Source organism: Rana temporaria, chromosome 8, assembly GCF_905171775.1.
Source record: "Rana temporaria chromosome 8, aRanTem1.1, whole genome shotgun sequence".
NCBI classification, from domain to species: Eukaryota; Metazoa; Chordata; class Amphibia; order Anura; family Ranidae; genus Rana; species Rana temporaria.
This window is the reverse complement of record NC_053496.1, coordinates 25,207,526-25,279,614: the sequence shown is the minus strand read 5'-3', so window position 1 is coordinate 25,279,614 and position 72,089 is coordinate 25,207,526. Positions and strand designations below refer to the sequence as shown.

The 72,089-nt window shown below is 44.5% G+C and overlaps 1 protein-coding gene across 14 annotated transcripts; it reads left to right on the top strand.

Annotated features, from left to right (window-relative positions):
- Positions 1 to 33,236: 33,236 nt before the first annotated feature.
- MKI67 (marker of proliferation Ki-67) lies at positions 33,237 to 70,577 on the top strand. Of its 14 annotated transcripts, none has more exons than XM_040361405.1 (21): positions 33,237 to 33,375; positions 40,216 to 40,324; positions 41,875 to 41,953; positions 42,691 to 42,806; positions 44,894 to 44,957; positions 45,059 to 45,089; positions 45,187 to 46,020; positions 47,508 to 47,746; positions 47,844 to 48,948; positions 49,006 to 49,947; positions 50,280 to 50,401; positions 50,483 to 50,651; positions 50,957 to 51,085; positions 52,588 to 53,282; positions 54,677 to 54,719; positions 56,574 to 56,648; positions 57,550 to 57,690; positions 58,970 to 62,188; positions 63,600 to 63,824; positions 64,584 to 65,885; positions 68,493 to 70,577. In XM_040361405.1, the coding sequence occupies exons 2-21, from the start codon at positions 40,233 to 40,235 to the stop codon at positions 68,600 to 68,602; spliced, it is 9,732 nt and encodes a 3,243-aa protein (XP_040217339.1). In that variant the 5' UTR covers positions 33,237 to 33,375; positions 40,216 to 40,232; the 3' UTR covers positions 68,603 to 70,577. The 14 variants fall into 14 exon arrangements, with proteins under 14 accessions (XP_040217339.1, XP_040217350.1, XP_040217343.1 ...); XM_040361416.1 differs by having other exon boundaries at positions 47,844 to 49,947; positions 58,970 to 59,276; positions 59,478 to 62,188; XM_040361409.1 differs by having other exon boundaries at positions 47,844 to 49,947; positions 58,970 to 59,555; positions 59,625 to 62,188.
- The last annotated feature ends 1,512 nt before the right edge of the window (positions 70,578 to 72,089 follow it).

Below are 72,089 nucleotides of genomic sequence, written 5' to 3'. Positions count from 1 at the left end.
TGTACTTGCCTGCTAAGTTACGGCGGTGTAGCCTAAAGCGGCGGGCGTAAGGGCGCCTAATTCAAATGTGTTTGAGGGGGGCGTGTTTTATGTTAACCACTTAAGCCCCGGACCATTTTGTTGCTAAATGCCCAGGCCAGGTTTTGCGATTCGGCACTGCGTCGCTTTAACAGACAATTGCGTGCGACGTGGCTCCCAAACAAAATTGGCGTCCTTTTTTCCCCACAAATAGAGCTTTCTTTTGGTGGTATTTGATCACCTCTGCGGTTTTTATTTTTTGCGCTATAAACAAAAAAAAAAAAAACAGTTTTGAAAAAAATTCAATATTGTTTACTTTTTGCTATAATAAATATCCCCCAAAAACATATATAAAACATTTTTTTTTCCTTAGTTTCGGCCGATACGTATTCTTCTACCTATTTGTGGTAAAAAAAAAATGCAATAAACGTTTATCGATTGGTTTGCGCAAAATTTATAGCGTTTACAAAATAGGGGATAGTTTTATTGCATTTTTATAAAAAAAAATTTTTTTTTACTACTAATGGCGGCGATCAGCAAATTTTTTTCGTGACTGCGACATTATGGCGGACACTTCAGACAATTTTTACACATTTTTGGGACCATTGTCATTTTCACCGCAAAAAATGCATTTCAATTGCATTGTTTATTGTGAAAATGACAGTTGCAGTTTGGGAGTTAACCACAGGGGGCGCTGTAGGAGTTAGGGTTCACCTAGTGTGTGTTTACAGCTGTAGGGGGGTGTGGCTGTAGGAGTGACGTCATCGATCGAGTCTCCCTATAAAAGGGATCACTCGATCGATGCAGCCGCCACAGTGAAGCACGGGGAAGCCGTGTTTACATACGGCTCTCCCCGTTCTTCAGCTCCGGGGAGCGATCGCGATGGAGCGTCTATAAACGAATAGCCGTGCAGTCGTCCCGGATCGCTCCCCGCGGGTATCCGACCGCCGCATGTAGCGGGGGGGTCCCGATCGGACCCCCGACCCGCGGAAAGGCGGGGACGTACATGTACGCCCATATGCCTGTACGTGCCATTCTGCCGACGTACATATACATGCGGCGGTCGGCAAGTGGTTAATAGTGCTTGACCTTACGTTTTTTTCGAACTGCGCATGCGCCGGGCGCCTACATTTCCCAGTGTGCATTGCGGCTAAGTACGCCGCACGGGCCTATTGATTTCGACGTGGACGTAAACGACGTAAATCGTATGTTTAAGCGTATCTCTGTTTGAGCATACGCTTAAACATAAGTCGGCGTAGATTCTGAGTTAGGTCGGCTTATCTACTGATAAGCCGGCCTAACTCTTACTGAATCTACCTATATATTTCTTTACAGGGCTAGATAGATTAGGCTTAGAATGTGGCAGAGAGTAGGTTTATGCCGCGTACACACGATCGGAAATTCCGAGGGCAAAACCGTGGATTTTTTTCCAATTGAATTTTGGCTCAAATTTGTCTTGCATACACACGGTCACACAAATGCTGTCAGAAATTCCGAATGTCAAGAACGCGGTGATGTACAACACTACGACAAGTCGAGATAAATTATGTTCAATGATTCCGAGCATGCGTAGGATTCAAATTGATTCCGAGCATGCGTAGGATTTTTGTGCATCGGAATTTCCAACAAGAACTTTTGCTGTCGGAATAATTGAGAACCAGCAAATGTCCGATGGAGCATACACACGATCGGAATTTCCGACAAAAAGCTCACATCGAACATTTGTTGTCGGAATTTCCGATCGTGTGTATGCGGCATTAGAGTTGGGTTCTGACTGGAATTTCACCTGAATGATTGATATTGATCTGCATACTTCTTCCATGTCAATCAACAGAAAGCTAGGATTTAAAAAAAATAGAGGTCAGTAATGGCATCCTCCGTATTTCTTTTAACCACTTGCCGACCATGCCGCCATCATTAAACTGCAGCAGGTCAGCACGATCCCGCAAATCGCCCTAGCTGTGCGTCGCTCACATAAACAGCTGTAGCAAGCGTGTGCGTGCCCACTGCTCGGTGGGTAAGCTGATGCACGTGGCCTGCGGCCGCGATGTCTGCTGGCCACCCGCGATCACTCTACGGAGAGCCAGAACGGGGATCTGTCAATGTAAACAAACAGTTCCCCGTTCTGACAGGGAAGTACAGAGTGATCGTCTGTTCCTAGTGATCAGGAACAGCGATCTCTCTGCACTTCCAGTCAGTCCCCTCACCCCACAGTTAGAAACACCTCCCTAGGGAACACATTTAAACCTTTAGTCACCCCCTAGTGTTAACCCCTTCCCTGCCAGTGACATTTATACTGTAATTAGTGCATTTTTTTTAGCACTGATCGCTGTATAAATATCAATAGTCCCAAAAAATTGTCCGATCTGTCTGCTGCAATGTCGCAGTCCCGATAAAAATCGCAGCTCCCTGCCATTACTAGTAAAAAAATATATATATATATATATATATATATGCCACAAATCTATCCCCTATTTTGTAGACGCTATAACTTTTGCACAAACCAATATACGCTTATTGGGATTTATTTTATTTATTTTTACCAAAAATATGTAGAAGAATATATATCAGCCTAAACTGATGAAGAAATTCTTTTCTTTTTTTTTTGATTTTCAATGTTTTTTTATTTTTTCAATGTTCTTGCCTGTGTCCAGGGATGGTGCAAGGATTTTTGACACCCTAGGCAAAACCTAATTTTGCCACCGCCCTTGGCTCCACCTCCTTTGCCCTGCTCATGTATACCCCAACTTTTTAATGAAGTGCCCATCAAATGCAGCCCACCAGCGTCCATCAAATGCAGCCTCACCTGCACCTATCAATGCAGCCTCACCTGCGCCCGTCAAATGCAGCCTACCAGTGCCCATCAATGAATGTTTGCTAGCTTCCATTCATTCGAGAGTCGGGACACAGACACAGTCCTCCGCCGCCGCTGCGCATCTGACACTATGTGCGAACCAATCGGCGACTGCCAGCTGATGCTGAGACTTAGTTGCATGCTGCAGAAGAAAGTAGAAACACCTGTGGCCAGACGCCCTAGGCAGCTGCCTAGTGGTAGCACCGGACCTGCCTGTGTCTGCTATTTTCCCTCCATTCCAGCACTGCAGTCTTTTAGCTAGATTCAGAAAGAGTTAAGCCGGCGTATCAGTAGATACGCCGTCGTAACTCTGAATCTAACTATGAAAATGAGATACACTTAAATGCAGCTAAGATACGGCGGCCTGCGCCGTCGTATCTTAGCTGTCTAGTTCCGCCAGCCGCTAGGGGCGTGAACGCTGATTTACGCCTAGAATGCGTAAATCAGCGAGATACGCCTATTCACAAACGTACGCTTGCCCGTCGCAGTAAAGATACGCCGTTTACGTAAGGCGTTTTCAGGCGTGAAGTTATTCCACCAAAAAGCTCGCCTAGCCAATGTTAAGTATGGATGTCGTTCCCGCGTCGGATTTTGAAAATTTTACGTCGTTTGCGTAAGTCGTCCGTGAATGGGGCTGGACGTAATTTACGTTCACGTCGAAACCAATAAGTCCTTGCGGCGTACTTTGGAGCAATGCACACTGGGATATGTCCACGGACGGCGCATGCGCAGTTCGTTAAAAATGTCAATCACGTCGGGTCACGATTCATTAGCATAAAACACGCCCCCCTGTTCCTCATTTGAATTAGGCGCGCTTAGGCCGGCACATTTACGCTACGCCACCGTAACTTAGGACGCAAGTGCTTTGTGAATACAGCACTTGCCTCTCTAACTTACAGCGGCGTAGCGTACATGCGATACGCTACGCCGGCTGAAACATACGCCGCCCTTCGTGAATCCAGCTATTTGTCAGACTCTTTAGGCAGACAGACGGGAAAAAAAAAAAGGTTGACTGGGGTTTTAACTCTTCCCCTCCCTATCCAAAATTCAAACAATTCTTGAATATTGTGTTACAAGCCTGGAACAAATGTAATGATATGAAGCAATTTTTATTTTCTGCATGCTTACCCCAGTTTTATGATTCAGTAGTATTGGAACCAAGCACAGCCAGGCTACTAGCATTTTCACAAGATGAGCAATTTCCGTTTCATATATCTCTAATGACTGGTATAATATAGACTTATTAAGTAATCTTCAGAGAGTTAGTCATAAGACTGTGTAATTATGTCATTAATAAATATGAATTTCTAAATTACACTCTACATCCTGGACTCCACCCAGCACACCTCGGCGAAACTAGAATATCTGGAATGGAAAGGTGCGCTGATTCTATGTAAAGGGTGGAAAATCCCACAGTGATGGAAAATAGAATGCACAATAATGTTGCCCAATGTGAACACAAGGAGTAAATTGTAAACAAGTGTGTGGTCTAGATTGACCTGTAACACATGTGGATAAGCAAAATTTCTTAGAACTGTATGTGCACCATCAAAAAAAGATAAACAATGCAAATCAAACACAATGGGCCAGATTCTCATACATTAGCGCTGCTCCTGGGCAGCGTAATGTATGAGCTCTACATTACACCGCCGCAGGTCTACAGGTTTACATCCTGATTCTCAGAACACTTACCTGTAAACTTGCGGCGGTGTATCGTTAGATTGCTCGGCGCAAGCCCGCCCAATTCAAATGGGGCGGGCACCATTTAAATTAGGCGCGCTCCCGCGCCAAGAGCGTACTGCGCATGCTCCAACGGGTAAATTACCCGACGTGCATTGCGCTAAATGACGTCGCCCCGACGTCATTAGCCTAGATGTATACGTAAATGGCGTCTAGCGCCATTCACGGACGTCTTACGCAAACGACGTAATTTTGATTCAATTCGACGCGGGAACGACGGCCATAGTTAACATTGGTTGCCCCTGCTAATAGCAGGGGCAACCTTACGCGTCGGGTACGCTACGCAAACGACGTTAATTCGCTGCGTCGACCTCGCGTATGTTCGGGAATCGCCGTACTTACCTCATTTGCATAGACGACGGGGAAAAGCGACGATGCGACACCTAGCGGCGGGAAAAAAAATTACTTTTAAGATCTGACAGCGTAACAGCCTTACGCTAGTCAGATCTAATGGGTACCTATGCGCAACTGATTCTAAGAATCAGTCGCATAGATACCCGAGGCTTGATGAGGAGTTACGACGGCGCTAATGGTGTTGCGCCGTCGTAACGCCTTCGAGAATCTGGCCCAATGTGTATATAATCTAAAAAGGAGAAAAGACAGACGAGAGTAAATACATATCGGCCGTCTCTCTCAGGTTCCAAATACGGTGGAACCTTGGATTACGAGCATAATCTGTTCCAGGAGAATGCTTGTTATCCAAAGCACTCGCATATCAAAGCCAGTTTCAACATAGAAGTCATTGGAAACGAAGATAATTTGTTCCACATTGACTTCTATGGCATGCAATACCATATGTGGCCAGTGGTGGGGGGCGCCGGAGAGCCTCGGAAATACTCGGGGACAGCTCGGCTGATCTTGGAAAGGCTTGGGAGTGGAGCATGTTCCCGAGTGATTCCAAGTATTTCCGAGTGTTCCCGGCGCCCCCGCACCTCTGGCCAAATGCGGTACTGCACACTACATTCGCTTGAATTCTGCTTGTTTTGCAAGACAACACTCCAGGGTCGTTTTTAAGGTAGGGCAAAAGGAGCAGCTGCCCCGGGTCCTGTCATTGTTGTGGGGCCCGAAGAAGCTGCCTCATACCTGCCAACTATCCCAGTTTAAATTTCCTTGTCCCTTGATGCTTTAGTCCTGTGCTGTGTCCTGATATTTCAGTGTGAAGTTCTGTTACTAATGCTGCCCAGCTCTGCCCTATTGTGTACAGATGACTCACCTGCAGACCCTGTGTTTACATGTAAATACCGGCATTGATATGTAAATAGGGGTGGTATTCATAGGTGTCATGGATATGCAATAAAGTCTGGCAGCTTACCTGTCTCCATCTGTTCATTAAAGGCCTGACTCTGTTCTGGTTGCCTTTTTATCACCCCTCCTTCCTGTATGGCCCCACCCAGGCCATCCCAGGAAGTCTATATTAACTGTTGCACTACGGGTCTGCAGTGCTGTTTAACCGTGTTGTTAGCTTAAGTTCCAGTCTGCAGTGTGCTACGATTACCTTCCTGTGTACCGTTTTTGGCTTGTCCCTGACTTCTCCCGTTTGCCTGTGACCCTGACCTTTTGCCTGTCCCTCGGTTACCCTTGTCTGCCTGTTTCCCTGACCTCGGCTTACCCATCACTATCACTTGTCCTGCTTGCTGCTTCCCCCCTCTCCCTGCGGAGCGTAACCTAGGGGATCCCAGGGGTCGCAACCTGGATCCAGCTGCGGCGAAGGCCATCCTCACCACTAGAGGCTCTGGTGAACACAAAGCTGGTTCTTAGGCTCCGCGCCCTGGGGAATCTTGGGTTCACGCTTCCTCTCTGATAGCAGCAGTCGGCTATAGGGTTCACTACCCTGTGGTGCATCCCTGCTCCCAACGGGGTGCACTTGTCACCTGGCCACAGGTGACCTGACAATATGTATATCCTGCCTCCCTGAGATCATATTCACCATCACCTATTCTGAATGCTGCCCACTGGGAAAATAAAGGGGCATGCTTGAAAGTCCTGCCTACAACTGTGGTCATTAAGCCTACCATCAGCATGTTCTGCAAAGGTAAGCAAATTGCTTCTATTACATTAGTGGTCAGTGTAAACCCCTATTACATTAGTGGTCAGTGTAATCCCTATTACATTAGTGGTCAGTATAAACCCATATTACATTAGTGGTCAGTATAAACCCCTATTACATTAGTGGTCAGTGTAAACCCCTATTACATTAGTGGTCAGTATAAACCCCTAATACATTAGTGGTCAGTGTAAACCCCTATTACATTAGTGGTCAGTGTAAACCCCTATTACATTAGTGGTCAGTGTAATCCCTATTACATTAGTGGTCAGTATAAACCCATATTACATTAGTGGTCAGTATAAACCCCTATTACATTAGTGGTCAGTGTAAACCCCTATTACATTAGTGGTCAGTATAAACCCATATTACATTAGTGGTCAGTATAAACCCCTAATACATTAGTGGTCAGTGTAAACCCCTATTACATTAGTGGTCAGTGTAAACCCCTATTACATTAGTGGTCAGTGTAAACCCCTAATACATTAGTGGTCAGTGTAAACCCCTATTACATTAGTGGTCAGTGTAAACCCCTATTACATTAGTGGTCAGTGTAAACCCATATTACCTTATTGGTCAGTGTAAACCCCTATTACATTAGTGGTCAGTGTAAACCCATATTACATTAGTGGTCAGTGTAAACCCATATTACCTTATTGGTCAGTGTAAACCCCTATTACATTAGTGGTCAGTGTAAACCCCTATTACATTAGTGGTCAGTGTAAACCCCTATTACCTTAGTGGTCAGTGTAAACCCATATTACCTTATTGGTCAGTGTAAACCCCTATTACATTAGTGGTCAGTGTAAACCCCTATTACCTTATTGGTCAGTGTAAACCCCTATTACATTAGTGGTCAGTGTAAACCCCTATTACATTAGTGGTCAGTGTAAACCCCTATTACATTAGTGGTCAGTGTAAACCCATATTACATTAGTGGTCAGTGTAAACCCATATTACATTAGTGGTCAGTATTGAGGACCCAGTGACATGGTGGCCCTAGACTTAAGATCAAGGTTCAGGTGCAGGTTTGTGCACTTACTCACATGTATGTTTAGGTTGCCTGAGTGTCACATGTTTATGGCACATTTAGATAGCTAGGAACAGAGCAACTGAAATACATTCATAGAACTAAGCAAGTTAAACATAGGTGTGCGCAGCCTATTACATTAGGGTGTGCACCCCAAAGCTCAAACACACATGCATATATATAGGGCAATGGACAGTGTCAGTAGAACAGTTGATGGTGTCAGTGGGCAAGGACTGTTGTCAGTAGTTTATTTTAATTTTATTATAATTAAAAAAAAAAAAAAAATATTATTTTTTTCAATATTTTTTTTACAATAATTTTTTAATTTTTTCTTTTACAATTTTTTAGGAGCACCATTGTGGAGCTTTGGTGAGATATCAGGGGCCTAAACCGACCCCTGATATCTCACTTTTGAGACAGGGAAAGGGGCTGAGGACAGAGATTCCTGAGTCCCTTTCTCTGCAGCCAAGCAGCAGGGGCAATCTGTGCAGCACAGTGGCCCAGATTCAGGTACGGGCGCACACTGATACGGCGGCGCAGCATATCGTTTTTACGCTACGCCTCCGTAAATTACTTGAGCTACGCTTCATTCATGAAGCATTTGCTCCGTAATTTGCGGCAGGGTATCGTAAAAGGGGCCGGCGTAAGCGCGCGTAATTTAAATGATCCCGTAGGGGGCGTGGATCATTTAAATTAGGCGCGTTCCCGCGCCGAACGTACTGCGCATGCTCCATCGGGAACATTTCCTGACGTGCATTGCGGTAAATGACGTCGCAAGGACGTCATTTGCTTCGACGTGAACGTAAATGGCGTCCAGCGCCATTCACGATCCATTTACGCAAACGACAAATTTCGAAAATCGCGACGCGGGAACGACATCCATACTTACCATTGGCTGCGCCTCCTAATAGCAGGAGCAGCCTTACGACGAAAGCGACGAACGCAAACAAAGTAAAACACGACCGCCGTGCGCGCGTACGTTTGTGAATCGGCGTGAGTATGCAATTTGCATACTCTACGCTGACAACTACGGGAACGCCACCTAGTGGCCAGGGTCAGAATGCACCCTAAGATACGACGGCATAAGAGCCTTATGCCAGTGGTATCTTAGGCTACAGTCGGCGTATCGAGCTTTCTGAATACAGAAAGTTGATATTCCGGCGCTACTTAGCAATTACGCTGCGTATCTATGGATACACAGGCGTAATTGCTTGCTGAATCTACCCCAGTGTGATTAGGGTGTGCCTGGGCACATTTGGCACACCCTGTGCGCATGCCTATGCAGTTAAATCTGACAAAGTACTACTACTAGTTGCACCATCATCTGGATAAAATAGGATCCTTCACATGTACCAAGCAATATCCTAATCAGTTTCCCATAGACAGTCAACACTGGCTTCCATGATTATTGGTAGATCTAAAAAACAAGCCTTCTCCACAGATAATCTGCATATGCATGTTTTCTGTAGTCAAGCAAGAGAAACTCAGCTGGCTGCCTTGAAATGCTAATTGGTGTGTGACCCGGCAAAGTTAGTGTAAATACGGGTGGATAGCAGCATGCAAATGATTTTCACTTGGTTTTGCTTATGATGTAGATTTTATAGCAAAACCAAGGGATGGAAACAAAAAGGAATGTGAGATTTATGTAAAACTCATCAAAGAAAGCCCAATGTTCCTCTATGCTTACATTTTTCCAACTGGGCTCCTGTCCTTGTCAAGGAAGGGATGTTTCTGGTTGGGTGGCTTGCCTCTTCGCTGTCCATGACCGGGGCCATTTTTTGCATACGGCACTGCATCGCTTTAACTGACAATTGTGCGGTCGTACGACATGGTACCCAAAGAAAATGTATGTCCTTTTTTTCCCCACAAATAGAGCTTTCTTTTGGTGGTATTTGATCACCTCTGCGGTTTTTATTTTTTGCACTATAAACAAAAAAAGGCCGTCAATTTTGAATAAAAAACATTGGCCCGGATTCACGTAGAATCGCGTATCTTTGTGCGGGCGTAACGTATCCTATTTACGTTACGCCTCCGCAACTTTTACAGGCAAGTGCCGTATTCTCAAACCAAAGTTGCGGCGGCGTATCGTAAATAGGCCAGCATAAGCCCGCCTAATTCAAATGTGGTAGATGTAAATTTCATGTGACCCCACGCGCCGTCCGTGAAAGTATCCCAGTGCGCATGCTCCAAATTAACCCGCAAGAAGCCAATGCTTTCGACGTGAACGTAAATGACGCCCAGCCCTATTCGCTAACGACTTACGCAAACGACGTAAAATTATCAAAAATCGACGCGGGAACAACGTCCATACTTAACATTGGTACGCCTCATATAGCAGGGGTAACTTTACGTCGGGAAAAGCCTAACGTAAACGGCGTATCTGTACTGCGTCGGCCAGGCGTACGTTCGTGAATTCGTGTATCTAGCTGATTTACATATTTCTAGGCGTAAATCAGCATACACGCCCCTATCGGCCAGCGTAAATATGCAGTTAAGATCCGACGGCGTAAGAGACTTACGCCGGTCGGATCTAATACAAATGTATGCGTAACTGATTCTAAGAATCAGGCGCATAGATACGACGGCTCAGACTCAGAGTTACGACGGCGTATCTGGAGATACGCCGGCATAACTCGTACGAGAATCCAGGCCATTATTTTTTCCTTTCTGCTATAAAACATTCCCAATCATTTTCTTTTTTATCTAATTTCTTCATCAGTTTAGGCCAGGGATCTTCAAACTGCGGCCCTCCAGCTGTTGCGGAACTACACGTCCCGTGAGGCATTGTAAAACTCTGACATTCACAGATATGACTAGGCATGATGGAAATTGTAGTTCCCGAACAACTGGAGGGCCGTAGTTTGAAGACCCATGTTTTAGGCCAATATGAATTCTACTACATGTTTTTGGTAAGAAAAATCCCAATAAGTGTATATTGATTTTTTTGCACAAAAGTTATAGCATCTACAATCTATGGGATAGAGTTGAGGACTTTTTATTGTTTTTACTAGTAATGGCGTCAATCATTGATTTTTTTTTAGCAGGATTGCGGCAGACAAATTGGACACTAAGTGACACTTTTTGGGGACCAGTGACACCAATACTGTGATCAGTGCTATAGAAACGCACTGTCACAATATAAATGACACTGGCAGGGAAGGGGGTTAACACCAGGGGGCGATCAAAAAGATTTAAGTGTGTCCCTGGGAGGTGCTTACTAACTGTGTGGGGGGAGTGGATACACTGTGAGGAAAAGAGAGATCCGTGTTTCAGCTTAGCTGAAACACAAGATCTCTCTTTTGCTCCCTGACAAATCAGCGACTTGCCTTGTTTACAGCCTCTCTTCATTCTTGACTACTGGATTTCTAGCGCCACCTGTAGGTGGTGCCATAAATCCAATGGTTAAGAATTTAGATCCGCGTAACCTATCTGATTTACGTTACACCGCCACAATTTTTTGAGGCAAGTGCTGTATTCAGAAAGCACTTACCTCAAAACTTGCGGCGGCGTATCGTAACTCCCCCGGCGGAATTAAAATTCTGCAGCTAGGGGGAGTGTAGTATTTAAATCAGGCATGTCCCCGCTCCGATTTAACTGCGCATGCGCCGTCTGCGAATTTTCCCGGCGTGCATTGCTCCCAATGACGTCGCTAGGACGTCATTGGTTTCGGCGTGAGCGTAAATTACGTCCATCCGTATCCGCGAACGACTTACGCAAACAACGTAAAAATTCAAAACTCGGCGCGGGAACGAGGGCCATACTTAACATAGGATACGCCTCACATAGCAGGGGTAACTATACGCCAGAAAAAGCCGAACGCAAGCGACGGGCGGGCGTTCGTTTCCAAATCGGCGTAAATGCTCATTAGCATATTTGACGCGTAAAAGACACGGAAGCGCCTCCTACCGGCCGGCCTGTAATTGCAGCCTAAGATCCGACGGTGTAAGTCACTTACACCTGTCGGATCTTAGGCATATCTATGAGTAACTGATTCTATGAATCAGTCGCATAGATACGACCGGCCGGCCTTAGAGATACGACGGCGTATCAGGAGATACGCCGTCGTATCTCCTATCTGAATCTGGGCCATACTTTCCTGCACAGAGAATCCAGCATTGTCCCGCTGCAGTCTACAGCCGTGGCCAAAAGTTTTGAGATCGATACAAACATGTCTATGGCTTTTATTGACAAGTACATTAAAGGGTCACTAAAGGAAAAAAAAAATTAGCTGAAATGACTGTTTACAGGGTATAGAGACATAATAGTTAACTGATTCCTTTTAAAAATGATTAAAAATAGATACAAACCAATCATATAATGTACCTGCAGTTTAGTTTCGTTTTTGCTGTTGTTCCCTGGTTCTCTGATGTACAGAGCCACAGAGCCAATAGAGGGCAGATCAGGTTTGTAAAACTAAACTGGATTGGTGCTGACACACAGTAATCACACCTCCTTGATTAGTCACCACAGTGGGAAATCTCCCAGTACTGTGGTGATCAGGAAACAGACAACCAGGAAGTGTCCAGAACAGAGAGGAATTACAGCAACATGAACAATGAGTACATGAAACCAGGACTGCAGTAAGGTAAAGGAAGCTATTTAGCTAAAAAAAAAAAAAAAATCCTTTAGTGACTCTTTAAGTTATACGAAGAGTCAATATTGGCAGTGTTGACCCTTCTTTTTCAAGATCTCTGCAATTCCCCCTGGCATGCTGTCAATCCGCTTCTGGGCCACATCCTGACTCATGGCTGCCCATTCTTGTATAATCAATGCTTGGAGATTGTCCGAATTTTGTTTTCTTCTGGTTCACCCACCTCTTGAGGATTGACCACTCGGTTCTCAATGGGATTAACCACTTCCCTACCGCGTCATTGTGAAATGACGGCGGCAGGAACCCCTCCTCGATCCGGGTGGACGTCATGTGACGTCCCGGGCTTTGTGGGGGGATATCTGAATGATGCCTGCAGCTAGAGGCATCATTCAGATATCCTTCTCTTCTGCCGGCGATTCTGCCGCTAGATCGTTCTTACAGGCAACGGGAGGGGACATCCCCCCCCTCCCGCCGCCATCCGGTGCTTCTCCAGGCAAAATTGTGAGTGAGCCCACTCCCTTGGCTGAGAAGCAACCCCACACATTAAGGGTTGCAGGATGCTTTACTGTTGGCATGACACAGGACTGATGGTAGCGCTCACCTTTTCTTCCCTGGACCAGGTTTTTTCCGGATGCCCAAAACAATCGGAAAGGGGATTCCTCGGAGAAAAGGACTTTACCCCAGTCCTCAGCAGTCCAATCCTTGAACCTTTTGCAGAATATCAGTCTGTCCCTGATGTTTTTCCTGAAAAGAAGTGGCTCCATTGCTGCCCTTCTTGACACCAGGACATCCTCCAAAAGTTTTCACCTCTGGTGGTGCACCCGATTCTGCAGCTTAAAGCGGAGGTTCACCCTTAGAGAGCACATTTTCCCCATAGCTGGATGCTCGTTTTGTCTAGGGGAATCGGCTAGTTGTTTTAAAATATGATCCGTACTTACCGTTTACGAGATGCATCTTCTCCGTCGCTTCCGGGTATGGGCTGCGGGAATGGGCGTTCCTTCTTGATTGACAGTCTTCCGAGAGGCTTCCGACGGTCGCATCCATCGCGTCACGATTTTCCGAAAGAAGCCGAACGTCGGTGCGCAGGCGCAGTATAGAGCCGCACCGACGTTCGGCTTCTTTCGGCTACGAGTGACGCGATGGATGCGACCGTCGGAAGCCTCTCGGAAGACTGTCAATCAAGAAGGAACGCCCGCTCCCGAAGACCCATACACGGAAGCGACGGAGAAGATGCATCTCGAAAACGGTAAGTACGGCTCATATTTTAAAACAAATAGCCGATTCCCCTAGACCAAACGAGCAGGAATCTAAGGGGAAAAATTAAATAAATGGGTGAACTCCCGCTTTAATCAACTGTAGGAGACGGTCCTGGTGCTTGTGGCACTTTTTTTTGGGCACCTTGAGGCTTTCTTCACAAATTGCAGTGGAAATGTTTTTTTTTTTTTTTTTTTTTTTATAGTATTAAGCTTATTTTGATGGCAAAGAGGGACTTTGCAATTAATTGTAATTCATCTGAACACTTTTCATAACATTCTGGAGTACAGTAGTATCTTGGATTCTGAGCATAATTCATTCCAGAAGCATGCTTGTAATCCAAAGCACTCATATATCAAAGCGGGTTTCCCCATAGGAATCAATGGAAACTCAGATAATTTGTTTCAGGAAAAAAAATCCTGTAGTTCTGCTTGGGGAAGGGAGTAAGGGGGAGTGTTGAAGCAGAACAAACTCCCTTTTACAAGTTAAGATACACTGTAAAACCAATTTAAAAGTGCAGAAAATCCTAAAAATATAAATTACAGCACGGTGTAGCATTAAAAACGCAAAGGAAAATAAATATTATAGATTACCGTATTTATCGGCGTATACCGCGCACTTTTTTGCCCTGAAAATCAGGGCAAAATCGTGGGTGCGCGATATACGCCGATACCCGCTTTCCGCGCTGTGTTTGAACCACTGCGCCGGCCTATACCGAGCGCAGTACACTCGGGTATAGTCGGGCAGGCTCGACTCCTCTCGCGGTCACGTCCTGTGCGTCCTGTACGCCAGAGGAGCCGAGCCTGCCCGACTATACCCGAGTGTACTGCGCTCGGTATATGCCGGCGCAGTGGTTCAAACACAGCACGGGGATCGAGCGGGAGGACACCATGATGGCCGCAGAAGGACACCGGACAAGGCCACCGATGGACGCGATGAACGACGGGCAGGACTCGATGGACGACGGGCAAGACACCGACGAGGGGCATCCAAACTAAGTATTTTTTTTTCCCAGGAATTTTCCTTCAAGTTCGGGGGTGTGCGCTATACGCCGGGGCACGTGATAGCACAATAAATACGGAAAATATGTATTTAATATTATGAAATATAATAAATATTTATTTAAAACGTCAGTCAATACAAGTGGAGGTACAGTTCCTAACACAAGAAAACACCATTCAACAAAAAGTAGATCAAGTTAAGATGTTATGGTAAAAATATACCTCTACAATGAAATACCGTGATATTAGAGGTTACTGAGGAGCACTATGATTATATATAAACACAAGGCACCAGGCTGAGCACTTCCATAAAAGTAATAGTTGTATTTCACAGTAAGACCTCCTGCATGCTGCAGCCGTCAAACAAACACTTTACAGGCATAGAAGTCATATTCAATGACAGTGACCTCAGAGCCTGTGTTGATCAGGAATTCACTACAGGACTTGGTGCGATTATGGCTTCTGATTTCATGGAACCTTGTGCTGATGGTCCTGGGACCCACTAGTTTGACGTTGGCCTACAGGTACTTTTGGATTAAGGCCAGTCACTAGGCATGTGCAATTTTTTAAGTTACGAATACGTTTTCCGTCAATTTTCGTTATTTTAGTTGATTCTATAACATACGAATGAACAAACTGTTTAGCGCAATTAATAACGAATAACAATATTTTCAAAATAACGAATATGAAAAACAACGAAGATACGAAAGAAGAAAGAAACGAAAACATAGAAACAACGAAAATACCGAACCCAAAAAAAAAAAAAAATTACGAAAAACAAAATGAACGAAAATGCAAACTTACTAATATTCGAAGACCGAAAAGAAAACAACCGAAATGCCGAACAAAGAATAAAAAACGAAAATCAAAACTAACGAAAAATAAATTACGAATCTTCGGAAAACGGAAATGAAAACAACGAAAATACGAAATAATGTAAATTAGCTTTCGTTAGTACTGAAATATTTCTGGACATTGACCAATAGCCACTGAGCGCTGTCCCTTTCCTCTGAAGAGGTTTGTTCCTTCCCCCAATGAGCTTCTTTCTCATTACCTCCTGGCTCCTTGTGTCTTTTTCTGTGTTAGGCCTCATACACACGACAGAGTTTCTCAGCAGAATTCGGCGAGAAACTCGGTCAGAGCCTGATTCTGCCGAGAAACTCTGTCGTGTGTACACGTTCGGCCCGATGGAGCCGCCGAGGAACTCGTCGAGAAAATAGAGAACATGTTCTCTATTTTCTCGTTGTTCTATGGGAGCTCTCGGCCCGCCGAGCTCCTCGGCGGCTTCAGGGCTGAACTCGCCGAGGAACTCGATGTGTTTGGCACGTCGAGTTCCTCGGCCGTGTGTACGGGGCCTTAGACTGCAGTGCATCTAATTTCTAGATTTGTATTTGTAATATCTGACATATTTTAGTTTTCTTCTACGTCAGACTTCATTCTAGACAGGGTGTGTGTGCTAACTAAGACAGTCAAGTCAATCGCAGTAAAGTACGAATTACAAAATTACGACGAGTAGTGTGTCGAATAAACGTAAAATGTATTCTAACAGAATTACGAATGCAATAAAATCTACAAAAGTAAGTTTTTACAATCAAAGGAAAATTAGACACGAAAATACAAATGATCATAAAGCAACGAAAATATATTTCTTACGAAAATACGAATGCGGCATGATGGAAAATATAATGTAAATATAAAGCGCTGCGCAAACTGTTGGCACTATATAAATCCTGTATAATAATAATAATAAATACGAATAGCAAAACAACGAAAATTAAACCAACGTAAAAACGAAGGAACGAATAAAATCATTTTAAAAATACGAACACGGCAGAATCCAAAATATAACGAAAATACTAATCTCGATTCAACGTAAAATAAACTAACATAAAAAAAGGGAAACGGAAAAAAGAGTGTTACGAAAATACTAAAGAGTATGAATACGATAACTAACGTCTTACGAAATTACGACTCGTTACGAATCACGATAAACTAACAGAAACGAAACAGAAATAAACACAATTTTTTGCTGTGCACATGTCTACCAGTCACAGTTCCTGGCTAAATGTCCAAAGTGGCCACACTGCCAGCACTTCCGGTCCTCCTCCAGGTCCCTCCGCAAGGTCTCATCCCTTACAACATCTTTTGTTTCAAGTAAGCCCTTAAAGCTGCTTGTATGGCCAATTGGGAGAATGGAGCCAAGGTCTTCTCCTTCAGTTGTAATAGTTCATGCCTTTTCTTCACCACCATAGTTGCGTCTGTATCTTCCTGTTCCCATCCAACCATGTCCACTACAGTATCATTAAATGACATGTGCATTCGTTTTCGTCCGAATGCATTTTCGTCTGAATTTCGGGTATTTTCGTTATCGTTTTAACAAACAAAACGAACGTGCAAAAGCCGAAATCTGAAAGATCCGACATAAAAAAATACTTTATTTTTGTTTTCGTTGCTACAACAGTTTGATATAGATAGAAGATTCGACATGACGCTGACAATATCGATCTGTGTCTATCGAACCTGTGGTCGAATGTGCCTAATCTAACTCTATTAGTCCAAGATAATTCGACATAGAGAGAAAAGATTCGACATAGAGAGGAAAGATTCGACATTATAGAGACAGTGTTGGGGTAGACCATTCGACATGAACGACGAAGATTAGACGAAGCAGCGCAAAACCTACAAACGTCGAATCTGTCATTGAAGGCTTATGGTGTCTGTCGAAGATTCTAAAAAGATTCGACAAGCAGCTAAACTGTATGACGCCGCAATCATACATTTTCGGTCAAATGCTTGGCCCATAGGCTATAGAAAAATGTGAATGTTGGTTGACAAGTAATAATAATTCATAAATATAATTATTACTAGTGTCATACAACATTAGAATTCTTCTATAGCTTGTAGGCGGAACATTCGACCGGAAATGTACGATTGCGGCGTCGTACAGTTTAGCCGCTTCGTTGAATCTTCTTAGAACATTCGACAGACACCATAAGCCTTCAATGACAGATTCAACCTTAATTTTGTTTTTCGAACTAATGCATTTTTTAACGAATTTCGGGAGTAACTAAATAAATGTATTTTTTGGATGAAAACAAAATTCCGAAACAAAATATTTCAGTGTGCACATGTCTATTAAATGTAAGGGTGGATTGCGCTTTGATCCACTCTTGTATAGCCCTACTGACTGTCCCAGCTATCATTCCTACCACAAACTGTTCCCTCAGTAGATGGTCTGGGCAGATATAATCAGCACAATCGTCTAGTCCCACTCCTCAAGAAGAAATGATTCTGAGAAGGATTGGGAGAAAGTGCTGTGGTCGGATGGGACCAAAATTGAGCTCTTTGACATTAACTAGACTCGCCGTATTTGAAGGAAGAAAAATGCTGACTATGACCCTAAGAACGCCATCCCTACAGTCAAGCAAGGAGACGGAAACATGATGCTTTGGGGCTTTTTCTCTGCTAAAGGTACAGGCCGTCTTTGCCCCTTTGAGGGGCCAATTGATGGGGCCATGTATTGTAAAATCTTGGATGAGAACCTTCTTCACTCAGCCAGAGTCAATTTTTAACATTAGATTTAGGCTAATTAAGGGAAGCAGAAACGGGTATTTTTTTTTAAATCAATGCCGTACTTACCGTTTTAGAGATAGATGTTTTCCCGCCGCTTCCGGGTATGGGCTGCGGGACTGGGCGTTCCTATTTGATTGACAGCCTTCCGGCCGTCGCATACATCGCGTCACAAGTTTCCGAAAGTAGCTGAACGTCGGTGTGCAGGCGCCGTATATAGCCGCACCAACGTTTGGCTTCTTTCGGGAACTGGTGACGCGCTGTAAGGCTGTCAATCAAAAAGGAACGCCCAGTCCCGAAGATCATACCCGGAAGCGGCGGGAGAACATCTATCTCTAAAACGGTAAGTACGGCATTGATTTTTTTTAAAAAAAAAAACGTTTCTGCTCCCCTTAATTAGCCTAAATCTAATGTTAAAAAAAAAATTCCGGGGAACTCCCGCTTTAAGTTCATGGAGTGGCTTAGCCAGTCTCCAGATCTTAATCCTATAGAAAGTGTATGGTGGGAGCTGAAACTTCAAGTTGCCAAGAGACAGCTAAGAAATCTTAAAGCGGGATTCCATCCGCAATTTTTTTTTTTTTAAAGTCAGCAGCTACAAACAGTGTAGCTGCTGACTTTTAATAATAACACTTACCTGCCCTAGGAGCCCGCGATGTTGGGCCCCCCTGGCACCGCCATCCTCACTAAGGGAAACAGGCAGTGAAGCATTGCGGCTTCACTGCCCGTTTTCTACTGCGCATGCGCGAGTCTTGCAGTGTTTTCTGAATGGGCGGGTGCTCTCTGGGATACACACAGTTCCCAGAAGGCAGCACGCCCCATTACCCAGAAGACGCCGCGAGTAGGACGAGGAAGAAGACCTGCCGAGGACTAGGAAGAGGCAGATAAGGAACTTCCGCATAGCAACCACTATCTAGTAAGTAAACATTTTATTTTATTTTTTTTGTCGATTTTTGGTGACATTTTTTTTTCAGGGTGGAACTCCACTTTAAGAATTTAGAGATCTGTAAAGAAGAGTGGACCAAAATCCCTCCTGAGACGTTTACCAACTACAAGAAACGTCTTACCTATGTGCTTGCCAACAAGGGTTTCTCCGCCAGGTACCAAGTTATGTTTTGCTTGGGAATTAAATACTTTTTTAAGCTGGGTTCACACTAATGCGAATACCACATCCAATTCGCATGTCAGGAGATTGTGACCAGCTCTCTATGGAGCCAGTTTACACATCTCCAGCGCGGCTCCGCAGCGGATTGCAAAGGAGTCCTGTGCCTCTTCTGGTCCATTTCAAGTCCGAATTTCGCCCAAAATTCGGACTGAAATTGGACCTGAAATGGTGAACAGGGACGCACCGGACCCCTGCTGTGAGCCACTTCTGGCGGCAGTGTGAACCCAGATATACTGAACTGCAACTTCATTTATAGCATTTGTTTTATGTGTTTTTTCCGTTTTTTTGGTTGATATTCTGTCTCTATCAATTTAAATACACCTATGATAAAAATGATACACCCTTCGTTTCTTTGTAAGTGGGCAAACTTATAAAATCTGCAGGGGATCAAAAAATTATTTTCCCCACTGTACATATGAGTTTTATAAATCAAAAGTCTCACATGGTTATTCTCTACTCTTTGGTCTTCTGCTATATAAGGAAAGTGGTAGGCTTAAAGGAGTTGTAAACCCTTGTGTTGTTTTCACCTTAATGCATCCTCTGCATTAAGGTAAAAAAACACCTTGCAGTGTCCAGCCCCCCGTCTTACTTACCTGAGCCCCGAATTTCTGTGGGCGTGATCCTGCGTCGCTCTCTCTATGGCTTGTTGGCTCTTCATTGGATAGATTGATAGCAGCGCAGCCATTGGCTCCCACTGCTGTCAATCAAATCTAATGACGGGGGGGCGGGGCTGAGTTATACACTTGGGGCCAGATTCACGTAGATCAGCGGATCTTTAGATCCGCGTGATCTACCTGATTTAAGATCCGCTCCCGCAAGTTTGAGAGGCAAGTGGGTAATTCACAAACCACTTACCTCCAAACTTGCGGCGGCGGATCGTAAATCCCCCAGCGGAATTCAAATTCCGCGGCTAGGGGGAGTGTACTATTTAAATCAGGTACGTTCCCGCGCCAATTTAAATGAGCATGCGCCGTCTGCGGAATTTCCCGGCGTGCATTGCTCCCACTGACGTCGCTAGGACGTCAGTGGTTTCGCCGCTTACGTAAACGACGTCCATCCGTATTCGAGAACGACTTACGCAAACGACGTTAAAAAATTAAAAATCGACGCGGAAAGGACGGCTATACTTAACATTGGCTGCGCCTCATAGAAGCAGGGGTAAGTATACGCCGGGAAAGCCGCTACGGAAACGTTGTAAGAACACTGCGTCGGGTCCGCGTACGTTCGTGAATTTGCGTATCTCGCTGATTTACATATTATTCAACGTAAATCAGCGGGAACGCCCCCGGCGCCATTTTCAAATTGAAAATAAGATCCGACAGTGTAGCACAGTGTAACACTGTCGGATCTTAGCCATATCTATGCGTAACTGATTCTATGAATCAGATGCATAGATAGGACCAGTGTAACTCAGAGATACGATGGTGTATCTGTAGATACACCGTCGTATCTCTTTGTGAATCTTGCCCTTGGTGTCTATGGACGCCGAATGTATGACACAGGAGCGCGCCTGCAGGGTAACCCCCTCGGGAGAGAGCTTCCCAGAGGGGTTTCTCTAATGCAGGGAGGAGCCGCGAGAGCCCAGAAGAGGACGATCGGGGCCACTCTTTGCAAAACAAACTGCACAGTGGAGGTAAGTATATTATGTTTGTTATTTAAAAAAAAAAAAGTAACTCGAAAACTTTAATATCACTTTAATAAGTATGGCATCCAAACTCCATTACTACCGCTTTAACTGTAGAGTTTTTTTTAAAGTCCGCTTTGTGATTTTTATCTACAGGTAGGCCTATAATAAAGCTTACCTATACAGTAGGTAAAATGAATATCTCCTAAACGTGCACTGCTTAACAGATAGCTTTTTCGTCAGCTGGGATATCATGGCGCATGCATTCTGGGGGAACAAAGCATGCATGGGAGTGACTTCATCGTGCCTCGGCCATTAAATCTGTTGGACCCTCACGAATCCGGAAGGAAGACTGGGTGAAGATGAAAGCCCTGTCAGCAGTAATAGTTTAATAACACTTTAAAGATGATGATAATCTAAACATCTAACTTCACATTTTTCACATCTAAATTTTTGCCTTACACTAAAGAACTCCAATGACATTTAGTAGATCTAAATACGGTATTAACCACTTCTCAACTTTGGGTGTTTTTCAGATTTGGTGTTTACAAGACTAAAACAGTTTTTTTTGCTAGAAAATTACTTAAAACCCACAAACATTATATATTTATTTTTTTCTAATACCCTAGAGAATAAAATGGCGATCATTGCAATACTTTTTGTCACACCATATTTGCGCAGCGGTCCTACAAGCGCACTTTTTTTGGAAAAAAAACACTTTTTTGAATTAAAAAATAAGACAGCAATAAATTTGGCCCAATTGTTTTATATATTGTGAAAGATAATGTTACGCCGAGTAAAATGGTACCCAACATGTCACGCTTACAAATTGCGCCCGCTCGTGGCATGGCGTCAAACTTTTACCCTTAAAAATCTCGATAGGCGACGTTTAAAAAATTCTTTAGGTTGCATTTTTTGAGTTGCAGAGTAGGTCTAGGGCTATAATTATTGCTCTCGCTCTAACGATCGCGGCGATACCTCACTTGTGTCGTTTGAACACCGTTTTCATATGCGGGCGCTACTCGCGTATGCGTACGCTTCTGCGCACGAGCTCGTCGGGACGGGGCGCTTTAAAAAAAAAAAAAAATTCTTATTTATTTTTATTTATTTTATTATTTTTTACACTGGAAAAAAAAAAAAAATGATCACTTTTATTCCTATTACAAGGAATGTAAACATCCCTTGTAATAGAAAAAAGCATGACAGGTCCTCTTAAATATGAGATCTGGGGTCAAAAAGACCTCAGATCTCATATTTAGGCTTAAATGCAAAAAAAAATAAAAAATTTGAAAATGTCATTTTTTCAAATGACAAAAAAAAAAATGTTTCTTTAAGAGGCTGGGCGGGACTGACGTTTTGACGTCACTTCCGCCCAGCAGAGCTATGGGGACGGGCGAAGGAGATTTTTCCTTCACTCGCAACCCCGCACAGCTGCCGAACGTTCGCGATCTCCTCCACCGCTACCGACGGCTACGGTAAGCGGCGGAGGGCGCGGGAGAGCGGCGGGAGAGGGGGGGCCCTCTCCCGCCGCCGATAACGGCGATCTCGCGGCGAATCCGCCACGGAGACCGCCGTTATCGTGTACCGGACCGCTGACAGTAAAGATTGATACCTCGGTTGTGGCAGCAGCTGCTGCCGTTACCGAGATATCTATCTTTAAAGTTAGGCCGTATAAAGACGTACAGCGGTCTGGAAGTGGTTAAGGAAAAGGGCTCTTAACCGCCTAACGCTGATATACGTCGGCAGAATGGCACGGGTGGGCACAGGCACATACAGGTACATTGCCCTTTAAGAGCCTAGCCGTGGGTCGCGCGCGTGCCCTGTCTCGAAGCTCCGTGACCGCGCCCTCGGAACCCGATCGCTGCCGGTGTCCCGTGATCGGGTCACAGGAGCTGAAGAACGGGGAGAGGTGAGTGTAAACACACCTTCCCCGTTCTTCTCTGTGGCAGTGTCACTGATCGTCTGTTCCCTGTTATAGGGAACGACGATCAGTGACGTCACACATCCAGCCACGGCCCCCTACACCATTATGTCGCAGTCACAAAAAAAAAAAAAAAAAAAAAAAAAGCTGATCGCCGCCATTACTAGTAAAAAAAAAAAAATATTAATAAAAATGCCATAAAACTATCCCCTATTTTGTAAACGCTAAAACTTTTGCGCAAACCAATCAATAAACGCTTATTGCGATTTTTTTTTTTTTTTTACCAAAAATATGTAGAAGAATACGTATCGGCCTAAACTGAGGAAAAAAAATGTTTTATATATTTTTTGGGGGGATATTTATTATAGCAAAAAGTAAACAATATTGATTTTTTTTTCAAAATTGTCGCTCTATTTTTGTTTATAGCGCAAAAAATAAAAAACCCGCAGAGGTTATCGAATACCAACAAAAGAAAGCTCTATTTGTGGGAAAAAAAGGACGCCAATTTTGTTTGGGAGCCACGTCGCACGACCGCGCAATTGTCAGTTAAAGCGAAGCAGTGCTGAATCGCAAAAAGGGGCCAGGTCCTTAACCTGCGTATTGGTCCGGGTCTTAAGTGGTTAAGAAGATCTAATCTTTCCCAAATGTTCAGAAAGCTCTGTATGTGGGTAGAATGATATATACTGTATGTATAGGTCTATACTTCCATGCATAGATAAGGGTTAAATGTTTTTCAGTCCACTCACTCTGACTATAGTAATCCTCCTCTGCATATTTAGTCTTGAAAGTTACAATAGCAGAAGGCAAAGATGTTTTTCTTAACGCGTACATTTTCCCGGAACTGTGCTTGTAGCTGTTGCTTCTACAAATCTCATTTCCTGTGCACCTGCTTTTTTGTTAGTAAAATGTACTGTCTACACAACATAATTTACTTGTGTAACTACAACCAGAGGGTCATCCGTATCTGTACAGTATGGCCCAGATTCTCGTACATCGGCGCATCCCTATGCGGTCGTAGCGCATCCAAGATGCGCTACGCCTTCCTAACTTAGAGAGGTAAGCTCCGTATTCCCTAAGCACCGGCGTTCAAATTTGCGCCGGCGTAGTGCAAATTCGTGGGCGTATGTGGGCGTAAGTGAAAGTAGGAAGGAAGTGGGCGTGATACATTTAAATGAACCGTGACCTTATGCAAATGATGGTCTGAACGGACGGCGCATGCGCCGTCACGTGACCGGGTGCCCCCCGCCCCTATGCGCATGCGCACAACGCGATTGGCGAGTTGCTCCAAACAAGTGCATTAATACGCCCAGACATGCGCCCATCATGTGCAAAGGTACACCTGTTAGTTTACTGTTGGTGGTGAGCTTACTTTTGCAGTGCTTTGCCATGTCTGCTGAGCGTACAAGGAGAAGGAAAAAGAATTTCTCTCATGATGAGAGGGCCATCATTCTCGCAGGCATGGAGAGGCACTATGACCGCCTCCATGGGTCCAGGAGTAAAACCACAAGCAAGGGGCGAAGGGATGAGATCCTGCAGAGGATAACGGATCAAGTGAATGCTGTGGGCAATGAGGCGAGGAGGCCCCATCATATAGGCAAAAAAATTAATGATCTTAGGAGGAGGGTCAAGGACAAGATGGCCCTCATGGCGAGGCATGCCAGGGGCACTGGTGGGGGACCTGCCTCAAGGATCCGTCTGACACCAGATGAGGAGGTAGTTGCCCGGTGCCTTACCAGGGTTCAAGTTGAGGGAATGCCGGGCTATGATTCTGTTCATCCGCCCTTGAGGACAGGTAAGTGTTTATTTCAACTATCTGGTGTGTAGCATGTGTGTGGGGGGAGGTAGGGAATATGTGACAAGTTTGTGGGTCCACCAACATGTGAATGTTTTGTGTCATCCACAGGTGTCCAGGATGAAGCTGGCCCGTCTCGTGCCCCTGCCCGTCCCACACCATCCCCTGATGATGATGTCCCTGCCCGTCCCACACCATCCCCTGATGCTGATGCCCCTGCCCGTCCCACACCATCCCCTGATGCTGATGTCCCTGCCCGTCCCACACCATCTTCATCTGATGAAGATGCCCCTGACCCCCAGGGAAGGCAAGCGGCATTGGTGGAGGAGAGTGGTGGCCACGCCTCCATTGAGGAGGTTCTGCAGGATGTGGAGCATTTGGGGGAGGAGGTGTCACTGTCCCTTTTCATGGAGGATTTGGGAAGCTTGGCTGGTCCATCCCGGACCTCAAGCCCACGATCCTCCATATCCTCGGACTCAATCTCCAACCCAGCCACTCCCTCTGTCTCCATCCCCAACCCACCCCCTCCATCTAATCCCTCACCCTATGCCAGGCCTGAAGCCTCTCGTGGACCAAGGAGGTCAACGCCGAGAACCAGGGGGGTACCCGAGTTGCTGTCTGTGACCCTGACCACTGCGCAGGAAGATCAGACCCGCCTTATGGGTGCGATGGGCCAGGACTTCACTCGAGTGGCTGACAGCCTAGGGGAGAGGGGACATGTCACCGATGTGATTCAGGACATTGCAGGCAACACCACTGCAATTATCACATGTTTGCGGGATCTCGAAACCACCACAGCAAGCCTGGTGAAAGAGGTGCAGACCCTAAATGAGTCCGTCCAGGGGCACACAGCTGCCATTGTTGGTGTTCAAACCGAGACCAATAACCTCCTGAGGAGGATAGCGGTGGCATTAGAGGGCAGGCCTCCAGCCCCGGTGGATGCTCCTCTGCCTGATGCAACCCCCCCCCCCCTCAACCAGGCAGTTGAGGAGCCGGGGCCGGGGCCGTGGCCGAAGGCAGGCCAATTAGTTTTTCGTGATGATTATTGCTCGGGTAAAGAGTTTTTTTATTTATTTTTCTAAGTATTGCTCTGGTAAAGAGTTTTTTTATTTATTTTTCTAAGTATTGCTCTGGTAAAGAGTTTTTGTATTTATTTTTCTAAGTATTGCTCTGGTAAAGAGTTTTTTAAGTTAGCGTTGACAAATGCACACGGTGAGGCGTGCAGAATAGTGTGACTGGTGTGAGAATGGGGGGGGGGGTTGACACTCCTGCCAGCAAAGGGGTGTCACCCTCTGCCGTGTGAAAGGTGTATGAATGTACAGTAACATAATTGGAGCCTTGGCACGGCGTTACTGCTCCCTAAAACAATGTGGTTTGATTGGGTCTAATCCAATTCGATGTGCATGTGGGGGGTGTGTGCTAGGGACCACAGTGGTGTGCACGTGTGCATTCACATTGTGCCATTTTTCATGTGTGTGTTTAACGTTCAAAGAGACGTTCAACGAGGCATCTCCTGATTGCTGATCCCTCAGCAGACGGGGTACCCTCAGGCAGGGGGGGATTGTCGGGTTGGGGGCTCAGGTCATCACGTAGTTCAACCTCCAGGCCCTTTCTCACTGCGAAGTTGTGCAGAATGCAACATGCCCCGATGATCTGGCACACAAAGTCTGGGGAATACAACAGGGTCCCCCCAGACTTATCCAGGCATCTGAAACGGGACTTCATTTGGCCAAAGGTTCGTTCCACCACTGCACGGGTACTTATGTGTGCAGCATTGTAGTTTTCCTCTCCTGGGGTTTGTGGGTTCCGGAATGGGGTCATTAGATGAGGTCCAAGTGCATATGCCGAGTCACCTGGAAGAGAAAAGACAGGAGGAGGTTAGTCATGCATGTGTCCCTCGTAATGTCTGCGTCATGGGGGGGACAGTCATACCTGACACCCATGTCACTCACCAACCAGCCAGCTGTCCCCGTACACATTCTGGTCAAACTCCATTGGGATGTCGCTTTGGCGGTAGATGAAGCTGTCATGACAGGATCCGGGGTGTTTGGCACGGACGTGCCATATGAGGCCATGGGCATCCACGATAACCTGGACATTGATAGAATGCCAGTGCTTCCGATTGCGGAATAGGTGCTCTGTGTCATGGGGGGGCTGTAGTGCCACATGGGTGCAATCAATGGCCCCGATGGTGCGTGGGAATCCTGCAATTCTGACAAAATCTGCCCTTGCCTTATTCCGCTGGACCTCCTGGGTGGGTCTGACGATTTGGTTGGACATGTGTCTCAGGATTGCGGGTACAACCTGGTGCACACATCTGCTCATGCTGGTTTGTGACATCCCAGCCACACCTCCACTTGTGCGCTGAAAAGATCCAGTGGCCAGGAAGTGGAGTGTTGCCAGGACCTTGATCAGTGGCTGCACTGCATGTGAGCGGTGTGTTGGGCTTGTAAGGTCATCCTGCAGGATTGTGGTTATTTCCTGGATGGCTTGAGTATTAAATCTGAAGAGGCGATGCACCTCTGCTTCCCCGATGGCCAAGACGTCTAATGGCGTTCGGTAAAAACGCTGCCGTGCCCTCCTCCTTCTCCTTCGAAGCGCCTGGGCGCACACTAGTTGTGCTATGACCATGCCTGCCCCTGGCATGTTGGCATACAGAAGTCTTGTCCTACAAGTGTGGTTGCTGAGCTTGTCCGTAAGGGTGCTGCTAAAGCTGCTCTCCAGCTGACCTGCACACGTCTGGTGCAAAGTTGCCCCTGCTTTTATGAGGGGCAAGTTTACACCGGACGAACAGCTTACGCGCACCGCTCGTAGCCTGCGTCGGGCGGTCGTACGTTCGGGAATCTCCGTATATCCCTCATTTGCATATTTGATTATGAAATCAATGGGAGCGCTGGGCGTTCTCGGCGTAAATGTGCGCCTACGCTACGCCGGCGCAAAAACGTTGCGCCGATCGAAACAAGACTAATTTCTGGCGTACCTGGTTCTGTGGGTACGGCGCACCGATACGACGGCGCATCTGTTCAATTGCGCCGCGCAGATCAAGGTGCCCCGGCGTAACGCCTTTGAGAATCTGGGCCTATGTTCGTGTTTTCCTGCCCACCTAAAATGAATATTTTAGTCTTTGATTGCTGCCGGAAAGTTGAGTAACCTACTGTTTAAAGCGGAGGTCCACACAAAAATGGAACCTCCGCTTTTCGGAACCCTCCCCCCCTCCAGTCTTGCATTTGGCACCTACCACGGGGGAGGGGGGTGTAGATACCTGTATAATACAGGTATTTGCACCCACTTCCGGGCATAGACGCCACTTCCCGCCCCCCTCCCCTGTCTTCTGGGGAACACACAGCTCCCAGGAGACAGCATGCGCAGTAGGGAACTGGGAAGTGAAGGCGTAACGCAACGCAACGCAACACAACGCAACTTCTCTACAACCCACTTAAACTCTTTTTTTTCCCTCAAACCCCCTCTAACTTATTTTTTCCATAGATATGTCTGCCCTCTGTTTCCTTTGTTGAAGCCTTCTTTGGGAATGGGGTATGGTGATCCAGCACTGCAGTCTTTGTCTGCACCACTTACAGCTCTTCCCATGGGGATGCAATTACTCTGCCATGGTTCCTTGAACCTAAGAGGACCCCACCCCTGGACAGCCAATAGAAAGTGTCCTACAGTCTAGACTAAGGCCCCGTTCACACCTAGGAGTATATACGCCTGTAGTGTGAACGCCGCTGCCGCCCCGAAACGCCAGAGGGATGCTTTAGCATTGCCCTCTATGGAGATGGTTCACATCTCCATGCCGAACGCCGGACACCTGACGCCTGCCGCCTGAAACAAGGTCCCGGACCTTTTTTTCAGGTGTCTTCCGGCGTTCGGCTAGGAGATGTGAACCATCTCCATAGAGGGGGTCACAGGCTGCATTCACAATCGCGCCGCGAATCGCGGTACAAAACGCCGCTATTTGCCGCCGCAATTCGCGGGACAAAACGCCGCGATTCAGTACGCTATAGTGTGAATGCAGCTTTAAGCACAATTTACACTGGGTGTGCCCCCAAGTCTGTTGTTTGTATATTGTATAGATCCTGCTGACCAGGTCCCTTGGGCCAGAGCCCCCCCCCCCCCCCCTTCGTTACCTCTCATTAGTGTCCACCAGTGTTATAGGAGGAGCACTTTCAGTTCTCCCATAAAGAGGAGTTTGTCCCCATGGTTGAGATGTAAGATCTTTCATTTTGTTACTAGTGTAGGAGGACCCACTGATAATGGGGTACTTTGACGCAGGAAGTGGGCTTAGCACTATATGACCATATAATGTGACCAAATCTCCATATTTTTGAATATGCTCAGGTGTTTTTAAATAGCCTTGCTGGATTTAAATATAATTTTTGTAGGTGTGCGCTGTAATTTATGTTGTTCTATTTGCAGTCTTATAGCAGCACTATCTTGAATGTAAATGCCTTTTTAGGGTGTGCCCTCACAAGTCTGTTGTTTCTATCTAGGCTGCGACCCCCAAGAACCTGAACAAGCACCCTCTCCATATACACAATGGAAAAATAATTGGGCAGTTCTCGGGATGGGCTTCATGGTGGTGAACAGTAGACTATGCACAATATTTACTGAAACAGCCACTTGTAGTCTCCATCAGAAGCCTAAATACACGATAATATGTTTTGGAGGTCCAAAAATCGCTAAATACCTGATGATATGTTTTGGAGGTCTATAAATCCCTAAATACCCGATGATATGTTTTGGAGGTCTATAAATTCCTACATACCTGAAGACATGTTTTTGAAATCCTTAATATCCAATAATATGTCTTGGAAGTCTATAAATCCCTAAATACCCGATGATATGTTTTGGAGGTACATAAATCCATGAATACCTGATAATGTTTTGGAGGTCCATAAATCCCTAAATACCCGATGTTATGTTTTGGAGATCCATAAATCCCTAAATACCTGATAATACCGTATGTTTTGGAGGTCCATAAATCCCTAAATATCATTGATATGTTTTGAAGGTCCATAAATCCCTAAATACCTGATGATATGTTTGGAGGTCTATAAATTCCTACATACCTAAAGACATGTTTTAGAAATCCTAAATATCCAATGATATGTCTTGGAGGTCTATAAATCCCTAAATACCCGATGATATGTTTTGGAGGTCCGTAAATCTGAAAATACCCGATGATATGTTTTGAAGGCCCATAAATCCCTAAATACCCGATGATATGTTTTAGAGGTCTATAACTCCCTATGTACCTGATGTTATCTTTGGGGGTAGTGAGGATGGTGAAGTTCCAGTGAGAAAGACATGCAGTTGTTGCCAGAAGGACAATATCCCAGGATCAGACCAAAAGGTGTGAAACCAGTTGGTGCATCCCAGACACACCACATGGGGTAGGATACCAAGCTTTCCCAGCTAGTCTGGAGTGTAATAGACACAGGGTATACATTTACATCAAGCCTGGTACACACGGGTGAAATGCCAGGAGACATCGGCCGGTGTGTATGTCGGTCTGTCCGCTGGCAGCCGGCCGTTTGGCGGGGCTTCTGTTGGACGAGCAGGCTGAAAAACCAGCAGCCGACTGACTCCTGATCAGTGCTCTGGCAGGGAGATCACTGCACTAACTTTGCGTAGTTTGTGCAGCGGCTCCGACCGGAGCTGAAAGTTAAACTCATAGGCCCGGATTCACAAAGCACTTATGCCGATGTATCTCGAGATACGCCGCGTAAGTGTTAAGGCTCGTACACACGGTCGGACATCCAACAAAATTTCCCTTGGATTTTTGTCTTAATTGATTTGTCCGATCACACCCATAGCATACACACGCTCGGACTTTTCTGCAAACTTTTCTAACACTTTCCCAACATCACGTGGTTTTACTTGCTCTTTACCGCCACCCTTTGGTTAACTTCTGCTATTGTTGGTTGAGTTTAACATTGGTTCTGAGCATGCGCATTTGTACTTTGTCCAAAAGTCCGATGGTTTGCTGTACACACGGTCGCACTTTGCACAATCGGACTTTTCGGAACAGAAAGTTGGTCCGTTCACAGACCCAACTTTTTGTCCGATTGAAGCCAAAAAAGTTGGTCCGATGGAACGTACACACGGTCGGACAAATACGAAAAGTGCCGGATTTTGAAGTTGGTTGGGCAAAAGTCCGACCGTGTGTACGGGGCTTAAATATGCGCCGTCGTATCCATGCGCCGTGCCCACAAACTGAGATACACCTAAACATAGGCTTCCTACGACCGACGTAACTTGCCTACGCCGTCGTATCGTGGGCGCATATTTACGCTGGGCGCATTTGCCGCTCCCATTGATTTTCAATGCACATATGCAAATGCTCCCGATGCTTCAGCCGATACGTTTTTTTTCCCCATAGAGAGAGAGAGCGGGCGGGTCGAGCGGAGCAGTGCAGTCCTCAAGGAGAAAGCCAAGTCCTCCCCCCCCCCGCACCGCCGTCGTCTAGTTGATCAGCGTGGGGAACATTACAGCTTTCATTTGAATAGCTGTGTGTTCCTCGCCGTGCCTCGTCATGTATAGACACTCCCTTTCTCTTGAGGACATGGCTGCATTTTTGTGGGGACATGGCTGCATTTTTGTGGGGACATGGCTGCATATTTGTGGGGGGACATGGCTGCATATTTGTGGGGGGACATGGCTGCATATTTGTGGGGGGACATGGCTGCATATTTGTGGGGGGACATGGCTGCATATTTGTGGGGACATGGCTGCATATTTGTGGGGGGACATGGCTGCATATTTGTGGGGACATGGCTGCATATTTGTGGGGACAGGGCTGCATATTTGTGGGGACAGGGCTGCATATTTGTGGGGGGACATGGCTGCATATTTGTGGGGGGACATGGCTGCATATTTGTGGGGACATGGCTGCATATTTGTGGGGGGACATGGCTGCATATTTGTGGGGACATGGCTGCATATTTGTGGGGACAGGGCTGCATATTTGTGGGGACAGGGCTGCATATTTGTGGGGGGACATGGCTGCATATTTGTGGGGGGACATGGCTGCATATTTGTGGGGACATGGCTGCATATTTGTGGGGGGACATGGCTGCATATTTGTGGGGGGACATGGCTGCATATTTGTGGGGACATGGCTGCATATTTGTGGGGGGACATGGCTGCATATTTGTGGGGGGACATGGCTGCATTTGGGGACACATTTTTAAAAAAGTATTGGTATTTGGTATCAGCGAGTACATAAAAAAAAGTATCGGTACTTGTACTCAGTCCTAAAAAAGTGGTATCGGGACAACCCTACTTATTGGTGCCTCCTTATCATTGTTTATCAGTGCAGCCTTTCAGTGCAGTCTCATTATTGCCTCCTTATCAGTACCCACCAAGTGCAGCCTATTAGTGCCCATCAGTGAAGGATAAAATTTACATCAATTCCTCCTTATCAGTGCCGCCTCATCAGTGTACAGCCTTTCAGTGCCCACCAGTGCAGTCTATCAGGGACCATCAGTGAAGGAGAAAAATTACCTGTTTTGCAAAATTTTCTAACAAACATTGAAAACAATTTTTTTTTTTTTAATTGTTGATCTTTTTTCGTTTATTTAGCAAAAATAAATAAAAACCCCAGTGGTGATTAAATACCACCAAAAAAAGCTCCTATTTGTGTGAAGAAAATGACACAAATGTAGTTTGGCTATGGTGTCGCATGACCGCGTAATTGTCATACAAAGTGTGGGAACGCTGGATAAATAAATCCTGTTCTTTAGCAGGGAGCGTCGATCCCACATTACTCACCTGCCTGGGTTATTATGGGTAACGTTTGGTGTCCAGGTGAGCTGATGTAGGTGGATGGAGACTTGTCCTGTGTATATAATATCCATCTTTGTCCCCATTCTGGTCCTGCTCTCCTCCCCTCATGTCACCTCTGTAGACAGGTTCTCTTATGACAATAGTGGAAGAGGTCTGTGCTGTGGGGGGACATGTGACAACACAGGAGAGTATTTGGGAGAGAGTTGTCACCCCATAACAAATGAAGCACATTGGCGGCGGGCTCTGTGAGGTAATATTTATATTATACGTGAGGTGTTGGTGTGTTTGGATACATTCTGGTGACAATTATTTGTACTAGGTGACAAGCACGTCCATTTTTCTGCGGATTGTTGCGTTGGCGGTGAGAGGCATGTTCCCAGACATGGCCGTGTGAAGGAAAAGCCGTCTCTGGGCTCCCATTGGCTCTGTGTTGCCGCCATACTGAGAACACGTCTCTTCCACCTCGTCGCCTTTGTTTGGGGAAACTGCGCGCTATTTTTTCCCTCCCCGTCCCCGCCCACGTCGTCGGCCATTGGCCGATCCCGCGTCCACGTGACGCCACGCCTCCAATCACACAACTTCGCGCTGCTTTTCGAACACTTTTAAAACTTCACGTCTATTGGCGGTATCCCTGCGCCGGAGGAAATAGTTCGCCCGGAACCCTGCAAACGTCTGATCGCCAGCCCCGATCGGTGGAGAGACGTCGGAATCGGCGGGATATAACGTGTGGCGGGGAGTCTGGCACTGTCGACGATCGGTTTTGCGGCTTGAACCTTAGCCGGTAAGTGGAGCGGCGGAGTGATCCTCTCGGCGCCGTGCGGTCGGGACTCTGCGCCTGCGCAGTGCTGACTACGCGGAGGCGCCGAAGTGCCAGTAACGGACAGCGGCCAGCTCGGCGGGGCCAATGCGTGTGTGTATGTGAGCGGCGTCTGTACGGGTGAATGGAGTGATCGCTCCGCTTCAAGGAATCCTTTCGTCGCCCTCAGGTCAGTGATGGAGGCCTTCTCTGGGTCCGGGGAGCCTGGGGAGAGGCCAGGCGGTCAGCCCGCCAAATTCTCCAAGTGTCAGCTCCGGGCTGTTGGCGGGATGGCGGCCGGCGAGTTTAGGATGTAGAAGGTTTAGGAGTGGAACGCTCTTGGTGGGTTGGTTGCCAGGGGTTACAGCAATGGGGCCCGCGCCACTACCTGTGTGCCTTATTGCTTTTTCGGGGGGCTGCCCTGATCGCTGCCTGCGCATGTTATTGCTTTATTGGGGGGCTTCCCAGATCACTGCCTGTGTGTAATTGCTTTATTGGGGGGGGGGGGCTGTGCATGTTAATACTTTATTGGGGGCTGCCTGTGTGCGTGCCCCATCGCCTTTTTTGGGGGGTTCCCTTATCGCTGCCTGCACATGTTGCTTTATTGGGGGGGCTGCCCATATCACTGCATGTGTGCCCTATTGCCTTTTTTGGGGGCTGCCCAGATCACTGCCTGCATGTTATTGCTTTATTGGGGGGCTGCCCATATCACTGCCTGTGTGCCCTATTGCCTTTTTTGGGGGCTGCCCAGATCACTGCCTGCATGTTATTGCTTTATGGGGGGGCTGCCCAGATCACTGCCTGCATGTTATTTCTTTATGGGGGGGCTGCCCAGATCACTGCCTGCATGTTATTGCTTTATGGGGGGGCTGCCCAGATCACTGCTTGTGCATGTTATTGCTTTATGGGGGGGCTGCCCAGATCACTGCTTGTGCATGTTATTGCTTTATGGGGGGCTGCCCAGATCACTACCTGCGCATGTTATTGGGGGGCTGCCCAGATCACTGCCTGTGCATGTTATTGCTTTATGGGGGGGCTGCCCAGATCACTGCCTGCGCATGTTATTGGGGGGCTGCCCAGATCACTGCCTGCGCATGTTATTGCTTTATGGGGGGGCTGCCCTGATTGCCTGCGCATGTTATTGCTTTTTATTGAGGATCTGTCTGCACTACTGTCTCTTTTTGATGGCTGCTCATACCACTGCCTGTACGCCTGGCTTGTTCAAGGGGCTGCCCATGCCCGCAGAGCTCAGTTTTGTATGGGTTGGCATGTGGTTGTCACGCTGGGCACATGCTGCCTCCATGTCTTTGTGGGTGATTGCCAGGCGCTCAGTGTTAGCGGAGGAGACGGTTGCAGCTGTTAGGGAAAGGGTCAGGGGGGTGCTCTGCCAGGTGTTAGGTTCCCTCCTTTTTTCTCTGCTCAGATTAGTTTGCTGATGTTGTTTAACCATCTGTTACATGGGAGAAGCATGGGGCTCTTCACATGTTAAATGCTTGCTGCACATGGCTCTGTGTTCACCTGTCCCACGTTATAGACCTGATAGGCACATGGCACTCAGCGATCGGCATGCTTGTCAGCTGGGAATCTGTTTACACAAGGCTTGTGGAGACGGGTGCTGGAATCTTTGCAGCAGATGCACTGGGCTGCAACGTGCTAGACTTGCCCAACATATAGACAAACCTAATACAGGAAGAGTGTTGCTGGCAACAGGGGGGATTGCTAAGCTGCAATATATTGCATTTTTGGGCTTCATACTGCTTTAACCACTTAAGGACCGGAAGGATTTGCCCCTTTAATGACCGGGCCACTTTTTTTTTGCGCTATAGCCCTGCGTCGCTTTAACTGACAATTGCACGACGTACCCAAACAAAATTGGCATCTTTTATTTATTTTTTCTGGAAAATATTGCTTTCTTTTGGTGGTATTTGATCACCTCTGCCGGTTTTTATTTGTTATGCTATAAAGTGCGACAATTTTGTTTGAATAGGTTTTTTTTTTTACTATAATAAATATCCTAAAATAATAAAAAAACAAATTACTTCAGTTTACGCCTATATGTATTCTACATATATTTGGTAAAAATGGCAATAAGCATATATTGGTTGGCGCAAAAGATATAGCGTCTACAAAATTGTAGTGATTTTTAGCGGGATTGCGGCAGACATATCAGACTTTTTTTGGGGGGACACGTGTACAGCAATTGGAGCTAAAAATGGACACTGATTACTGTATACATGTCACTGGCTCCCCGCCAGTGACATGTATACAGTAATCAGTGTCTATTTTTAGCTCCAATTGCTGGGGGCAATCAAGGGGTTAAGGCCACTTTCACACTGAGGCGCTTTTAAGAAATTTTAGCGCTAAAAATATCGCCTGCAGAGTGCCTCTCCTGTCACTCCAGTGTGAAAGCCAAAGTGCTTTCACACTGGGGCGGTTCATTTGTGGGACATCGAAAAAGTCCTGCAAAGCGAATTCGGCGTTGGCGTAGCCAATCGCAGTGCTTTACCACCGACGCTCCCTCCGCCTCAGTGTGAAAGTGCCGTTGGTGTTCCCTAGGGAGGCATGTCAGAACGGGGATCTGTTTGTTTACATACACAAATACCTGTTCTGGCTCTCTGTAGAGCGATCGCGAGAGGCCGGCGGATATCTGCTCCGGCACAGCGGGCTTCCGATCGCTTTTAAAGCGGAGCGCCACCCTAAAGTGGAACTCGCCCTGATCGGAACCCCCCCCCCCCCCCGGTTTCACATTTGACACCTTTCAGGGGGGAGGGGGGTGCAGATACCTGTCTAAAGACAGGTATTTGCACCCACTTCCGGTCACACAGTCTCGTGCAGACTGCGGGCAGAACGTCACCTCCCGTTTTCCCCCCGTTGTGCTCTGGGAACACTCGGCTCCCAGAGCACAGCGGGAGCCAATCAGCGGCGCAGCGCAACTCGCACATGCGCCGTAGGGAATCGGGTAGTGAAGCCGGAGCGCTTCACTTCCTGGTTCCCTCACAGAGGATGGCGGGGGGGGCAGCAGAGAGACGAGCGATCGCTCATCCTCTGCTGCGGACGGCGCTGGACTCCAGGACAGGTAAGTGTGCTGATATAAAAAGTCAGCAGCTGCAGTATTTGTAGCTGCTGGCTTTTAATATTTTTTTTTCATGGCACATCTGCTTTAAAGCTGCCGGTGTACTTGACTGGCTCATCAGATTTTGAGGAATTAGAAATCTCTTCCTAAGTTGGATCCCTGCCCTGTGCCGATGTAGATTCATACGTCTTCATCACCATGGACAGCGTGGCACCGATTCTCAGAACCTGTCCAGAGATTGGGAGATATTGTAGAAGCGAAGGGTTCATACCGGTGAAATTACTGGCAGATTTTACGATCTATTACTATGGAGATGTTGGTTTTGAGTTCACTTGTTTTTCCTGAATTGTGAGCGCATATTTTTATCTGCAGGTGAAGCTCAATAAACAATCAGCACTCGGTGAGCTGGATAGGGCTTCATCAGTCACATGCTCTGTACTGCCATGTGCCAAGTCTGCTACAGCTTGGTGTCAAATCTGCCAAGTACTTCTGTCACTGACATCAGTATTTGTTACGTTGACACATTTCACAAACATTTTAGAATATTGTTAAACAATTTACTCAGGTCTTTGTCCCATTTTCTTGTTTAAATTTGTTTATTGATATTTAAAATGGAGTTCCAGCTGTTACAAAAAGTAGGAGTAGCTGACTTTTAATAAACGCGCACTTGTCCAGCGATGCGACGGCCTGAAGCCTTGGTTCTCTCCCCTGCCCTTTCCCCGGCATCACTAGTGTGGACACCCAGCTGATAGCTTGCGGCTTCACAACCAGGTGCGTACGTGCCAGTCCCGATTGGGGAGACTTGTCCCAGAAGATTGCAGGGAGGGAGCAATCGGTTGTAAACAAGCTGGCGCATGCCCGGCTTGGCTTTCTCCTCTCCGTACCGATACCTATAGGAATTAGTTTAGTACGTTAAGAAGGAGATCTTGTGTTACAAATTATATCTCCCACTCTGCAGTATGCAGTGAAATGTAATGTGTATCCCAATCGACCATTTCACGTGTAGGCGCCTCGAAGCATGCGTTTACGTTTGTGTATATGGGGGGGGGGGGGGTGTTGTGTGCAACGTAATTTTTTTGCAAAAAAAATATATTTTCACTTTTTTTGTGACAGGTTCTCTTTATTGAGCTATGCAGCATGTCTCCCATGTACTCCACTGAATGTTTTGCAAAGCGAGGCGGGGACCCCGAGAACTTGACCCGGAAGTGACATCAGATGTCTTTCTGGGTCACAAGAAGAGTGAATGTGACCGCTGTTCTCCTTCCCTTCTACCCACCGTGGTGCTCCTGGGCCTGTCAATGGGCAAGCAGAGCCCAGTAAGCATGGCGGGGTGGTTTGAGCGCCAGTACCAGGGTATGGTGCGAGCGATCGGCTGCAGCCACCAGATTGTGTGTAATTCCCCTTGCTGTTAGGTCTGTACGGACCTGGTGGCAAAATGGAAAACTAGCTTTAGATACATTTTTACTCCAAAAGCATCTTATTAAAGTTTGATTTTAAAAAAAAATCATTTTTTGGGTGGGGGGGCCTTAAAAAAAACAAAACACTTATTTTATCCTTATTTTACATCAGATTGTAACATTTATGGTAAGGCTTGGCTTTCCTGATGCTGACAAGTTTGACAAGTTGCCAGCTGCAGGGTCACCCGTTTTCAAATCCCCCCGAAGTGTAGTGAAGGGCACAGCAGTGTTCTGTCTAATACGGTTATATAGTCTGTAGTTGTAATATCACCATTGCTTGTTGTAGCTCTTGTGCATAAAGCCATACGTTCATTAACCCTTTCTTCCATTGCTGAATATACAGATGGAAGTCTATAATTTCTTTAATTACTTCAATACCAGACACTTGCCCCCCTTCCTGCCCAAGCCAGCTTTCAGCACGTTCACTTTTTAAATGACAATGCTACACTGTACCCAAACAAAATGTGTATCGTTTTGTTTCCACAAATAGCTTTTTTTTCCCCCTAAACAATGACCAAAAAGTTTGAAGAAAGATTTTCTTTATTTCTGTTATACAATTCAGTAAAATTAAGTTTTCTCCCTTACTAATGGGTGCTGAGGTGGTACCGGTGGGCACTTCTGGGTGGCATGGGCAGCGAGTGGCATACCTGTTGGGGTTCCTTTGTGGGCATCTGTAGTGAGGGGGGGCGGCTGCGCTTATAAACGGCACAGACCCCGCCTGTCAAAAGAGCAGCTGATTGGCTCTCCTGCTCGTGTCTGTCAGACATGAGTAAGGAAAAGACAATAAACGGCTCTTCCTGTTTACATCGTGATCAGCCGTGTCAGAGGCTCTTCACCGAGATCGGTGATGCGCGCATGACACACAACTGATTGCCGCACCCCCACGGCTTATCCTGCTGGACGTCAGGATAACTGAACCACTTCCCGGCTGTCATTCTGCTATAAGCTGGGTGTGAAGTGGTTAAAGCCCAGTTCTGGGCAAATCTAAATGCTCCCTTGCAGTAGAGCTATGCCTGAACTGCAAGGTTTATTGCTTATGTGTAGGGGGAACAATACAAGGAGATATTCTGCCCCCCTGCACTCCAATCAAGGGTTCTGAAATAGCCCAGCTCTGGACAAGACACAGGGAACAGTCAGCCCCTGGATTGTGGGGGGACAGAGGATCAGGCAAGCTATTAACCCTTGCGGTGCAAGCACAGCCCCACTGCCAGGGATTATTTTATCTGCCCAAAGTTGGGTTTTTGTTTTTTACCAGAGTAAAAAAAGGGGGGGGGGCATCATTATCATACGACAATTTGGATTGGCTATTTTGACAACAGCTGCACAAGTAAACTTGATTCCCATCCCGCAGGAACAATGTTTTAGTCTTCCACTTGTCTATTTATATAAATCCCCTAAACAATAACCTGCCCACAAGCTTGCTTAGTTACCCTGACAGCTCCTATACTTTAATACTATTGCTTCTCAGTGAGCTGAAATGTGCTGCTTGTTGCTGTACTTGGCACCGTACTCTGCTTGGTGTTATGAAGCCCATATGGCCATTCTCATGGCTTGGCTTCTATTGCACTTGTAGTAAAAGCTTCGATTTTGAGTGGTTGCAATTGTCATGAGGGTATAAAATACTAATGAAGCTTTGTTTTGTCAGTGGAGCACCTTGTGCCACACGGGTACTTTGGTGTGGTGTTGATTCCTGGCATCTGTCAGTTTTTCAAATGCTGAAGCATTACTTTGTGACATTGATCAGTTGAATTGACACATTGGGGGAGATTTACTAAAAACTGGAGCACACAGAATCTGGTGCAGCTGTGCATAGTAACCAATCCGCTTCTAACTTCTTGTTCAATTAAAGTGGTAGTAAACTCTGTACTACCACTTTTACCTGCAGGTAAGTCTATAGTAAGGCTTGCCTGTAGGTAAAAAGAAATCTCTCCTAAACCTGTACGATTTAGGAGATATTCCCCTCGCAATGAGCCGCTGACTGCAGCGGCGCATGCGGGTTCCTCGACTAAAGGGCCGTCAGACCTTGCCGTATGCACGGGAGTGACGACATCGCAGCTCCAGCCACTCACAGCGCTGGAGCGGCGATACCCAAAAGACGCCGAGGCAAGATGACATCTCCCTCGGCGTGGACCAGGTAAGTTCCCCACGCCTCGTTCAAAGGTAAGTATTTCATAATGAGCTAGTATGCGGTGCATACTAGCTCATTATGCCTTTTGCCTTTCAGGTATGTTAAAAAAAAAAAAAGCTGCTGCGGGTTTACTACCGTTTTAAGCTTTGACAATAAAACCTGGAAGCTGATTGGTTACCGTGCAGAGCTGCACCAGATTCAGTGTGTAGTAGTTTTAGTAAATCTTCCCCATTGTTACTAAAGGCTGCACTAAAAGGTCACCTATATCATATGTTTGGGTTTCTGGACTTCTGTATATTTTTGTGTTTGGATGGACTTGAGTATATATTTTTTTCAACTAGATTAACTTTGTAACAATTTTTTCTTTTATAGGTAAGAGATTTTTAGAGATGCCTTGCCATGGTAAAATCATCGTGATAAAAAGAAGTGGCGTCGATGGAACACATTTTCCACTGACGGCAACCACATGTTTGTTTGGAAGGTAAGAGAATTCATATGTTTAACCTTTATTTTCATTCTAGTTTTAATGTGTATTATTCACTTACCGCACACTTGCAGTAAAAATGCCCATCCTCTAACCCCATTACTAAGGCTGAAAGACGCATTAAACTCAAATTTAATTTGTTGCAGCTTACCAATTCTTTTAAAGTGGAGGTTCACACAAAAAGTTAACCTCTGCTTTTTGGACCCTCCCCCTCCGGTGTCACATTTGGCACCTTTCAGGGGGAGGGGGGGGGTGCAGATACCTGTCTGAGACAGGTATTTGCACCACTTCCGGGTTCTGACTCCCGCGGGGAATCCAGCCTGTCTTCTGGGAAACACTGTTCCCAGGAGAGAGCGGGGACCAGTGACGGTGCGCCACAATACTCGCGCATGCGCAGTATGGAATCGGGCAGTGAAGCAGCAAGGCTTCACTTCCTGATTCCCTCACCTAGGATGGTGGCGGAAGCAGCCGAGGACTGAGCGATTGCTCAGCCTCGTCTGCTGACATCGCGGGCGTGCTGGACAGGTAAGTGTCCATTTTTTAAAAGTCAGCAGCTGCCGTATTTGTAGCTACTGACTTAAAAAAAAAAAAATCGGCGGAACCTCCGCTTTAAATATGGTGGCTGGATTTTTTTATTTTTCTTTCCTTTTGGGATGAAGGTTTGACATTTTAAGCTGGTCCAAGCGCCCCTGTCAGTGCTAAATGGTTTATCTCAACCCTATAACTGCTACCTTTTTACTAGACAGTTTGAACTGTTGTATTTTTTATTTTTTTTAACCTATTGGCTGGGTTTTCAAGTTAAAATAAGAGGGATCAAAGCCTTAAACAAAAAAAAAGAGTGCAGCTACCACCTCCTAAGACTTGATAAACGGCAATACAGTAAAACCTTGGTTTGAGAGCTCTTTGCAAGACAAGCTAATTTTTTTTTTCTTTTAATACATTTTGGCTTGATATACAAGTAGTGTCATTTTGCAACTGAGTATGAGGACAGGCGCCTCTAAGTGTAGCAATCTGGTTACTTTTAATGAAGGTGCAACATATTGCTACACTTGGAGGCGCCTCTCTTCTCTTTTATACTCTGGAGCTCCTGCTGGATTTTGCTTCTAATTCTCTTGTGGAGGCTTCCATTTGTGGAAACATTTTATGGTTATGCAACCTATCACATTGCCATATTTTTATATGGACTATAAACTGAAGGATTTATGAATAAATGGTTGTGGAACGAATCATTTGAGTTTCCATTATTTCTTATGGGGAATTTCGCTTTGATATACAAGTGCTTTTGGGATTACAAGCATGCTTCCGGATTGAGTTATGCTTGCAATCCAAGGTTTTACTGTGTTTTGTGTTTAATAACGCTAACTCTTCTTACTCTGATTTGTCATGGATGCCTCATGTAATAGAACTGAGTAGTACTGGCCTTACCAGGCTTAAATATATATTTGCTTATGGTTAGAAACACCTCTGTCAACAATACAGACATACATTGCTATGACATATACTATGATAAGTATTAAACCACTTTTTTTTCTTCTCCCTCTACGCAGGAAGTCAGAATGTGACATCCGAATTCAGCTGCCACATGTTTCCAAAGAACACTGTAAAGTTGAAGTCAAGGAAAAAGAGGTAACAACTTAAAACCTTTTGTCTGTCTGTCTCTTTAAAGTATGACTATAAAAGAAGAAACTTTTTAATTTGTTGGAGTGAGTAAAATCCCTGTGTGTCCCTGTTAAGGCGCATTGCACTCTATTTGTCCTGTTTACCGTTATCGGTGAAGGTAAAAGAAAATCCCACACTTTGGATTGTGCCCAGAAAAGCAATAGAGGGGGAAATCTTCCTATGGGGACATTAGTTCTGGTGACCCGGGAAGTATTTCCCTTATTTGGCGGAAAACAATGGGCAAAGAGAAAAATAAATCTTTGGTTATTGGGGTGAGCTTACAGGATGCATTCCCCTTTGGGACAATGTTTCATGTTGTGCTTATATTTACACTGAACACTCACCAGGTCAGTGGCATCAACAGGCCATATGTATGTGGGTATTGGTCAATGGGTGTCTGTTGCTTAAAGAAATCTTAGTACAAATAAACTTATTGTCTAAAAGTGGGGCTGTATATATCTTTAAATGACCATTAACAGCCTTTCTTCCACTGCTGAGAAGGATGCAAATCCACTGGATTACTTGTCTGGAAACATAGCCTGCATAGCCGTACTATTTTAGGTGTCTGGTTTAAGAAAGGCAGCATTACCAGCTCCAGAAACTGAGCCAAACTTTAATTATATTTGGAGATAAAGTCCATGTCATTATAAATTGTCATATTTTATTTTACTCATTATTTTTTTTTTTTTTTTTTTACTGTGTAGGTGTTTGTCTCCAATTTAAGCTCTGTGAACCCAACTCAGCTGAATGGACATGCTCTTAAACAGACTGTACGCCTCAAACATGGAGATATTATCACTATTATTGATCGCTCTTTTAGGTAAGTTGTCCTTCATCTACAGTGAGGAAAATAAGTATTTGAACACCCTGCTATTTTGCAAGTTCTCCCACTTGGAAATCATGGAGGGGTCTGAAATTGTCATCGTACGTGCATGTCCACTGTGAGAGACATAATCAAAAAAAAAAATTCCAGAAATCACAATTTATGATTTTTTAACTATTTATTTGTATGATACAGCTGCAAATAAGTATTTGAACACCTGTCTATCAGCTAGAATTCTGACCCTCAAAGACCTGTTAGTCTGCCTTTAAAATGTCCACCTCCACTCCATTTATTATCCTAAATTAGATGCACCTGTTTGAGGTCATTAGCTGCATAAAGACACCTGTCCACCCCATACAATCAGTAAGAATCCAACTACTAACATGGCCAAGACCAAAGAGCTGTCCAAAGACACTAGAGACAAAATTGTACACCTCCACAAGGCTGGAAAGGGCTACGGGGAAATTGCCAAGCAGCTTGGTGAAAAAAGGTCCACTGTTGGAGCAATCATTAGAAAATGGAAGAAGCTAAACATGACTGTCAATCTCCCTCGGACTGGGGCTCCATGCAAAAATCTCACCTCGTGGGGTCTCAATGATCCTAAGAAAGGTGAGAAATCAGCCCAGGACTACACGGGAGGAGCTGGTCAATGACCTGAAAAGAGCTGGGACCACCGTTTCCAAGGTTACTGTTGGTAATACACTAAGACGTCATGGTTTGAAATCATGCATGGCACGGAAGGTTCCCCTGCTTAAACCAGCACATGTCAAGGCCCGTCTTAAGTTTGCCAATTACCATTTGGATGATCCAGAGGAGTCATGGAAGAAAGTCATGTGGTCAGATGAGACCAAAATAGAACTTTTTGGTCATAATTCCACTAACCGTGTTTGGAGGAAGAAGAATGATGAGTACCATCCCAAGAACACCATCCCTACTGTGAAGCATGGGGGTGGTAGCATCATGCTTTGGGGGTGTTTTTCTGCACATGGGACAGGGCGACTGCACTGTATTAAGGAGAGGATGACCGGGGCCATGCATTGCGAGATTTTGGGCAACAACCTCCTTCCCTCAGTTAGAGCTTTGAAGATGGGTCGAGGCTGGGTCTTCCAACATGACAATGACCCGAAGCACACAGCCAGGATAACCAAGGAGTGGCTCTGTAAGAAGCATATCAAGGTTCTGGCATGGCCTAGCCAGTCTCCAGACCTAAACCCAATAGAGAATCTTTGGAGGGAGCTCAAACTCCGTGTTTCTCAGCGACAGCCCAGAAACCTGACTGATCTAGAGAAGATCTGTGTGGAGGAGTGGGCCAAAATCCCTCCTCCAGTGTGTGCAAACCTGGTGAAAAACTACAAGAAACGTTTGACCTCTGTAATTGCAAACAAAGGCTAATGTACCAAATATTAACATTGATTTTCTCAGGTGTTCAAATACTTATTTGCAGCTGTATCATACAAATAAATAGTTAAAAAAATCATACATTGTGATTTCTGGATTTTTTTTTTTTTTTTGATTATGTCTCTCACAGTGGACATGCACCTACGATAACAATTTCAGACCCCTCCATGATTTCCAAGTGGGAGAACTTGCAAAATAGCAGGGTGTTCAAATACTTATTTTCCTCACTGTATGTATGTGTGGCCATCTGTCAGGACTCAATTGGCAGATTCAGTTCTGATGTACTTTACTGCTGGAAAGCTTTCATTCAATCAGCCGCTTTAGCACTGATTGGTGTATTCTGATAGCAGGAGTCCCGCTGTCAGTACAATATCTTAGCGGGGAGGAATCTTCCATCGCCTCGCTTTTGTGAATGGGGGAATCCTTATGTCCAGAGAAAAAAAAAAACAGTTTTATACCAGCTTTAGGGGTCTATTCACTTTTTTTTTTTTTTTAAAGCCTCACAATGCGATGTCGTGCAAATGCACTGTTTAGATGCGTGGTGTGCCATGAATGTCAGTCGTGTGCATCTGTAAAAGAACCGTGCATTGTAGCTGCAGATGTTGGAACAGGTACTATACCTGCACAAGTGTGAAGCTAGCATTGGGCAGAAGAGTAATTTTTGGGTTCTAATTTTGTATTTACAGATTTGAGAGTTCTCAGCCACAAGGAAGGCGGCGCTCTGCAGGGCTTGATTCTGAAAATTTTAAGGTATGTTCATTTTTTTTTTTTCCCGTGTGTGTGTGTGTGTGTGTGTGTGTGTGTGTGTGTGATGAAGTATATTCATTTAACTTTTATTTTTATTTTTTCAGTTATTTGTCAGTAACCAGTCTGAAGACACAAGTAAGTTTGTTTTTTTTTTGTTTGTTTTGTTTTTTGTTTTTTTATAACTGTCAGTCACTGAAATCTTTTATTTAAAAATGTCCATGTATTTTTACAGATGAAACTGTGCGGATAGAAAGTATAACCAATAAAGTCCAGAGAAAATCTGAAGGCAATCTTACCAGAGCAACTCATACTCGCCGATCGCTGCAGGCCAGTTCATCAGATGCAAAGGGAGACCATTCTCCTTTCGGTGAACTCTATAAAATGCTAAAAAGCGAGGTAGAGCCTAGGAAAAAAGGTACCAGTCAGACCCCAGCAAAGGAAAGCTCTCCAAAAAATGCGAACATAAAAAGGAATTTACAGGCCGAAGAAGTTTCTCCAGCCACATCCAGGCGGAACTCCAGAAGTCAGTCAGGTGACAGCGCAACAGTTCAAAGCCAAGATATAAAGGTGGATCGTAGATCCGTTTCTGCTGACCCGGTCAGGGAACAGTCAAAAAGCCCTCTAAGAGGGCCAAGAACCTCCCTAACCAAACAGAAGCAAGGCAGTGCAGTGAAAGCAAATAGTCCTATCAGTTCAAATAAATCTGTGCAGAACACCCCAACACATGAAGAGGCTGCCCAGAGTCCAAGGAGAATGTCCGGCAAACAAGTATCTAGTTCTCAAGAACAAGAGGCTTCAGTTGTCTCTCCGGAAAGACAATCTCCTAGAAGATCTAGAAGTGCCGGGGGAATCCAGGTGGAGGGTCTTGTGACCTCACCAGCTAGTTCTAGCCCTCGGAGAAGCAGAGGTCAGTCCGTTCCACAGCCAACTGGTATAGAGAATCAAGAAAATTCTCCACTGCCAATTCAGTCCCCTAGGGGGAGACGAAGTGGGTCTAAAGATCAGACTATGGGATCACCATCTAAGCCTGTTGAGACTGAAGAAAATGTAAATAAACCTGGCCAAGGTAAGTTGGTGCTATGACTGGTTTGTTGGGGTATATAAATCTGCTAGTCCATGTAACAACAATGCTGCTGTGTGCTATGCCCCCTTTCACTCATTCACCTAGCGTGAGGGCACTCTAATAAAGTTTTACAGGCCAGATCACCAAATGAAAACGGGGGGGGGGGGGGGCAGGAAATCAATGTAGCCACCACATACAAGGATTGGTAAGCTGCAATATATTACATCTTTGGGTTTACCACTGATTTAAAGCGGAGCTCCATCCAAAAGGGGAAGCTCTGCTTGTTTGTCTCGGCTGTTGCAAAGTCACCTGGAAGAGTTGCCCCCTAACACCCCTGTTGCCGGGCTTTTTACAAAGTGCAGCGCGCTTCGCGTAGGGGACAGGGTTGTGAAGCGACAAGGCTTCCCTGCTGGTTTACCTTACAACAAATGGCAGCGGTGGCACCTGAGAGCCAATTGAAAAATTGGTGTAGACAAATAGGCATCCTAATAAGTCAGCAGCTACAGTATTTGTAGCTGCTGACTTTTAATATTTTATAAAGGAGCCTGGAGCTCCACTTTAAGTGCCAGTTTTAAGAACAATTGAACAGCTATATGTGGTTTCCATCTTGAGTAATAGTCTTTGGCTACTTTTCAACAGTAGACTTTTAACATGATTTCTTAATCCCAAATGCCAAAGCAGCCCTTTAAAATAACTTGCTCACCTCTCCTGTCATGCTCTGCTTTAGTAAAGAGAATTTGCCAGTTAAATTAATCTTTGGAAATTCTTCTGGGAGTATTGGTTTCTTGGTCTCTACCATGTTCTAACGTTCAATCAGGGGTGTGTGGTTTTTCTCTTCCAGTTTGCAATTTTTGCAGGTGCAGCTTTAGTCTACGGTGTGGCGGCAGGCGCTTTAATGTATAACGAGCGACACTTGAATTGGGCAGCATTGAAGAAAGCAGGAATAGATCATCATTGTGCAAATAAGCATGTGTAAAATCTATAATATATTTTTAGATCTTTAACAGTGTTTGTTTTGTTTCAAGTGTATAAAAGCATTTGTGTATATACTGGAGTGCTTAGGGGCTCACATCTAAGTTCCGTGCCCTTGGGTATTCTTTTTTTAAAGGAAGTATGTCATGAGAAACCTGAAGGATGCTATTGTTTTTTATGCCAGTTGCTTGGCTGTTATGCTAATGCTTTTGATGCCATACTTCACTTTTTCCACGTTTGTGAATCTGATGTGAAATGCACACCTAACTGGGCAATCGGCACCTTTCTAGGAGGTGCCCAGAAATGGCAGACCCCCCCCCTTTGTGTTTTTGAATGGGAGATCTAAAGTATATTGTTATAAAAGTATAAGTTTATCATGGTCTTTGCAAACGGGAATAAACTAGAGATTGCACCTCAAGTTTCATGTAGTTGGAATACAGCCTTTAATTATTTCATGTTACTTTGTGAATTGTTTTAGCCACATTTTCAATGTTTTTTTTTTTTTTTTTTTCTTTTAGGACTTGCAAAAAAATCTCCAAGAAAAAGACGAAGTGATGAACTTGGCCTGGCTGAACCACCCCTTAAAAGGAAGAGAGTCTCTTTTGGTGGACATTTGAGCCCTGAGCTTTTTGATAAAAGGCTTCCTCCAAATTCTCCCCTTAAGAAGGGAGCAACTCCTGCTAGACGAAGCTTGTCGCTCAACTCCCCACGTACTGTTATTCGAAAGAGTTTTGGTTTAAAGCAGACTGTGATAAGGGTAAACACGGCTATATATTACAAAGTATTTAAACTTGTTAATGTCTAAACTTTTTAGATTCATGTAATTTTATTTATTTTTTTTCCCCCTCTTTTAGGAAGTTTTTGAAGCGTCTGCTACTCGGCTTTCAGGCTCTCCATTAGCTAGATCCACAACACCAACTAGGAGAATTTCAGCCTATGCAGCAGCACATAATCTATTGCCTGGTGCAGTCACAGCCTTGGTGTCCTCTCCAAAAAGGAGATCCTCAGCTGTTAACAAGTCACCAAGTAAATCTCCATCCTCTAATACCATAACACCTGTTAAACAATCGCCAAACAAAAGATCTCCATCCATGGCTCTGACCCTTACACCACTTAGAACCTCTCCGTCCACTAGGTCACAAGTCATTTCTCCATCCAGAACTCCAGATAAGAAGACTCCAGAAAAGTCTGAGCTCTCAGGTTCTGCCAAGAGGTCCTCTGTCTCAAAATTGCCAGATTCAGCCAAAAAGTCACCAGTAAAATCATTGCCTCCCACCCCTGTTGGGAAAACTTCAGTGACCATATCCACAACACCATCTAAGAGATCTCCTTCTTCCAGATCTACCATGCCAGTGAGGCAGTCCCCGATAAAATCTGAAGCCTTTACACCTGCTAAATCATTCACCCCAGGCAAGCGGTCGCCAGGAAAATCTCCATCCAAAACTCCTGCCAAGCTGTCCACCCCAGGCAAAAGGTCACCAGCAAAGTCCCCATCCACAACCCCAGGCAAGAGGTCACCAGGAAGACCTCCATCCACAACTCCAGCTAAAAAATCTCCTTCAACCAGATCTCCCATTCCAGTGAAGCAGTCGCCAATAAAATATGAAGCCGCTACACCTGCTAAATCATCCACCCCAGGCAAGAGGTCACCAGGAAGACCTCTATCTGCAACTCCAGCTAAAAAATCTCCTGTTAAATTGTCCACCTCAGGCAAGAGGTCACCAGGAAAATCTCCATCCAAAACTCCTGCTAAGCTGTCCACCCCAAGCAGAAGATCACCAGTAAAATCCCCAGCCAAGCAATCGCCCAAGTTGCCTACCCCAGGCAAGAGGTCACCGGGAAGACCTTCATCAACTCCAGCTAAAAATTCTCCTGCTAAATTGTCCACCCCAGGGAAGCGGTCACCAGGAAGACCTCCAACTCCAGCTAAAAATTCTCCTGCTAAATTGTCCACCCCAGGCAGAAGATCACCAGCAAAATCCCCAGCCAAGCAATCGCCCAAGTTGCCTACCCCAGGCAAGAGGTCACCGGGAAGACCTTCATCAACTCCAGCTAAAAATTCTCCTGCTAAATTGTCCACCCCAGGCAGAAGATCACCAGCAAAATCCCCATCCACTACCCCAACCAAGAAATCTAAGCTGTCTACCCCAGGCAAGAGGTCACCGGGAAGACCTCCTTCCTCAACTCCAGCTAAAAATTCTCCTGCTAAGCTGTCCACTCCAGGCAAAAGATCACCTGCAAAATCCCCATCCACAACTCCAGCCAAGAAGTCTAAGTTGGCAACACCAGGCAAGAGGTCCCCAGGAAAATCTCCAGCCAAAACTCCTGCTAAGCTGTCCACCCCAGCCAAGAAATCTCACAAGTTGCCTACCCCAGGCAAGAGGTCACCAGGAAGACCTCCCTCAACTCCAGCTAAAAACTCTCCTGCTAAATTGTACACCCCAGGCAAGAGGTCACCAGGAAAAACTCCTGCTAAGCTGTCCACCCCAGGCAAAAGATCATTATCCAAATCTCCATCCAAGAAGTCTCAGTTGGCAACCCCAGGCAAGAGGTCACCAGGAAAATCTCCTGCTAAATTGTCCACGCCAGTCAAAAGGTCACCAGGGCGACCTCCAGCTAAGAAGTCTCCTGCTAAATTAACCCCAAGCAAGGGATCTCCAGGAAAATCTCCATCCACAACCCCTAAGAAGTCTCCTGCCTCAAAATCTCCAACATCGGTCAAGAAATCTCCAGCAAAGCGTTCTCCATCCACACCATATACCAAGGGGCGATTCTCAATTTCTCGTGTGGATACACCACCCAAGTTTGTACAGGATATTTCTGCATCAAAGACACCAAAGCGATCTCGGAAGTCCATGACCTCCAAGAAAACTCCTCTCAGAAGAAGCAGAAAACTTGAGGCCTTTGAAGCTATTCGTGCCAGACGACGCAGTGGCGCCTCAGAGGCCAACTTGTATGGTAAGGTTTTTTTTTTTTTTTTTTTTTCCTTGATTGTTGCAGGGTTTTAAGTGCTAAGAGCACTGTTGGGTTTTTACTGTAACCCACAAGAGTGCAAGCTCTCCATAGAAATGAATGGCGAGCCCAGTGCATGTGTGGGGCCCAACTAAAGTTTTTGATGTGTCTGCAGCATGGTTGTTGTGCTTCACTGGATTGAAAGGCCATGATGGGGGCACAGTAGCTATGAAAAAGGTGTAACCGATGTATTTTTTTTAGAAGTTATAAAAACGTGCAGTGTTGACTTTTCACACAACTCTTTAGTAACTTGTAATTTTTATTTTTTTTCTTTGCAGTGGTTAAATCATGGGCTGATGTGGTAAAAATTGGTGTTGCAAAGGCTCAAAAGAAAATTGATAAACCTTCCAAGAAGACAGTAGTGGCTAAGAAGATTACAAAGAAGAAACCCAAGCCGAAGGTACTAGTTTGTCTTTTTAGGGCCTGGGTTTAGTTGTATTGTATTTCTGTGTAGCTCACGCTTTTTGTTTTGTGCTTCTAGACTCCAAAACGAGTAAAGGATCTGGCCAGCACAGGCCATGCAGAATCTCCTGCAACTATCCTTATTGGAAGAGCTCACACAAGACGATTGACCTTAACTGGCTACGTACCAAAGGTGGTCAGAAATGAGGCTGTGAAAGTGAACCTTGCTCACAATGAAAGCTTTACTGGTAAGTGTATTCCAGACGGCAATGCTGTTGGTCTTGGATAGTTGTAACACCATAAACTGTTTTTTGTTGGTGCCCAGTCCTTGTGACTAAGTTGTACTTCCATGTTTGAAATACGATAAACGTTTTAACTAGCTTCCTAATTTTTGTTTTAAGATTATACCACGCAAAGGAGAAATGTGTTGTAAATGGCTTTTTTTTTTTTTTTTTCTTCAAACTGCATTCTTTACAGAATAATTTGAACCTGGTAATAAAGATTTTTAAGCACATTGATTATTGGCTATAACAAGGTTTGTTTCCATTTTAAGGTATAGCTGAGTTATTCAGCACACCTGTGAATGCAAAACAGCGGAGAAGTGGCAGATCTGATGGTTCTAAAGCAGCCACACCAAAGTCAACAGTTGAAATGTCTGTTATCCAGACACCAGAGGAGTCAGGTGAGTTAGAACTGGCATAGTCTGTAAAGTCTATAGCCAATTCAGTAGTTTTGTTTACTGATCTGACTGAATGAAAGAGGTTCTGTTCTTGCACTATTTTTTGCATTGTCCTTTATTACCAAGCAAATTGGTCTGGTCTGTTTTGCTACCATTTCTTTGCGGCTAGAACCTTGCATTTGTGAACCCACAATATTAAATTTGTAGGGCATGTTTACCATAACAATGAACGTCTGTTTGCATCCTTTAAAGCAGAAGTCCAGCCTGAGCTTTTTAGGCTGAGCTTCTCCTAAGGGTCACAGGAGTGCAATTGGGTTTTGCACTCATGTGACCCATTTTCAGCACAGAGTGGTCTGAAGTCCGCTCTCTGAAGTCTCCAGGATCAGTCAAGGCAGCGCATCAACACGACTTGAAGTCAGGATCTGCCTAGGGCTGGGGAAACGATTCAATTTAATAATCGAGTTGGTAGATCAAATCGATTCATTCTTTCAAAAAATCTATTTTTTATTTAAAAAAAAAAAAAAATCCCCCAGGACCGGCGCTGAAACCGGTCCTGAGGAGCTGCGGGCAGGAGTTTTTAGGGCGAAGCTTTGGCCTAGTCTGCAAGGCCCAAGCCGCGGCCTTGCCTAAACTCCTGCCCGCAGCTCCTCAGGACCGGCGCGGTGTCCATAAAAAAAAACAAAAAAATTAATTCGAATCCGAAATCAAGTTGTTTAAATAATAAAAAAAAAAAAAAAACTTGATGTAGGATTCAAATTAAAATTTTTTTTATGGGAATTGCCCAGCTCTACATCTACCATACTTCTTGTTCTTGTTGTTGTTCTAAAAAAGGTAGATTTATCTGCAAAAAATTGATCTAGCCAGAAATCCGGTGAGCTGATCACATCTTGCTATCTGAGCCTATCTGTGGACTACTGAACACCTCCATTCTATGTCAGAGAAGAGGGGTACTGTGGTTATAGAACATGTTTGTCCTAGGGCTATCTTACTGCTGCTCCAGGTACAGTACGAGTGAACCCTGTAGTCTCTACGATGGGTGACCACCTCCCCTAGGTGAAATTACTCAACTGACAGGGCAAGATCCAAGCATCTTTTGAATGGTATTTGAAAAGCAATGGATTAATGTGGTAGTAAAACAGCAAAAAAGAAAAAATTCGGCCCCTACAGGATAATGTCAGCATGTGCTAGTATGCACCACATTATGACACTTGCCTTATAATAAACTCTCAAGCAGTGCACTGCCAGGGCTTCCATCTTCACCCAGTCTTTTTCGGGTTCACAGGCTTCAGCCATTTGGCGGAGCTGCAGTGACATCATGGCTGCAGCACACCGCTCTAAATAGACTGTGTAAATATTTCCTAAATTGTACATGTTTAGGAGATATTTACTGTACCTACAGATGAGTCTAATTATAGGCTTTCCTATAGGTATAAATCAAAGTCTGACTTTACTACTGCTTTTATAAATACTGATGGAATCGCTAACTTTTTTTTCTCCCCCCGCAGATGAAATGATGGTTTCACCATTAAGCAGTCGCCCTACAACTCAACGAAAGCAATATGGCAGAGATGCTGTTTCTAGGCTGCTGGAGGTTTCACTGTCACCAGAATTGCGTAAAGTTAACAGTACCGTGTCTGAAAATGCTGAGCAAGAAGCCTCAAAATCTGCTGGCAAAAAACGGGAATCATTTGGTCTTACAGGGGTGAAGCGCATTATGAAAACCCCAAAGCGAAAAGGAAAACCTGTTGCCGATCCACATGCACTGAGGAAATTATTGAAGACGCCAAAAGAAACCGAATCCGCTCAAACATTAACCCGTAGATCAGCTAAACTTGAAGTGCTTGGCATTGCACAACTCGTAAATCAGAAGGGAGGACTTGTGGAAGACTTTTCTGGTGTCAAGAGAATCCTAAAGACTCCCAAACAAAGGGGACAACCTGTGGCAGATTATATTGGTATGAAGCGCATCATGCGGACACCTAGGGAGAGAGGACAGCCAGTGGAAGATATGGTTGGAATAAAACGCTTAATGAGGACACCCAAGGTGAGAGGGCAACTGATTGAGGATATTGACTTAAGTCGCTTGATGAGTACACCTGTTGACAGCACCCAGTCAGCTGAAAATACCCGTCCTATAGAGGAGATTTTTGGCATGAAAAACCTTGTGAAAACGCCTCCAAAGAAATCTGCAGCTGAACAGGTAATTCTTGTTGGCATTCTGCAAAGCTGACAATCTTTTGTTAAAGCAGGGGTGGAAGTGCAACGTTTAGGCTGGCTCTTTATTGCAGATGTAATGTCAGGTTGATTGACAAAATCTGATGCCAGCTGTGCGTTGTGGCCAAATGGCCTCCAACTTGTTCAATTAATCTTTGACAGACCCTGGAAGCTGATTGGTTTCTTTGCAGAACTGCACCACATTTTGTGCACTCTGGTTTTATTAAAGCGGATGTCCGCTGAAGAAAAAATATTAAAAGCCAGCCGCTACAAATACTACAGCGGCTGACTTTTAATATTGGGACACTTGCCTGTCCTGGAGTCCAGCGCCGTCCGCAGCAGAGGACGAGCGATCGCTCTTCACTCTGCTAACCCCCCCTTGCCATCCTCGGTAAGGGGAACCAGGAAGTGAACTGCTCCTGCTTCACTGCCCGGTTCCCTACGGCGCATGCGCGAGTCGCGCTATGTCTGCCAATTGGCTCCCGCTGTGTACTGGGAGCTGAGTGTTCCCAGAACACAACGGGAGGTGACGTCTGACCGAGACTGTGGTCGGAAGTGGGTGCAAATGCCTGTCTTTAGACAGGTATCTGCACCCCATCCCCCTGAAAGGTGTCAAATGTGACACCGGAGGGGGGAGGGTTCCGATCAGCTTTACTTTAGGGTGGAGCTCCGCTTTAAATCAGCCCCTATGTCTCTACAGTGAAATGAGCTTACCAGTGTGTTTGGAATCTCATTTAGAATGTACACAAAGCTGATCATTAGCAGCTAGGTGTGTATTCTGTGCACGCCAACGGAATGAATGCCTGTGCGCGTATGTGGGAGTTGCATCATTTGGCTAGTCAAGACCACAGAAGATCTGCCAATCGGAAAAGGTTGGGGAGACGATAAATATTTTTATTGTTGGTGCAGAGTTAAGCATTTGCAGAGTTTTTAGCTCTGTTTTTAAATGCTAGAAGAAAATTTTGTACATTTTAGGTACAGTGGTGGGAAGTGTTTATTACTGCTTATAAAGTTGTCAGTATTGTCTACAGTCGTTTCTTACATCTTTTGTGAACACTTGTAGAGAGAAACCACACCCACCCATAATCCAAGACCTTTTCGAGGGGCTCCCTCTGACTTGGATTTATAATACATTTATAAATCTGACATTGCGTGGAAGCCCCCCAATGCTTCAAAACCGACCGCAACTCCGGCAGGGAGATTCTCTAGACTTAAGCTTTCAGTCAGATGTTTGAACTATTGAACATGCTGTGCTTTATGGAAATATTAACGATCTGCCAGTCTCATTGAGATGTTTTTCTCCCTGTTTATGAATAGATATCCTATTAGTGTATTGCCACAGCTGGTTGAGCTTCAAATAACACTTTCACTTTTTTCTAGGCTTTGACTATCGATTCCAGAAATGACAGTGAAGTTTTAAAATGTAAGTATACTTTATAGCTTGATATGGTTAAATAATTTGAGTGCTGTTTGTCTGTTGGCCTGCTCAGGGGAAATATTCTATCGCATGTGGCTTTTTATTATAGCTAGCTGCCATTTTTGAATTGAGTTGGGCAGCTTTGAATGGTTCATATGATGGATTTGTCCTTGAAGGGGTTGTAAAGTGTTTTTTTGTTTTTTTTTTTCTAAATGGGTTCCTTTTTTAAGCTAGTGCATTGTTGGTTCACTTACCTTTTTCCTTCAATTTCCCTTCTAAATTGTTTTTTTTTTTTTCTTTGAATTTCTCACTTCTTGTTCCTCCTCGGTAAGCTTTTCTGGCTGACTAACCCCCATGGATGATGGGGGCAAGTTTACTGAGGAGAAACAGGAAGTGAGAAATTCAGACTAAAGAAAAAAAATTTTTTTGAAGGCAAATCGAAGGAAATGGTAAGTAAACCAACAATGCACTAGCTTAAAGGAACCTATTTAGGAAATAAACCTTTACAACCCTTTAAGACTTTTCCTGCTTCATTAAAATGTAAGCCGATCTGAAAGCTACTTTCACTGTAGAAAGCACAGCTTTAGAATCATGTGGTAGCTGGTCCTGTGGCTGGATGTTTAGAGAACAGATCATGTAAGAAAACATATTAGTCCAGCGGATGCCGGAATCTGTAGATGTTAAAGTTCCACCCATTTAAAAGTCAGCAGCGAAGAGTTGTGATTGGCCGGGCAATCTTCTGTGACTTATCCCTGAAGATTGCAGGGAGGGAGAGGCACTGCCGCTGGGTGCATGTCAAAACTGGGTACCCTCTCTCCAACGATTGAACTTGATACATGCCATACTGTAGGCCACAGCTGATAAAGAAATCTATGGTGTTTGAGGCTAGGAGCAGTGATGACATTCTCCATCACATGCCTGTACTCGAAACTCGCAATCTACTGCTAGACCCACACATTGGTAATCAGAGGAAAACAGTGTTTTCATTTTGATTAAAAAAAGGCAGGAGTGCTAAGGGAATGTTGGTAGGATAGGTATGGTTATTTGAACGAGCTGATTAACATCTAATATGGTATTTGTAAGAGTGCTCAGTATTGCATCATAATGCACTGCTACACATGTCTCTTGACAAGGGGTGTTGAGACTGAATGGCACCAACTTATTTGTGTATGTTACTGCAGCCCAATGGTGTGCACCCAGTTTAACCCTTTCACGCCATCGTAGCGCAAATATGCAGCCTTCGGCTTGAAAGGTTGTACCGGGGTGATGCATGCAGCTGTAAAAATTTCATTTATTGTGCCCACAGGCGAATGCTGACATAAGTTGTGCCCACAATCTGTGTTCAAACCACCCGTGAGGTGTTGCTGCCATCATTGGCGAGAGCAATAATTCTAGCATAAGACCGCCTCTGTAAAAAAAAAAAAAAATATCTGAATGTGATAAAGTACCTTGGTTTGTCACATTCCATGAGTGTGCACAATTTTAAAGCATGACCTGTTGGCTATTTACTCGGTGTACCATCTTTCACATTATACAAAAAAAATTGGGCTAACTTCGTCAAAGGTGTTTCTCCCAAAAAAAAAATATTTATTTGAAAGGCTGCTGTGCAAATGCAGTGTGGCATAAAATATTGCAACGATCGCCATTTTATTCTCTAGTGTGTGTGTGTGGGGCTTTTTTTTTTTTATATAATGTAGATATATAAAATCTATTTATTTCTGAGGGTTCTTAGTAATTTTCTAGGGGAAAAAAAAGGTTTTTAACTTGTAAGCAACAAGTGTCAAAAAAAGCTTGGGCACAAAGGGGTTAAAGGAATTTGACACGTGTTCCTCTTACTAACATTGTTTTGTTTTTTCTTAGCTGCTGGAGCAAGCTCTGCAAAGAGAGGAAGACCTTCCAAGCGCCTTTCCCTTTCAGCTGAAACTGATACGGCAGGTATGGCACCTGATTGATGTATCTTATTTCCTGTAAAATGATTCCATACATTTGCAGCCTGCCAGCAACATTTAAAAAGCCTGTTAAATTCAGGAAAGAGTGCCGTTTTTAAATTGCAAAAGACAAGTAAAAATCTTGTCCTATCTGCTGGTCTACATGGCAAAGTTTAACTTTTTCAGTGCACTTTAAAAAAAAATATATTTTTTTTTATTCAGTTTCAAAATTGAATGTGGTGCAAGAAATTGCTTGGACTTGCACAATTCTCCATTTCTGGAGAAGTAACCAATGGTTATCCCCCTTTGATTTATACAGATTTTGGATAAAGTCGAATTCTTGCTAATTACACAGTTGCAGTTCATGTAAATTGTTTTATTTGGCAAAATATTTGAAAGCCGACTTGTCATTTGGTTGACTGCATAGTTTCAGCCTCCTGTGTCACAAACTTATTAGCTTATGGATAAGCTTTTACACTTCCTAAGTCCACCTTAGGCTTCTGATATCGAATATGTTAAAACTGACGGCACTCTGTTTTGCAGTAGATCCTAATGCTAGATGTATAACTTTCCACTCGATCTGATATTTTCTCTGAATGTTATAGTATAAGATATAAATATCAGTTCTAGCAGCTTCTATATTTCCCTGAAAGAAGGCTTTATATTATACTTTATCTGTAAATTGGAATGGGATCTATAATTTCACGTCGGATGCATTCCTGTGTGGGGGTTTTTTTTTTTTTTTCCTTCGGGTAAATCCTCTTTCAAAATGCATTTCTTCAAACTGCCCCTCTCCCATCCCTAACATGCAGGGAATTTGGAAAATCGCGAAATGCTTAGATCTTTACAAGATTTCTTAAATTTGTATGGCATATTTTGTTCACTAATCTTTTTGACTTTTCATACAGTGAATGAAGTACAGAAAACAATGGCAGTGGCAGAGTCTGAGATTGCACAGGAATCTGGTGTGCAAAGTATCAGTGAGGTTATTAAATCTGCCCACAAAAAAGGCAGACTATCTAAGAATTTGCAAGCCCCACCAGAATCTGGTGAGTTGATTTTTGTTTTTGTAATGTATCGGTACTACTGGCTTGAGTAGATGAAATGCGTGGTTTTTTATTTTCTAAAGAATAAGAGCCTGTAAGATGTGAAAAGGAGTACCATACATACTTAAGTGGACGCAGCATCGGTTCCCTACCTTCAGAGTGTTGGTGACTGTCATCGGCTCTGCGCTGTCTCTCCAGCGTTCAGGTTGATCACTGGTCTGGGGAGAGGGTGAAAGTGACTGCCTTGGCTTTTTAGTACATTGATGAGAGGCTGAGTGTTGCAGGTCAGGCACCTAGGTGGATCCCTCGATTGCCTGGATTGGCTTTAGCCTGCTGTCTTCTGGGTTACAGAATGCAAAATTTAAGTGCGCTCCTGTGACCCTGAGGAGATGTAAAATCAAAAGAGCTTTGGCTCCTTTCTCTTCTTAAAGTGGTTTTAAAGGCAATGCTTATAAACATGGCCAGCTTCTTTGCTAGGATAACATGTACCATACAGTTTTATTCTTCAAACCTTTCCTCCAATCGGCTCATTATCTCGGCTGCAACTTCCTTCTCTGTACTCAAGGATGCGTAAGGATTTTATCACTTTGAAGGGGTGTAGGTAAACGAGGGTTGCAGTTAAACAAGTAAAACCTATGTAGAAGGATTTGTTTTAATCTTTATCTTCTGAGGCTGTTTAATTCACTGGGTATATATGAGGGTGTATAACTACTTAAAAGTAAAAAATGTTCCCGTGTCATATATATATATATATATATATATATATATATATATATATATATATATATATATATATATATATATATATATATATATATATATATATATACATATATATATATATATACATATATATATATATATACATATATACACACACATACACACATACACACATACACACATACACACATACACACATACACACATACTCAGGAGCAAGCCCGCTCATGCTGCCCCATAGAAAGTGGCTTCCTATGGTGGTGCATGGAGAAGAGGAGCCAATAGTGTGGGCGGGGCGACCCTAGAAAATGGTTTGGTGCTTCTCTGTGCAATACTATTGCACAAAGCAGGTATCTGATGGGTTATTTAAAAAAAAAAAAAAAAAAATGCTTTACAACATTTTTAATTCTTACCTGTTAAATAGGTGTGTTTGGTTTTTGGTAGGTGTTTTTGTCCCATATTGCCAGTAAAGAAATGCATGAATTGTAAAGTTTGAGTATTGTCAGATTTCTAATTGTGTTGTGCACTTGAGACTGAAAATCCAATGTTTTTTTTACAGAAATTACTAAATCTTCTGCAATTGTTGAAGCAACCTCGCCTTCTCTAAGAGGAAGACCTAGAACTGCCCCTGAAGTACAAAAGGAGCCTCAAGCTTCTGATGGTGATGTGACCTCACCTGTGCGTAGAGGAAGACCTAGAAGCACTGTTCTATCTCCTGTAGCTGACAGCGTAACTTTACAAGCAGATGAGGGAGCCATTTCACAAATACAATCCGAATCATCTGTTTCTGATGTGGTAATGTCAGCTTCACGTAGGGGAAGACCAAGAAGTGCTGCAGCTCCTAAGGAATCTGTTACTGAAGTGACATCGCCTTCACGTAGAGGAAGACCAAGTTCTGCTGCAACTAAGGAATCTGTTACTGAAGTGACATCGCCTTCACGTAGGGGAACACCAAGAAGTGCTGCTGCAGCTCCTCAGGAATCTGTTACTGAACTGACATCGCCTTCACGTAGGGGAACACCAAAAAGTGCTGCTGCAGCTCCTCAGGAATCCGTTACTGAAGTGACATCGCCTTCACGTAGAGGAAGACCAAGTTCTGCTGCAACTAAGGAATCTGTTACTGAAGTGACATCGCCTTCACGTAGGGGAACACCAAGAAGTGCTGCTGCAGCTCCTAAGGAATCCGTTACTGAAGTGACATCGCCTTCACGTAGGGGAAGACCAAGTGCAACTGCAGCTCCTCAGGAATCTGTTACTGAAGTGACATCGCCTTCACGTAGGGGAAGACCAAGTGCAACTGCATCTCCTCAGGAATCCGTTACTGAAGTGACATCGCCTTCACGTAGAGGAAGACCAAGTTCTGCTGCAACTAAGGAATCTGTTACTGAAGTGACATCGCCTTCACGTAGGGGAACACCAAGAAGTGCTGCTGCAGCTCCTAAGGAATCCGTTACTGAAGTGACATCGCCTTCACGTAGGGGAAGACCAAGTGCAACTGCATCTCCTCAGGAATCTGTTACTGAAGTGACATCGCCTTCACGTAGGGGAAGACCAAGTGCAACTGCATCTCCTCAGGAATCTGTTACTGAAGTGACATCGCCTTCACGTAGGGGAAGACCAAGTGCAACTGCAGCTCCTCAGGAATCTGTTACTGAAGTGACATCGCCTTCAGGTAGAGGAAGACAAAGTTCTGCTGCAACTAAGGAATCTGTTACTGAAGTGACATCGCCTTCACGTAGGGGAACACCAAGAAGTGCTGCTGCAGCTCCTAAGGAATCCGTTACTGAAGTGACATCGCCTTCACGAAGAGGAAGAGCTAGCGGAACTTTAGCAAAAGAGAGCCTTCCTGCTGAGGAAATAACTTCACCTACACGTGGAGGAAGACGTAGTGCTAGTTTGAAAGCAGCAGAAGAATCACATCCAGAGTCGCAGGAGATTACATCACCTACACGTAGGGGAAGGTCTAGCCTAACCGCAGAAGTAACAAAAGAGCTAGCTCCTGCTGTGGAGATTACTTCACCATCACGTAGAGGTAGACATAGCACAACTTCAGATGTTGCAAAAGCACCACATCTGGATTCCTATGATGAGATCACTTCACCTAAACATAGGGGAAGACCTAGCGCACCTGAAGCCCCTAGTGAGTCTGTTCCAAATGAGTTGACTTCACCTTCTCGTAGAGGAAGATCTAGTACAACTACAGGAGAAGCAAAAGACTCTCTTCAAGCTGCTCCTGAGAAGATTACTTCACCTACACGAAGGGGAAGACCAAGTTCCACTGCAGAAGCTACCAAGGAATCTGATAAAACCGCTGATCTAAAGATGGCTTCTCCGTCCAGTAGTAAAAAATCAAAGAGCACTCCTGAGAAACTTAAGGAATCTGAATCAGTTTCTGATGTCAAAGTTATATCACCATCACGTAGGGGAAGGTCTGTAGAAGCAGCAAAGGAATCTGTGCCAGTTGCTAATAAAGTGGCTTCACCAACACGCAGAGTAGAAGTCCAGATCACAGAAACGATACCCAAGGAATTGGACTCTGCTACAAATGAAAAAGTTAAGAATACCAGAGGGAGACCCCAGAGGGCAGAAGATCTTTCCAAAGAATCTGCATCTGTTGTAGCAGCAACGCTACAGAGTCGTAGAGGAAGATCTATAGACCCTGTAGAAGTACCCAAGGTTTCTACTAAGGAACCAGTCTCTGAGGTTGTTTCATCCCGTAGAGGAAGGCCTAAAGCTTCTAAAGAATTACCCAAAGAGCCTGCGATAGTAACAGAAGAAGCACCTACGACTCGCAGAGGAAGAGCAAAAATCCCTGCAGATGTTCCTGAAAAAGTTGCCGATGTATCTCAGACACGTAGAGGAAGGCCTAAAACTGATCTTCCTGAAGTGCCTGTTAGTTCTGCAAGTGAAGACCTAATATCTACACGGAGGGGAAGACCTAAAGCTGCCTCAGTGATTAAAGAGCCTGTTCCAGCGGAGAGTGGTGACGTAACCTCTCCTGCACGCAGAGGAAGAACAAAGGTTGTAGAGGAACATAAAGAGCCTGTTCCAGCAGCAAATGAAGCCAGCTCTCCTACACGCAGAGGAAGACCTAAAACTACAGATATTCCTAAAGTGCCTCTGCCAGCAGCAGGTGATGTGACTTCTCCCACCCGAAGAGGAACAAAGCTTTCAGAGCAACCAAAGGAGCCCGTTCAAGCAGCAAGTGATGCAACCTCCCCTACACGCAGAGGAAAAGCTAAAGCTGCAGCATTGGTTAAACAGCCTGTTCCAAAAGAGAAAAGTGATGTCTCCTCTCCTGTACGCAGGGGAAGAACAAAGGTTGCAGAGGAGCAAAAAGAGCCTGCTCCAGAAGCAAGTGATGCAACCTCTCCTACACGCAGAGGAAGAGCAAAGCTTGCAGAGCAACCTCAAGAGCCTGTTCCAGCAGCAAGCGATGTAGCTTCTACACGTAGAGGAAGACCTAAAACTGCAGATATTCCTCAAGAGCCTGTTCCTGCAGCAGGGAATGTAACCTCTCCCACCCGCAGAGGAAGAACAAAGCTTTCAGAGCAACCTAAAGAGTCTGTTCCAGCAACAAGTGATGTAAGCGTACCTACACGCAGAGGAAGACCTAAAACTAAAGGCATACCTGAAAAAACTGTTCCAGACAGTGCGGCAATATCGCCTCTACGCAGTGGAAGACTCCAAAACAGCGAAGAAAGTAAAGAATCTCTTCCAGTTACTGCGGAGGTCACGCCGCCTAAACGTGGAGGAAGATCTGCGAGGGCTACAGAAAGTAAGCCTTTCTTTTTCCCTTAACCTTTTTATTAAAGTAACTGTAATGGTGGTTTGTTTCTGGTGGATAGGAACAGATCTTGCTATGGGCAGCATCATTTTTAGATCTTTAGCGCTAAAATAAACCTGTAATATGGACTGCCCCCTGCATGAAAGACTACTTCTACTCTCCTGAGCTGGGGAATCGGCAGAAACCATAACTTTGGGAAGAATACCGACGCATTTACAAGGCAGTGTGGCTCACGCCTGTGCAGTAGGAAACTGGCTGTGAAGCTGCTAGTTAGGCAGATTATTGAAGAATTTGCTGGGGTGAGGGCATCGCTGGATGCCAAGACAGGGCAAGTTTCCTTGCATTGCAGTTACAGTATTTGAATCTTTTGGGGGGGGGAGACTAAAGCGCTTCTAAAGTAGGGTTGTCCTGATACTATTATCTGTATCGATTCCAAGCATTTCCCCTAGTAATTGTACTCGGGGGGGGGGGGGGGGTACTCTGATGCTTCACCCGATACCTGGGCAGTCATGGATCGGTGTGGCGGGGGGAGTTGCATGCACCAATCTGCCTGTATACATTTAAAAAGAAAATCCTGACAGCTTCTCTCCAGACCCCTCCCCCTTTTTTTAGCTGTTTTGGTGAAATTTATACAGCAGTGATCAGTGCTTGTACCCCCCTCCCTCCCTCAAAGCTGCACCGTTCACAGCTGACTGTCCCTATATCCCCCTCCGTGCTGTTCGTGCTCTGTGCCCCCCTCCTGCTGCTCTTTCCCTCCACGCTTTGTGTCCCCTCAATATCCTCCTCCACTGTCCTCGATCTGTCAAGATGATGGAGAGCGGAGGTAGACCCGGCTCCTACCTTTTCCGAATAAACAATCGGTAATCACTGACTCTGCCCATTCACATAACTGAAACATCGTAACCTGTGTTTACGATGCTTCAGTTTATGAATGTAGAGGAGCCTCTGTCCATTCATTTTAGCTGAGGTTGCAGAGAAAGGGACGGGGGAATCTGTGTCCTTAGTCCCTTTCTCTGTCTCAAAGGGGAGATGTCAAATACTGACGTGCCACTGTCACATGACATAAAAAAAAAAGTGTATCGGTATCAGCGAGTCCTTGAGAAAAGGTATCGGTACTTGTACTCTGTCTTTAAAGTGGTATTGGGACAACCCTACTTTTAAAGATCAACTCCAGAAATCCCTTATATTGGCATTCCCTGCACTACAATTTTATAATGCACTTTTCACTTCTAAAGCAAACAAGAGTTAATTTAAAACGGAGGTTGATTGTTCACCAGGAAAAACTTGGGGGAATTGAAACCAGTAACGCAGACCATGATCTGATGTATAGTCTGTAGGTTTTTGTTCAGTCTGATGGCTTGTTTTACATTAAACTGACTCCCTCTTTCAATATTGTCTTTAGAAAAAGCAGAAGTTTCAGACGATGCAACGATTATGGCCAAAACAGAAAAAAGATCCGTCCCTCGACAGACTGCTAAAAACCGTAAACAGAATGTTGAAGAGCTACCACAAGCGGAAGATGTGTCTCAGGCAGTGGAGTCGAACACCACATCTGTACAGCCTGCTCCACCACGAAGAGGCAGAGGAAGAAAAGCTGTGCAAAATGAGCCGCCTACAGCTGCTGCAGGTAAACCTTTCCAGATTTTGTTTTATTGCACCAGTATGCTCAGTGTGAAGAGGTAGTGCTTGATGGGAGCCTGGTCCCTCTTTGTGTTTTATGTATTCAAGTGGTAGGAGTTTGCAAACAAAGTGTATGTGGTAGAAAGAAAGTAATATAATTATGGGTGTAGATCCCTTCCTTAACTTCAGAGTTCAGCGCTGTGACACTGACAATTGCGTGGTCATGCAACCTTGTGCCCATAGGAGTTTATTTTTATCCCACACAAATTAGGCTTTCTTTTGTTGGTATGAACCACTGCTTTTTTTTTTTTTTTTTTTGTTAATATAACAAACTGAAAATTTGGGGGGAAACACCCAAACATTTTTCAGTTTGTTATAAAATTTAGCAAAAGGGTAATGTTTCTCCTTTACTGATGTGCGCCTGTGAGGACGCACTGATTATCAAGCCTTCCTTTAATCAAGTGCGCTTCTATCTTATCTGTTGGCTGATAATGCTGCACCGGAATCCTAAGCAGTTCATTACCCCATTAACCACTGTACCGCCCTTTGTGTTCTGTAGTCAAAACAAAGAAGTGGTGTGGCCTTTGGTGACAATTGTGCTCCTTCATAAGTATAGTATGTTGAGTACGTATCTAGGACAGACTATTTCTGGCAGGATCACCAAAACAATTGACAGGTGTTTTTTTATTTAATGGCAGCTATAGATGAAGTGTTTGGGGTTACTTTGCTAACTTTTGTAATGTGTTTTTTTTTTTTTCCTTCTTAGATGTTGCTGACCCTAAACCAGAGGAAACTAAGTTGACGGCAAGACGCAGAGGCCAGTCCAAGAACTTGGATGAAACGTCAAAGGAATCTGATGTTCCTGACCATGCAAAGAGTCCAGAAGCTAAATCTGATAAAAGATCGTCCAAGAATCAGAAAGCTATACAGCCTGTTGAGGAGCCAACTAAGAACATGCGTGGTAGGCAGAGCAGAACTGCTCAGAAGGTTGACGCTGCAGAGACCAGCATATCAGAAGTCACTAAATCCACAGATTCCCCTCAGAAATCTCCTGCAAAGGGGAGGTCCAGAGCAAGAGAAACCAGCGATGTGCCTGCAGAGGGACAAGAACAGGTATCCAAACAAAGAGGAAGACGAAAAAATCAGAGTGCAAACGAGACTCCTCAGGTGCAAACTGAATCTAGATCCACCCGAGGTAAGAGGGGCTTAGCTGACAGTGAACAACCTCAACCAGTTGAAATAAAAAAGACAACAAGGGGCAAAGCTTCAGGCGAGAGTGTTGGTGAAGAAAAGCCTTCAAAAGCAAAATCTGTACAATGGCACCCTCTGCTGGCCACTAATGAAAAAGGAACAGATGAAGTTGAAGAAACTGCTACTGAGGCTCCTTCCCGTGGTGGTAGGTCTAAAGGTAGAACGAAACCTGACACATCAGAGCCAGTCTCTGCTAAAAGATCGCGTAGAGAAAATCTTGAAGACGACAAATCTGTACCTCCAGCTATCTCTGAAACCAATACTGCATCTAGTAAAGGAAAGAGAGGCAGAAAGCCTGCAATTCCCCAGGAACAGGTGGAGGAAGACAAACCTTCAGATAAACAATCTGCCTCCGAGACAGCAAAGTCTTTGGGTAAACAAGCTTTAAAACCAACTCGAGGAAGGAAAGCAGCAGCATCTAGCAAGGATTTGGACAGTGAGAACAATGAGGTGGATACTACTGTTGTGCCAGCTTCAAGAGGAAGGAGGGGTGGTACTGCTGCCAGCATTGCACCCGCAGAGAGCACAAACCAATCCCCAGCTAAAGACAAAAAACAGAAAAAAGCTATTTTGGCTAAAAAGAGCAGCATTGAAGCAGAAGAGGTGGCGGCAAAACCAGCAAGAGGTGTAAAAAGGAGAAATTTGGCAAATGAAAGCAATGACAATGCCTCGGCTAACCATGCAGACACAGAGAGTGTCCCTTCTGTCCATGGAAAAAGAAATGCAAGGAATACAAAGGCAGAAAAAGACCAACCCACTAAAGAATCTTCAGTAGAAAAAAGAATGGTCAGTTCCCCAGCAAAAAGAAGGAAAACTGGTAAGCAAGCATTTCTACAAAACGTGTGTATATAGGTGGGGGGCTAATTTTAAAACATGCGGCAATGACCCATAGCAGCTAGTCAGTTTTTCACTTGCTCATTTCAGTAAATTGGGTTACTATTAATCTCTGCACCTCAAGATTTCTTTCTGCAGAGACCTAAAGCGTTTGTAAACCCCCCAAAAAAATAAAAATGCACCAAAGGCATAATGAGCTAGTATGACTAGCATACTAGCTGATTATGAATTGCTTGCCTTGAAGCTGTCCTCATTTGCCCCTCTGGCCACAGACATCTCTCCGGAAGGTTACTTCCGGGTATCGCTGCTCCGGCACTGTGCTTGGCCGGCGCGGCATTCTCAGTGCGCCTCTGCCGTTGTCTAGGGCGCACATGCGCCCTAGACAACGGTGTGTTCCTTTTGGCAAATCTCCTAAACTGTAGGTTTAGGAGATATTGCAAACGCCTACAGGTAAGCCTTAATCTAGGCTTACCTGTAGGTGTAACTTCACAGAGGGTTTACAACCACTTTAATGTCAGGTGTGTTTTTTTGTATTTCATTTTTTCCCCTCTTAAACTAATCTGGCCCAAACACTTCTCTATGGTAACATTGCTTGCATGCAAGAACCTTATGTTGCTTCAATGTCTGAGTCTTCATAATGATCCCTGTAGAGGCCCCTTGAATTTGAGTCTGGGTTCACACTTAAGCAAATTGGATGCAGAATTCTACACATCCAATTTGCATGAGTGACTGGCTCTCAATGGAGGCGCTTCATACATCTCTGTGGCAACAGTGAAGCGCACAGCAGAAGGGCCCTGTGTGTCTTTGGCTCTTTCAAGCCTGAATTTTTGTTTGCATTCAGATCTAAACCCTGAATGGGGACGCACTGGACCCCCTGATGTGCCTTGCAGCCACACATAGTGTGAATCCAGCTTTAGGCCAATGCTGCATGTCCTAACCTTGATGTCTGCCCCTCCCCTTCATCGATTCATGTTGCTGTCACATGCCAGAACCTGTACTGTTCACTGTGCCTCACTGCATTAAATGGGTTTCGCCAGGGTTTTAAAATGGGCTTTATGTGCTACAATATAATGGTTTAGGACTAGGTGGTGATTAAATTGAATCTGTCACTTTGCCCATTTAGTCTTGTACCTCACCCCTAGAGCCGTTCGTCTGTTGCACTCCTCCATGGCTACTTTGCTCTGCCACAAATATTTTGCACTTCACAGTATGAGGGGTATGCATCTATAGCCAAATCGATACCCCAGTGCTCCAGATTCCAAGTGTTGAAGGTTGCTGGGATCTGAGACAACGGGTGTGTTTTTTTTTTTTTTTTTTTTCCCCTTTCAGGACAGGTTAACCTCCCTAGCGGTAATCCCGGGTGTGGCTCGGGGGGTGGGAGAGAATTTCAGTACCAAAAGTAGTAACCCCCGAGCCACACGCAGGATCCAGGCAAAGTTACTTGCCTTGTCCACTGTGTCCTCCGCTCGATCTATCACCGTGCCAAGCTTCGTTCTCTGCGAGCGTTGCGGCACACAGGGACGGAGTTCGGCGCCAAATTCAAAAAATAAAAACACAGTATACTGTAATCTTACAGATTACAGTACTGTGTCAAATTATTTCACATTCCCTTTGTCCCTAGTGGTCTGTTTAGTGCCCTGTGTGTGTGTGTGTGTGTGTGTGTGTGTGTGTGTGTGTTCGCTTGCAGAATTGAGCGATGGTGATTTGTGAGGAAATTCGTCATCAAACATTGAAAGTAACAACGGCGACAATTCTGCAAATGACTGTTTTTTGATTATTGAAATCATTTTTATTATAAAATTTGTTATTTTATAGTTTTATTGTTTCAAACTTTATCATACCTGGGATGTCTACTAGACTCTTGTTTGGACAGATTTAAAGGGGGTTGTAAAGGAAATTTGTATTTATTTTTTTTTTTTTTTTCATAATAAGCATCCTTTACCTGCAGACATTCCTCTTTTAACTTCCTCATTGTTCGTTTTTGCTCAGAAGTTGCTCTATTTCTTCTCTGTTCTGTTCACTTCCTGCTTGTCTGTTACTCACCACCGTGAAGGGAAGCTTTACTGCGGTGGTCAGTGACGTGCTCGCCCCCTCCTGGGAATTACATCTGTGTGGCAGGACGCTCTCTACGTGTTAGAGACTTCAAGGAGGTGTGAATTACTGGGCGTGCCGCAACTCATATTGGGAAATGTAGTTCTTGCATGAACGAGCGCCGTAAACAGGAAGTGAATGAGAGAACAGAAACTAGAACGCCGCAGGTGATATAGATGAAGGAATTTAATTGGTATTTACTCGTTTTTAACAGAATCATTACACTATTCTGTCTGTCTACCTTGCAGACATTAATTTTAGGCAAAAATGTTTTCCTTTACAACTCTAAGTGAGTTTTTCCTAAGAACTACAGGCCTACAATATAAAACACCAGATTTCCATGCAAAATAATTGTTCCGCTTTGAGCATCAAAAATCGGACATGATCACACACACCGCCAGGCAGGTTAATGAATGAAGCCACATGATCGATATGGTTGGTGAGCTCTTTTGGGGGTGTTTCATTTTCTATAACGTGTTCTATGTTTTTTCTTTTGCAGAGGCAGCTACTAGTGTGACTACAACAATAGGGAAATCAAAACAGACAACTGAACACGTAGAAGCAGCTGTAGTAACAAAAGGCAGAGCAAGCACACGCAGCAGAAAGTAATCAGCAATCCACCCGCTCTCCAGATTTGTAAAATAGATTATATATTCTCACCTAGTGATAGATCAGTTTAAATCTTTTTTTGTAAGTGGTTTTAAGAAATCTTAATGTTTTTAAATTCTATAGCACTGCTTTTTTTTTTCATCGAAATTGTACATTTTTTATATTCAAATTTTTGTTTTTAAATCTTATTTTGTCATAAAAAAAAAACTTGCGCATAATAACTGTGACTGAAAATTTAATCGTTTTTTCTTTCCCAGATTCGTTTAACATGGTTTTATTTGCTATGTATTAGGTTGGTGTACATGTCCGATAAGTTGCCAGTCTTTTTTTATATATTATGTGTGGTTTATAATAAAATATTGGAATGATTCTCGTCCCATTTCTATTTTCCCGTTGCTCCAATGTGGTGCTGCGAGATTGTATTCGGATCATTCCATTCTCTGGCTTTCTGTAATTATAACTTTTGAGCCAAATCACAAAATGTCTTAAGTATTTGTTGTGGACTTCATATCAAAGTATTTAATTCTTTTTTTTTATTTTTTTGTAATATATCTCAAAGCTTTTTTTTTTTTTTTTTTTACCACAATAGCTGATAAAGTGTGGTGTTAATGTTTTTTTGTTAAGCTGTTTACTGCTGTGTGATGGAAAGCTAAAGCACCATACATTTCTTTTTTACAAAGGCTAAAAATAAAAATTCCGTCCAGTTTTTTATGTAATTGTGGCAGCTTTTTTTTTTTGGTTTTAAACGTTTCTAATCTTACAACTCAATACATTTCTGAAGGGTCGAAAAATGTTAAAGAAACTCAATTGGGTAGCCATGTTGTAGTTTTGAACTGTTATTCATGGGCTGCAGCCAAGGAAATGGTTTTACATGAATGTTTTTAACATGAAGTGCCTCAGCAATTTTTCTACACATGATTAATTCATAGTACAATATGGCTACTTTGTGGTTTTTTAGATGAGCAGTGTTCAGATGTTCGATTTAATATTTGGCGTGGGTTTTATGTGATTCCCAACAACTGGTGGTTTAGGGGATTTTATTTTACTCTTCTGTGTGAAATCACAGTACCGTACCTACAAACGGTCTGTCTTGGCCCTAAATCAGCCATGGGCTGTCATTCAGCAGAAGAATATTTTTTTGTATTACTTTACACCTAAACATTGGTGTAAGTGAGACAAGTCCAGTATGGTCACTGACCTCTGTACAACCATTGCTCAGTTGATTGTGGGCCATGTTCACTAGTGCCTTCAGGTGGACACGTAGAAGTCTTGATTTCTGGCATGGATGCAGAAAGGGTAAAATGTGGACAGGACCCAGAAAAAAAATGTAATTTTAGTATGAGTTTTACTGGTACAGAATACAAAAAGGGCAGAGGCACATAGGAATGTAAGAGGTGATCTCCCAACTATGATGTATTTTATAGCACCCAGTCTGATATATTTACTGTAACCGGCAGCTGGTAACCTGATTGCTGTGGCCTAAGATACAGTAAACTGGTGCAGAATGTCACAGCTTGTTCAACTGTGGCTGGTTAAAAGCAGGGGACCTCTCAAATATGTGAATGTAAAAAAAAAAAAAAAATTCAATTTATTTTTTGGTGCCTTGCTAAAAAAAAATTGGCAACTTTTGGTAAAAATGAAACCTTGCAAGCCCAAATAATGATTAGAACTGGGCCAGCTCATGCCATTGCTTTATGGGTGATCATGCAACTTGTGACTCTGAAGCAGTTGGGTTATAACTCAGATTTCTGCTGTAAGATTGAAACCAGTAACATGAATCAATTTTAAAGCCTTTCATGAATGTAAAAAAAAAAAAAAAATAGGTGGAACTCCACCAGTAAAGGATTGTACAGTCTTTTGTATGAGAATGTTGCATTTTGTGTTTAATGCCAAATTTTACATATCCTGTAAGACGGATTCTCTATCAAACATGATTTGTAAACGCTCAACAATAAATTATATTTTCTGGATTTCAGTACGTGGGTTTTTTTTTTTTAAATGCACTGATATATCACACACACACACCTACCTAGCCACTTGTCTGTTATTGCCTTTTTTTCTAGTAGCACTTTTACTTAAGTTTTTTTTGTAAAGTTGATTTATGTACTAATTCATTAAGACAGCGATGTGGAAAATTGGCCATCATGTACTCTAATAAGGTAAGTGCTACAAGGTGATTGAGCCTCCTTAATGGGCTGGGGCCAGTAAATTCTACTAAGATCTCATCACTTGCAATATTAAACCCAAAACCATATATGTAATATTGCAGCTTGCCAATCATTAAATTTGGCCCTGGCTAGGTCCTAGTGCTAGGTTCTCCAACTGTTATGATTTGGTAGTCAGCTGCTGTGTGTAGACAGTCATCTCCCAATCAAATTGTAAGATCCCTTTCACACTGAGGCGCTATAATGCTAAAGATAGTGCCCTGAAAGACGCTCCTCACACTCTAGTGTGATAGCCTGAGGGAGCCCACTGGAGCGGTGTGCTGGCAGGATGCTAAAAGTCCTGCTAGCAGCTAGAGCTGCACGATTCTGGCTAAAATGAGAATTGCTGTGTTTTTCCCCCTCACCTTCCAGGACAGCTACTTGAGGAGATTGGCTCCGCCCTCTACAGGAAACACAAATCGGATACAATTTAAAAGGCCCCTCCCTTTCCTCTGACCCTCAGCTGTTTTGTGTTTCCAGAGCCTATTTTTGGAGGTACTTGCTTACCTGTGTAAGAGGTGGCAACTTCTTTCAGGTTTTTTCCCCCCAGCTGCCTGGTGGAAGCCTTGTCCTCGGCTTCACCGAGGTGTACCAAAATGGCGGCGGAGGACTTGCGGTGATGCGGCAAGATGGCACCGGAAGTCACGTGACAGACTTTTTGGCGCCATGTTCATAAGGAACATGGCGGAGTACACGGACATGCTGCCTGGGACAGCAGCCTATTTTCCCTGACCCCAAGGTAAGCCATTGTCTGTGATTTTACGGCAGGGGACCTTTTTTTTTTTTTTTTGTATGGGGCCTTCTATTATGGTTCTTGTTTCTGCTTTTTTGTAGGATAGACCGTGAAAAAGAAATGCGGAAACTGTAGAGCCAGGCTGTTTGATGGATATAAAAGGCTTTTTTGTGAAGATTGTATTCCGTCTAGTTCAGAGACTACCATTTTAAAAGAGTTAATGTCTACTATGAAGGAGGTGGAAGCCTCCTTCTGGTCCTTCTAATGACAGGGCAGGAGGTCTGGGGCCAGAACTCAAGAGCCTTCAACCTGTTAGCACCCCTCCTTGGTCTGAGATCAGTGATTCAGACTATACCTCAGATCTGAATAAAGGGAAGAACCTGAGCTCCTCATCTGATGGGGATTCCATCAGTGGGGGAGGCGGGTAACAAAGTTTTTTTTTTTTTTTTTTTTTTTTTTGTGGAGGATATTGATGAACTTTTAAAATCAATTTATGCCTCGGAAAAGATTGAGATGCCACAGCAAATCCAATCTGCATGATAGAATTATA

What these genes read in the sequence shown, in the direction of transcription:
- MKI67 (XM_040361404.1), top strand. Translation starts at nt 40,233, where the DNA reads ATGCCTTGCCATGGTAAAATCATCGTGATAAAAAGAAGTGGCGTCGAT. An exon ending in TAAAGCAGACTGTGATAAGG is followed by an intron (nt 47,747 to 47,843) that starts GTAAACACGGCT and finishes CCCCTCTTTTAG; the next exon opens with GAAGTTTTTGAAGCGTCTGC. An exon ending in AGCTGAAACTGATACGGCAG is followed by an intron (nt 56,649 to 57,549) that starts GTATGGCACCTG and finishes CTTTTCATACAG; the next exon opens with TGAATGAAGTACAGAAAACA.